The 54,829-nt window shown below is 42.2% G+C and overlaps 1 protein-coding gene and 1 long non-coding RNA gene across 4 annotated transcripts; one reads left to right on the top strand and one right to left on the bottom strand.

The window, feature by feature from the left end:
• Positions 1–19,663: 19,663 nt before the first annotated feature.
• Positions 19,664–28,203, bottom strand: LOC125637531 (uncharacterized). The gene is made up of 2 exons (XR_007356984.2): positions 28,108–28,203; positions 19,664–20,304 (listed from the first exon to the last, which is right to left on the bottom strand). It is a non-coding gene; the product is annotated as an uncharacterized LOC125637531 (long non-coding RNA).
• TMEM41B (transmembrane protein 41B) lies at positions 25,049–48,953 on the top strand. Of its 3 annotated transcripts, none has more exons than XM_048852036.2 (7): positions 25,049–25,091; positions 32,807–32,924; positions 33,843–33,971; positions 38,523–38,616; positions 41,353–41,457; positions 43,201–43,339; positions 45,404–48,953. In XM_048852036.2, exons 1-7 carry the CDS (start codon positions 25,064–25,066, stop codon positions 45,571–45,573), a joined length of 783 nt encoding a protein of 260 aa, XP_048707993.1. In that variant the 5' UTR covers positions 25,049–25,063; the 3' UTR covers positions 45,574–48,953. The 3 variants fall into 3 exon arrangements, with proteins under 3 accessions (XP_048707993.1, XP_048707992.1, XP_048707994.1); XM_048852035.2 differs by lacking the exon at positions 25,049–25,091 and adding an exon at positions 28,264–28,396; XM_048852037.2 differs by lacking the exons at positions 25,049–25,091; positions 33,843–33,971; positions 38,523–38,616 and adding exons at positions 28,264–28,396; positions 34,188–34,251.
• Positions 48,954–54,829: the final 5,876 nt, after the last annotated feature.

Genomic DNA, 54,829 nt, shown 5'->3' with positions numbered 1-54,829 from the left:
CCCCAACTAAAACCTCTCCAGCGCATCATCAGGGATCTACAACCTATCCTGAAGGATGATCCATCACTCTCACAAATCTTGGGAGACAGGCCAGTCCTTGCCTACAGACAGCCCCCAACCTGAAGCAAATACTCACCAGCAACCACACACCACACAGCAGAACCACTAACCCAGGAACCTATCCTTGCAACAAAGCCTGTTGCCAACTGTGTCCACATATCTATTCAGGGGACACCATCATGGGGCCTAATCACATCAGCCACACTATCCGAGGCTCATTCACCTGCACATCTACCAATGTGGTATATGCCATCATGTGCCAGCAATGCCCCTCTGCCATGTACATTGGTAAAACTGGACAGTCTCTACGTAAAAGAATAAATGGACACAAATCAGATGTCAAGAATTATAACATTCATAAACCAGTCGGAGAACACTTCAATCTCTCTGGTCACTCGATTACAGACCTAAAGGTCGCAATGTTACAACAAAAAGACTTCAAAAACAGACTCCAACAAGAGACTGATGAATTGGAATTAATTTGCAAACTGGAAACAATTAACTTAGGCTTGAATAGAGACTGGGAGTGGATGGGTCATTACACAAAATAAAACTATTTCCCCATGTTTATTTCCCATCCCCCACTGTTCCTCAGACATTCTTGTTAACTGCTGGTAATGGCCCACCTTGATTATCATTACAAAAGGTTTTCTCCCACCCCCCCCACCCCGCTCTCCTGCTGATAATAGCTCATCTTAAGTGATCACTCTCCTTACAGTGTGTATGATAACACCCATTTTTTCATGTTCTGTGTGTATATAAATCTCCTCACTGTATTTTCCACGGAATGCATCCGATGAAGTGAGCTGTAGCTCACGAAAGCTTATGCTCAAATAAATTGGTTAGTCTTTAAGGTGCCACAAGTCCTCCTTTTCTTAATGCAAATATGGAGGAAGGAAGGAATGTAAGGAAAGAAAAAGAAAGACAATCAAAGGTGGAGGGGTGGGAAATAGCATAACAAGAAAAGGTAAAAGGAAGAAAGTAGAGGTAAAGGAATGAGATTAATTAAAAGAAAGGGAAAATGCATCTATTTCAGTTAAAAGATTTTAATTACACTGAATGGATATGGTGACATCACAGGTCATGCAATCAAAGCTTGCATAGTGAGTTAATGTGACTGAAATTTAAAAATGATTTATAGTTTTGTATGCACAGTTTGGGTGTCTGTATATATAATTAAAAAAAGAATTTCTTGCTCTTTATTGCCATGTTTTATCCTACCCTCTTTCTCCTTCCCAATCCACCTTTCTTTCTTTCTGTTGTAAAATTTAGGAGACAAATGTGTACTGTATATACTATAGTTACACACTTTTAACTGGCATCTTCCATTTAAAAAGCCTAAATCAAGAGTTCAAAACATTAGGGATGTAACTTTCTTAGACAGCAAGTTCAAGATGGAAGCTGCCTAGTCTTTAAATATATATGTTTATTTTAAAAATAACTGCATGATGGAACTTTCTGATTTAACTCTTTAGTGTGGGCTGAGAGTCATGTTCTTTTTTCCCAGTTAAATATTTGTATATGTTTTACAAGGATAATAGGGAAGAGAGTAGAGGATTCTACAACCAGAAATATAATGTTATGCTGGAGAGTTGGGTGAAATCTCATTGAAGCCAGCAGACAAAACTGTTGTCTTCTATTCAGAGGAAGGTAAAAAGAGCAGTTAAGCTCCTTTATGGAATAAATAGCTGAAACAATAGGAACCACCATCCAAAACACAGGTCATATGCCAGGATGTTAGTAATTTGAGCTATGTGGATGGAAGGGTTTAAATGGGGCCTGAACACAAATGCAGGGGGATAGGTAGTGTTTGAGTGTGAGAGAAGCAGCAGAAGCAAACAGAGAAAGAAGCAAGGAAGACCCAGAGGCATCCAAAGAAGCACTTGTAGCATTATCCTGAGAAAAATTAAGAGAAAGAGCTCTTGGGTAGAGTTCTGACTGGAAATATACATGGAACTGTCACCAAAGAAACTGTCACCTGTTTTATTCCTACTGCATTCAAGGAAACATGACTTTGTGTACATTATTTGTGAATAAACAAGATTGCATAAAATAAATACCTGTCAATTTATCTCCCTAATGGAAACACCTCACAAGATCTCAAATATTGGCTGTCTGGGTTCAGAGGAGTAATAAAATATAATATAGTATATCTATCACACACTTTATAAATACAACAAAAGGAAGTCTCAAAACATTGGTATGCCAAAACATTTGAAATCACTTCTTCCATTATACATTTTTATATACTTCCAAAGACAAGAACAAATGTCATGACTTTTTGTTTGTTTTTCTTTCCGTGTATTTGAGACATTGTCTTTTCTGGAGTAACCGTTTTAATTTATTTGGCTGATTTTACTGGTTTCTTTATTATTTAAGTTTGTGATATTTTTATTTATTACTATTCAATAGTAATGTCCACACTGAACAATAAAGTCATATATTAGTTTACTAGAATATATAAATTTATTATGTTTTTAAACTTAACAGTTTGAGTTAGTTTATGAAATATCAAAATGAACCAGCTTCTGGAGTCATGTAAATGGCTCAGAAACAAGGGCACATTAATGCTAGTAATCATTGTTATTGTCCAGCAATGGCATCAGTAAGGAAGGACTATGGGGAGGAGGGGGATACTCTCTCCCCTCTCCCCCCAAAGTTTTGCACTTGTTCAAAGTTCCAAAGGCTGTGGAGCCCAGGGAGCAGTGGTCCCATACTAAATCAGTAGGGCTGCTACTAGAGCACTCCATGGCATCACCATGGGCGCAGGGTTGCAATGCCACTGAAATGTGCCCTCGTCACCCCTCCATACATACTGAGGGTGTGCCCAGTGTTTGGAGCAGGAGTCAATAGCCAGGAATAGGAGCCCAGGCCCAGAGCTGGAGTCATAGACCAGAGGCCAGAGCTAAGGATCAGAGCCAAAGTGAGGAATCAGAGCCAGGTCATCTGGAGTGAGGCAAGGCAGGAGCAGGTACTATCAAGCCCTGAGCACTTTGAGCAAACACCAAAGTGCTGCTGCTGGTCTGGTCATCACTCTCCACTAGTCAGGCAGTGTAGTCAATCAGGCAGCCGACGACAGGCCAGCTGCACTTGTTAGGTTGCCCAGAGACTGGTTCTGCTGCAGACAACCCCCATTCCTGAAAGGGTAGACAGGCCAAATTTCAGTGAGTGGTGTTGTGACGTGGTGTATGAGGTCACAACGCCACTCAAATTTGGCCCCGCTGCCCAGGCAGAGGGGGTGGTAAAGCCAAATGGTGTTGCAACCTGGTGCACAGAAAGTCTGTTCCTGAATGGCCCAGTACAAATGAGTCCACGGAGAGCTTGACTCCTGGCAGCACTGTCTCATGCATTGCAGGGGCCATCTCTGGCCAAGGGGGGGCCAGGGTCCTTGTGGAAGGGGAGAGGACAGTGGGGACCAGAATTGGGTCCCTTCTGGGAGTTAGGAGAGCAGGGACCAGAATTTGCTTCCCCGCAGAAATATCTAAATTGGTGCCACTGTTGTCCAGCTTGTATTTTTACTGTCTATGCTTTACACATGTGAGCCAACAGACATCTTCCTTGACATTTATTCCTGCTAAGAGCAAAATTAATTCATATAGGATAATAGGCAAATTTGTATAATTCCCAGAGCCACAACAATGAGATGAGGGCTATGTGCACAAACATGAGGACCACCCCACTGATATCTCTGTATCCTCAATTGCAGAAGGCCTTCCTAGTGGTTTCTCAATGTGTTTTGTGAAGGAGTCAAAGCTAAGGTGAAAAAAAACATCTACCCTTCATTCCCCTGACACACCTATGCACAAATGGTACTATGTAGTCATGGTACAAGGTTTCCTGACATGCACAGGTACACATGGTAGCCAGAATTTTTTCAGAGCATAGGTGGCATGTTAGCTTCCTCTTGCAGCTCTGTTAATGCACCTTTGTTCTGGCCTCCAGTGCTCCTGGTATTCAATTTTTGGGCCTTTTTTGAGCAGGGGATTCCTTACATTATAATGAAATGTATTGTGTTGCATGCCTGTGTTACATGACAAAATAATAACTACTGAGGTTGAACCAAGCTGAAAAGTTACTAAAGTTTTTAAATGGAAAATATAGTGTCAATAGAGCAAGAATTTCCATACAAATAAAGTATTGCTAATTCAATTACAATAATGATTTATATAGAATAGTGGCATATTACATTTTTTCATACATTTTTAGTAGTTTAACATTACCATTTTTGTACCTTTTCTTATCGTAGCCTAATCATAAACAATTCTAAATTACAAATTATTATTAAATCTTTCACAAGACTATTTTTAGCCATTTCTTTTCTGAAATCAATAATTTTAGTCTATATAATTGTGGGAATTATACAAAGGAGCCATTCCTGCAATCTTTACATAGGCAAAAGGATGGAGTCCTAAGTATTGTGTTCAGCCAAAATATAGGTGTATTTCTACACCACAGAAATCTGCCTTCCACACCCAGCTAAGCTAGTCAACAAGGAACTTGTCTGTGCCATGGAACCAAGATGTTCAAGATCAGTAATCAGCTCTAGTACAGAGAGCTGCTTAAGGTGTAAACAGTGTAGTTCTTATCTCATTTCTTCCATTCAGCCCTTCCCCATGGAAAACACTAATCCTGATTAACAGCTGACTCCATGATGCCCATTTATTATGACACTAAATGCTGTAAGTGACACTAAAGTTTCTTCAAAAAGAAAAGGAGTACTTGTGGCACCTTAGAGACTAACCAATTTATTTGAGCATAAGCTTTCGTGAGCTACAGCTCACTTCATCGGATGCCATTGGTTAGTCTCTAAGGTGCCACAAGTACTCCTATTCTTTTTGCAAATACAGACTAACACGGCTGTTACTCTGAAACCTAAAGTTTCTTTAATTAACCTAATAATTTTCCATAAGGACTCAACTATAGTCATTTATCATCACTTTATTTTTGTATGAAACAGCTTTTCTAAAATATTTCCATTAAATATGTTGTTGGTCCCTTTGATATTGCCCTTATATTTTACTTATCTTATATTGTAGAATACTTAGTTTAATGGTGGCCTGAATGTATTTTGAAAAATTGTGGGGTTATATGTTGAATCTTCCAAATACCACGGGAAAATTTATCCTTTTCAGTACTTGGGTCTTTTCTCTGAAGAATTTACAGCTTAAGGGCCGGATCATAAGAGGTGCTGAGCTCTCAAGTTGCAGGTGCTCAATACCTCACAGGATTGATCAATTATTAAATAAATAAATCAGAAAAGAAATGTAAAACTTTCTGTCCCTTTGTGTTGCAAAACTGGAGAAATACTTCACTATGTATTAGTGCACTGTTGCCTTCTCCACCCACAAGGTGAAGTAATGCACATTGCCTCCAGTCTTGTGATTGCAATAATAAAGGTATCCTTCCCACCCAACCTTAAAGTCAACTTGAAATGACATAACATGAAAGTCTGGTTGGACAAAGTGTTCTCAAATTGTTTCATAGTGTGAACCACATCATAATAGAAAGATAATCTTATGAACCCCCCTCCTCTCCCAGTCTCATATGCAATCATGCAACATATTTGGCAACTGCAGCAAATGTTTTACATGGAGATGTCATATTAGGAAAATATGTATGTATTTATTTATTTATTTACCTTCTTTGATTGTGATAAATGTTTTGTCCTTTTGAGGGAAAAAAAACCCCTGTTTCTTCTTGCTCTTTGTTTCATCTCTCCTCCCATCTATTCTGTTTCTCTCTTCTGTTCATCAGCATGTGCGTCTCGGTCTTTGGCTTCCTCTGCATGTATTTTTTCCCCTTCTCTTCTGTATATATTTGCCAGGGACTTGGTTTCCTTCTCCCCCAACACACTGCCTAAATGCCTAATCCTCTTTCTCTGGCATGTGCTGCCTAGCTCTGTTCTGCTGTACCTTTCCACTCTTTCTAGGTCGCCATTTCTGATAGCGCTTCTTGTTCCTAATTTTTCCTCTCTTTCTCCTCTTATGTAGAAACAGCTTCTGGTGGAGCTAGAAATTCTGTCTTCTCTTCAAGTTCCATTCCAGCTCTTGAAGCCTCTCGATGCCTGCAGAACCAGTTGGAAACAAGGGGCGGAACCAGGAATACGTGACCTGCTGACTGCAGGCCACCAGCAAGTGCTCCATTGACCACAGTTGGGTAACTGCTGGTTTAGACTATTTAAATGCTAAAAATTATTACTCATGACAAGAACGGAACATCTAATTGTAGAAAACCCACTTTAAAAAGCTACACTTGGGCAGGAGGTTATGACTGTAGGTTAGAAAAATCTACACAGAAAATCCATCAGCTGTCTACCCTGACCAATGGTTGACTTGCTTTGGGATAATCTCAGCCACTGATTGGGTCAGCGGGCCAACAAGTGAACAACTGATTGCTCTGGGAAAGGGCCATGCAAAGTTTAAACTCAGTCTACTGCTCCTGCTTGCCTCTATGACCACATAAACTGTATCCTGGGATGTGGCACTCCCGCTAATTTTTGTAGTTCTTTTGCTACCCCAGCTCCACGTGGACTAAGATAACATAAGTAGATGGCCTACTGTTACAAGGAGGGGAAGTTTGGTTCAGAGGTCCTATGGATGTACCATGTGCCCCCTTCCCACCACTCCCCAGGCTTGGTGCTTCACAGGACCAAGGTGAAGGCCTATAATCCTCTCCAGCATGCAGTACAGCTCTCCCTGTGCAGGTCAGCCGTGTCACCCAACATGCAGCAGATCTTAGCAGGGAGAAGTTGTGGGAGAATTGGTTTAGTGTAAACTTTAAAAGGGTTGGTGCATAGAGCATTGTTCAGCCAAATACATGGGAGATAGGACAATGCATTCCCCAGTAATGGAATGTCTTTGGATATTGCATTGTATTGGGATATTATGGGCGTGACTTTAAATTCAAGTTGTGTTTGCTCAACACTTCTGAAAATCTGGCCCTTTGTTCTTTGAATTTTTCCAGTATTGGTAGTGTTTATTGCCATCTGGGTCACACCTCTTAAGGGAAAGAAGGTACAACTCTAGTGAGTCTGTGCTCCAGATAGTTAGTGAATAGACATACTGGGGTTGCCAACCCTCCAGGATAGTCCTGTAGTCTCCAGGAATTAAAGATTAACCTTTAATTAAAGATTATGTCATCTGATGAAACCTCCAGGAATATGTCCAACCAAAGTTGGTAACCGTAAGGCCTGGTCTACACTACGAGGTTAGGTCGAATTTAGCCGCATTAGGTCGATTTTATAAGGAATGTGTCTACACAACCAATCCCGTTCCGTCAACCTAAAGGGCTCTTAAAATTGACTGCTGTACTCCTCCCTGACAAGGGGAGTAGCGCTAAAATTGACTGTCCTAGGTCGAATTTGGGGTACTTTAGACGCAGCGCTGTGAAATTCAGTGGTATTGGCCTCCAGGAGCTAACCCAGAGTGCTCCAGTGTGACTGCTCTGGACAGCACTTTCAACTCTGATGCACTAGCCAGGTACACAGGAAAAGCACCAGGAACTTTTGAATTTCATTTCCTGTTTGATCAGCATGGCAAGCTCAGCAGAAGAGGTGAACATACAGACCCAGAATTGCAAACGAGCTCCAGCATGGAGTGAACGGGAGACACTGGGTCTAATTGCTGTATGGGGAAAAGAATCTGTACAGGCAAAACTCCAATCCAGCAGAAGAAATGCTGTTATATATGCCAAAATTGCACAGGGCATGGCGGACAGAGGCTACACCAGGGACACACGTGAAAATTAAGGAGCTCAGGCAAGCCTACTAAAAGACAACAGAGGCAAACAGTCACTCCAGGTCAGAGCCCCAGACCTGCTGCTTCTTTGATCAGCTGCATTTCATTCTAAGGGGGGACCCTACCACTACCCCACCACTGTCCATGGACACCTGCAAGGTGGTAGCCTCACGCAACAGGGAGGAAGATTTTGTGGATGAGGAAGAGGAGGAGAAGGAGAATGCACAGCAGGCAAGTGGAGAATCCATTTTCCCCAGCAGCTATCAATTGCTGGCAGTTCAGCTGTCCCTCCCCACACTACCATATGCTGCTCCTGCCCTCTGCCTTGGAGCTGCTCCCGGGAGCCTCCTGCTTGCTGTGCAGGCGGGGGGAAGCGAAGGGGGGGGCTAATGTCAGGGTGTCCCTCTCCCCCCTGCTCCTGCCCTCCCACTTACCCCTTCTCCATATAAGCAGGGTGGGGACACGACAGGGCTCAGGACGGAGGGAGCTTGCTGGCCGCAGCTGCTGTCTCAACTTGCTGATCTACTTAAAAAGGCAGTGTACTTAGAGTGGTGTCAGCATACTTAAAGGGGCAATGCACATCTCTCTCTCTCTCTAACACAGGGTGTGTGTTTCTGTCTCTGTCTGCCATGCTGTCTTCCCTCCCTCCATTCCTGCTGCCTTGAAGAGTGTGAGGCTACATTAACAACGTGTTAACCCTTGAGGGCTCAGCTGAATGCTAGTTCATCATTTAGCAGTAAGGCATTCACTGAGAAATATCCCACCCTCTTCCACCCTGTAACTTCACCTTTCGCTTAAAGTCACATTTTTCAGGAACATAACTACAACATTAAGCGAGGAATTACTGTGTTGGCATTTCAACATCCCCAACGGTAATTTTCTGGTCTGGAAAGAAAGTCCCTTCTTGCAGCTTTTCGAACAGCCCAGAGTTCCGAAAGATGCGAGCGTCATGCACCTTTCCCGACCATCCCACACTGATGTTGGTAAAATGGCCCTTGTGATCCACCAGTGCTTGCAACACCATTGAGAAGTACCCCTTGCAGTTTATGTACTGTTTGGCAAGGTGGTACGGTGCCAAGATAGGGATATGCGTTCTGTCTATTGCCCCACCACAGTTAGGGAACCCCATTGCAGCAAAGCCGTCCACTATGACCTGCACATTTCCCAGAGTCGCTACCCTTGTTAGCAGAAGGTTATTGATTGCCTTGGCTACTTAGATCACAGCAGCCCTACTCCGAATTGCCCACTCCTAATTGACTCTCGACTGACCGGTAGCAGTCATGCGTTGCAAGCTTCCACAGGGTTATTGCCACTCGCTTCTCAATTGTCAGGGCAGCTCTCATCTTGGTATTCCTGCTCTTCAGGGCGGAGGAAAGCAACTCACAATGTTCCAGGAAAGTGGCCTTACGCATGCAAAAGTTTTGCAGCCAATGGGAATCATCCCATACCTGCAACACTATGCGGTCCCACCAGTCTGTGTTTGTTTGCCGGGCACAGAATCGGTGTTCCACTGTATCAACATGCCCCAATGCTGCCATGATATCCCAATTGCCACATCCCGTGCTTTCAGGAACGTCTGTGTCCATGTCCTGCTCACAATCTTCCTTGTGCTGGCATTGGGAGCTTATCCCAGAATTCCAATGGGCAGCAGGAACTGTGGGATAGCTACCCACAGTGCACCACTCCGTGAGTCGATGCTAGCCACGGCATTGAGGACGCACTCTGCCGACCTAATGTGCTTAGTGGGGACACGCATGATCAACTGTGTAACATCTGTTGCTAAAGATCTACTTCTATAAAATTGACCTAATTTCGAAGTGTAGACATGTCCTAAAACCTACATATCCTCTTGGTAGCAAACGTTAGTTGATTCTTTGTTTTATGTGAACTGCTATAAGAATTAAAAAGCATGTATGTGTGTGCTAATTGTACTGCTGATTCTCTCTCCCTTTGCAGACCAAATGGTTTCACTAATTAGCACCAAAGAATCATTTGAGTTAGAATTTTATTCAGGGTAAAAAGTGAAAGATGGCAATGCTACTGTGTATTTAATCAATTATCTTTTGATAACTTTAGATAACTACAGCTCCTGCTGTTGACATATCCTGTCCATAAATACCAAGACGGTACCAGTATTGTGGTTTATTTTCTGTAAAGACAGGTTTCAGAGTAACAGCCGTGTTAGTCTGTATTCGCAAAAAGAAAAGGAGTACTTGTGGCACCTTTGAGACTAACCAATTTATTTGAGCATGAACTTTCGTGAGCTACAGCTCACTTCATCGGATGCATACTGTGGAAACTGCAGAAGACATTATATACACAGAGACCATGAAACAATACCTCCTCCCACCCCACTCTCCTGCTGGTAATAGCTTATCTAAAGTGATCATCAAGTTGGGCCATTTCCAGCACAAATGCAGGTTTTCTCACCCTCCGCCACTCCCCCCCCCCCCCCCGCAGACTCACTCTTCTGCTGGTAATAGCCCATCCAAAGTGACCACTCTCTTTAAAATGTGTATGATAATCAAGGTGGGCCATTTCCAGCACAAATCCAGGTTTTCTCACCTCCCCAACCCCTCCAAAAACCACACACACAAACTCACTCTCCTGCTGGTAATAGCTTATCCAAAGTGACTACTCTCCTCACAATGTGTATGAAAATCAAGGTGGGCCATTTCCAGCACAAATCCAGGTTTTCTCACCCCCCCCCCCCCACAAACTCACTCTCCTGCTGGTAATAGCTTATCCAAAGCGACCACTCTCCCTACAATGTGCATGATAATCAAGGTGGGCCATTTCCAGCACAAATCCAGGTTTTCTCACCCCCCCCCCCCCCACAAACTCACTCTCCTGCTGGCAATAGCTCATCCAAACTGACCACTCTCCTTACAACGTGCATGATAATCAAGGTGGGCCATTTCCAGCATAAATCCAAGTTTAACTAGAACGTCGGGGGGGGGGGGGGGGGGTAGAAAAAAACAAGGAGAAATAGGCTACCTTGCATAATGACTTAGCCACTCCCAGTCTCTATTTAAGCCTAAATTAATAGTATCCAATTTGCAAATGAATTCCAATTCAGCAGTTTCTTGCTGGACTCTGGATTTGAAGTTTCTTTGTTGTAAGATAGCGACCTTCATGTCTGTGATTGCGTGACCAGAGAGATTGAAGTGTTCTCCGACTGGTTTATGAATGTTATAATTCTTGACATCTGATTTGTGTCCATTTATTCTTTTACGTAGAGACTGTCCAGTTTGACCAATGTACATGGCAGAGGGGCATTGCTGGCACATGATGGCATATATCACATTGGTGGATGTGCAAACATCATCCACATCATGTGGATGGCATCATGTGCCAGCAATGCCCCTCTGCCATGTACATTGGTCAAACTGGACAGTCTCTACGTAAAAGAATAAATGGACACAAATCAGATGTCAAGAATTATAACATTCATAAACCAGTCGGAGAACACTTCAATCTCTCTGGTCACGCAATCACAGACATGAAGGTCGCTATCTTACAACAAAGAAACTTCAAATCCAGAGTCCAGCAAGAAACTGCTGAATTGGAATTCATTTGCAAATTGGATACTATTAATTTAGGCTTAAATAGAGACTGGGAGTGGCTAAGTCATTATGCAAGGTAGCCTATTTCTCCTTGTTTTTTTCTACACCCCTCCCCCCCCGACGTTCTGGTTAAACTTGGATTTATGCTGGAAATGGCCCATCTTGATTATCATGCACATTGTAAGGAGAGTGGTCAGTTTGGATGAGCTATTGCCAGCAGGAGAGTGAGTTTGTGTGTGGGGGGGAGGGTGAGAAAACCTGGATTTGTGTTGGAAATGGCCCACCTTGATTATCATGCACATTTTAGGGAGAGTGGTCACTTTGGATGAGCTATTACCAGCAGGAGAGTGAGTTTGTGTGTGTATGGGGGTGGGGGGGTGAGAAAACCTGGATTTGTGCTGGAAATGGCCCACCTTGATTATCATGCACATTGTAGGGAGAGTGGTCACTTTGGATAAGCTATTACCAGCAGGAGAGTGAGTTTTTGTGTGTGTGTTTTTTTTAAAAAAAGGGAGTGGGGGGGGTGAGAGAACCTGTATTTGTGCTGGAAATGGCCCACCTTGATTTTCATACACATTGTGAGGAGAGTAGTCACTTTGGATAAGCTATTACCAGCAGGAGAGTGGGGTGGGAGGAGGTATTGTTTCATGGTCTCTGTGTATATAATGTCTTCTGCAGTTTCCACAGTATGCATCCGATGAAGTGAGCTGTAGCTCACGAAAGCTCATGCTCAAATAAATTGGTTACTCTCTAAGGTGCCACAAGTACTCCTTTTCTTTTTTTTGTAAAGACTACATTACAAAGGTACTGTTGAGTAAATGAGGAAACTAAATTGGTTTCTGTTTAGGTCTCATAACCAACGGACTCTCATTTTTTGTGCGTCTTTTATTACACTTCCTCTCTCTTCAGTATTTAGACTAGCACTGTGCAAGTCATTTTCAGTAAATAGATTTATCTCGTCAACTTCTTTCTTTATTTCTTTGGGACACTGCCAGGAGCCCATCTTGAAGGTGCTATTAAAATAATATGAAGCTGCTTGTGTGGAAATGTTGAGAAGAACATAGCCTGTTTTAGCCTAATCCACTGGAGAGAAGAAGAATGCAGAGGGTAAATGCTTGTAGAAAACGAAAGAGTTTCCTGATTGGTTTGTTATAGCTTGGAAGCCTAGCGGTCTGTAAACCAGATCCTTCCTCAGCCCTGCTCAGTACAGCTGACAGGACAGGGGCAAAAGTGACTTCAAACCACTTGCTTGCATTCTGATGCTTTAAGTTCTACCAGCTGCCACAGCCCAAAAGGGTCTTCTCAGAGGAACACCTCTGATACTCTCCATACACTAGGGGCTGCAGGGTGTGGAGTACTAACCCAGCTCTATGCCACTCGGGGTTTCTCCATACTGGAGGAATCCACAACTTTCTAGACATGGCAGCTTAAAAAACCCTTTATGCTACCAGAGTGATGCAAAGGGACTGTACTGAGACCAAGGACCTGGCCATGTATCCTCTGGAAAAAGTGAGATTTTAGATGATAGGTGTATTTGTTTCAATCAGGGTAGCTCAGCTGAATTAGTTGAACTTGACTGGAAATACCTTCGCAGACCCTGTATAGGCAGAGGTTGCTCAAACAATCTGAAAGGTATTAAACTGCATTAAAGGGGGTTTCAATCCAAGTAAGCTAACTTCAATGAGCTAACTCAGTTAAAAAACACACCTTTTTGCCTGTGAAGACAGGACTTTAGAGACCTCACTGATGTGGGTGGGAAGAAACACCCGAAGAATGAGATGGGAGATCACCTAATTCCTCCAAAGAGAGGATATGACTACATTTGAATTTTTAGGTATGTTACTTTAAATAACTGTAAATTCAGCTATACACTAGATACAAACTTTGTGTGTGTGCTAGTCATGTTTAACCCTGGTGTTTGTGTCCTGGAACAAATATTTATGTAGTATTTAACCTGGAATTTACAATCATGATAGTTAATGTGAAGATTACTAAAATCTTCAAATACAGACAAGTCCCAGATGGTTGGAGTCTCACAGCAGTGATTGCTTTCAAATCAAGCAAGGACTTATCTTCTTGTGCCAATGCCACTCAGTGTTTTCCTTGCATTTGTTCTATGAGGTGGGATTTGGCCTCTGTTTGGGCTATTTCATCCAAATTTTATGAAGGGAAATTTCAGTTGTGGGGTGCCCTTGGGGCCTTTGGCTCTGGGGTGGCTAGTGTCAGTGGATGAGAATGAGGTGACAAAAGGACTTTACTGCATTTGGAAGATTTGTACTTTCATCTAATCAATGGCTACAGAATGGCTGTATGCTTTAAGCCTAGATAGTCTAGAAGTCCTCCATTGTCTTTGGATCTGCCAGAAGATTTTCTTCCTGCATTCATTCCCATAACTTAGGTATTTGAGTCTGAATGGTGAGCTATGATGAGGTTATTTGCCCTTTGGCAGGGTAGATGGGTGTTTGCCTGGTGTTCTTTTAATTATTGGTAATTGTTTATTTGTGTCCAGAGGCCATTTGATGTTTCCTGGCCTGCAATGGCAAGTCCCCTCCTCTCCTGATGTTTTAAAGGAGAGAGTTGTATTCTAGGGGAAATAATTTTCTGGTTTGTAAAGTTTTTTGTGTCTGTAGTAAGGCATTTGGGGGAGGGGGAAGGGGTTCGCACTGCTAGTAAAGTATGAGAGTGGGGGCTTCAAAGAGGTTTGGTTAGAAAGGTAGAAGTTTGTTCCTGGACACTTTTATCTTTTTCTGCTTGGCAACAGGACATAATGGCCCTAATCCTTTTTGCATTAAAACATAAGAAAGGGGAAATCTAAGGGCATGGCTACACTTGCAGATGTAGAGCGCTTTGAGTTAAATCAGCCTTCGGAGAGCACAGTAGGGAAAGCACTGCAGTCTGTCCACACTCACAGCTTCAAGCGCACTGGTGTGTTCACATTTGTGGCACTTGCAGCGGCATTGGGAGCGGTGCATTATGGGCAGCTATCCCAGCATGCAAGTGACTGCAACGTGCTTTTCAAATGGGGTGGGTGGGGTGGAGTGTGACAGGGAGTGTGTTGTGTGTATATGGGGGGGAGAGTGGGTTTTGGGGGGGCTGAGAGCATGTCAGCATGCTGTCTTGTAAGTTCAGACAGCAGCAGACCCCCTTTGCCCCCCGCCTCTCTCTCTTACACACAGCATTCCACACTAATGGCTTGCTTTGTCTCAGAGCAGATAAGGAGCCGGCTGTCAGAAATGGAGCTTTCAAAGGGCATATCCGCATTCCTGCAGCGATTCAAAAACAATGACAAGAATGGCCACTTGACTTAAGGGGATTATGGGACGTTTCCGGAGGCTGATCAGAGCGCAGTAATGGAACACCTCATTCACACTGGCGCCGCGGCGCTCCAGCAGGGGCGCAGCAAATGTTATTCCACTTGCCGAGGTGGAGTACCAGCAGCGCTGTAGCTGCGGAGTCAGAGTGCTCTACGTGCCTTGCCAGTGTGGACGGGGAGTGAGCTAGTGCACCCGGGGCTCCTTTATTGCGCTGTAACTCGCAAGAGTAGCCAAGCCCTAAGTAGAAAAGCTCCATGGCCAGTAGTAGCCTATACACCACCAGGGGTTTCTCCTCATGCAGAAGGAAATTCTTAGCTGGCCAGTTAAGCAGCCTTTAAGGCCCCTTTTGCACCAGGGTGCTAAAAAAGAGCTGTTTTATAGCTGAGAATCTGGCCCCATATGTTTAGACATACTGTATTGTATGGCGCATCAGAGCTACTATACATTATCAGTTTGTACTCTGCTTCTGTTTGATTAAACAGTAATGAAAAGAAAGTTAAATAATGATATGGGTACCAAGAAAAAAACTGCCTGACCTAATTTGTTATAATGCATATAGTGAGAAGAGAATATATTCCATAAACAAACTGCAAGGGGAAGAAATTCTGACTGTTTGATTTTTTAGTTCAGACTCAGCTGAATTTGATCTGTGAGATCCTTAACCTCACTTGCTGTTTGATCCCTATTTCTCCATTTTCTCCTTGAGCACCGATTCTCTTGAATAAAAGCTCTCTTTCATCTTTGGGTATGGCTCGAAGACATCTTTAATCCTTTATTCACTGCAAGCAGAGCTTTTCAACCACTAGAGAGGTGTTTATTGTGTTTATCTCGTTGATGGCACTTTTCTATTCATTTTTATCAGTGAATTCCACCCTGATTTCTCTTGTGTGGCTGCTGACTCACCAGTCTATATCCTGAAACTCTTTACCATGATCTAATGTAAATAGAAGGGATGAGCTCATCAAAACACACAAATCTCATTCCTTGCAGTTGCAAGTAGGGCATATCCCAAATACCATTTATTTGGGGTATTTTATAGTTTGAATAAAATCAGTCATAAAAATGCCAGAGGTTTAATTTCTGGCAGACATTTCTTATTGTTTACACAGGATTCTACATGTTTTAATTGCATTACAGACAAATGGGCAATTTAAGACACATGAGGATATGTGAGCCTCCTTAAAGAGTATTTTGCTGTACTAAAGATCTAGCTGCCTCTCGGAGAGATGGATTAACTACGTCCATGGTAAAAACTCTGCCACTGATGTAGGAAGTGTCTATGTTATGGCACTGTGCCATAGCTCTGCTGCTGTTGTAGCTGTTGTGTAGACATGCCTAGAATGTTGACCTGGGTTACTCGTATAACAGTAGTGGTTTAAATTTACTCCTTGGGTTATACTGAAAAACCTTTATGTGTAGGTAAGGCCTTAAACTACATCAAAGCAGGGCACTCTCAATCTGATATAAGTGTGTCTATGTAAGACGGTTTTCACCAATTTAACTAAATCAGTTTCTAAAGCAATTTATTTAAATCTGTTCTCAAAGGACCTGTGTATAGATCAGCCCTTAGGGAATTTACCCTCTAAAGAAATGTGCTGTTATCATAAAACTTCCCTATAGAAACGCTGAATAGATGAATAAAGGTGACCTGAAAAGGAGTTTTTGTCCTTCTAAGCTCATTTATTACGTACCAAAAAGGCCTGTCTATTTTTTACCTTAGAAGTATCAAGAACATAAAAGCTGGTCTTCACTGTTTTTCCTAGAAGTGGTATCAGGTATTTATTGTGAGTTTTCACACTTCAATTGAAGGGATGAAGTGTGTCCATTGAAACGTTAACAGAAACATCCTTTCAACCAAGACCTTGTCTGGATTAGGGCTATGTCTTGGCTGCAAAAAAGGTGCATTTTCACATTGTGATAACTATCTTGATAAAAATCCTAATGGAGATAGGGTGCAGGTAGTTTTTACCTCAGTATAGCTAGTCAAGATCAACACTATACACCCATCTGGTAATTTACCATCTAGGCCAGGGGTGGCCAACCTGTGGCTCCGGAGCCACATACGGCTCTTCAGAAGTGAATATGCAGCTCCTTGTATAGGCACAGACTCCGTGGTTGGAGCTACAGGTGCCAACTTTCCAATGTGCCCCGGGGGCTGCTCACTGCTCAACCCCTGACTCTGCCATAGGCCCTACTGCTCTGGCAGCTGAAGTGGAAAATGTCAGGAGGTCTCTGGAAGTCATGGATTCTGTGACTTCCCTGACATAATTTTAGCCTTATTCATTATGCATTGGTGTTAAATAGATGTTAACAAAAGTGAACAAAAACCACAGAGTTTTAAGCAGTCTGACTAAAAAATCCCCTCAGCTCTCCAGTGTTCAGCTTTCAGCCTTTTGTGGTATCAACATTTCACTAATTCTTCAGTCACCGAAGAGTGATCCTGGTTAGACAAGACCTGAGGCCTGGCCTACAGTAGGTAACTAGGACAATTTAACTACATCTGTCAGTGGTCAGAAAAATCCACACAGCAGGATAATTAAACTGACCTATGTCCCTGTGTAGACAGTGCTAGGTCAACAGAATAATTTTTCTGTTCTGCACCTAGCTACCACCTCTTGGGGTGGTTGATTATCTACATGGACGGGAGAATCCCTCCTGTTAGCACAGGTAATGTCTACACTGAAGTGCTACAGTGGTGCTGCTGTTGTGGTGCAGCTGTGCCGCTGTAGCGTTTTAAATGTAGACAAGCCCTGAATGTCTTAAAAAAATAAAACAAAATCCTTTCATGGCTTCTTTATACATCAAAAAGAACCAAAAAAAGGGAGCAAGCCCATATTTTCCCCCTATGGAGATCACAAAGAAGCCAGGACTAATTGATGGGAGTGGGAATAAAGGGCTCTGAAAATACAACTTGCCTCTACCTCTGAGGAAATAGTACCTACAAACAGCTGAGTATTGCTTCACATTTTGAAATTAACTTACATATGGTCAGCTAGAACCTGGAGGGATCAGGCCCTCTCTCTCCTTTTCCTGACAGTCGGAAACAGAGCTTAGTCTGCAACAGTGTCAATGATTCGGCCTCCAACATATTCTCTACTTGCCTAAGAGAAGAAAAAAAACATACATAAATTTGGTCAGGCGAAAGGTCCACTGAGGGAAGGCACAGCTCTTTTAATCTGATAAAAATAAAATGTTCCAACCAACTACCCTCAAAGAGAGCTGACCTATGTCTGACCATTTAGGGCATGGCTACACTTGCAGATGTAGAGCGCTGTGAGTTAAACTCGCCTTTGTAGAGCGCAGTGGGGAAAGCACTGCGGTCTGTCCACACCGAGAGCTGACAGTGCACTGGCGTGGCAGCATTTGCGGCACTTGCAGCGGCATTGGGAGCAGTGCATTATGGGCAGCAATCCCACAGAGCACCTCTTCCCATTCTGGCGCTGCGGCTTGTGGGAAGGGGGCAGGGAGGGGCATTCTGGGTCCTGTCCCAATGCCCCGTGATGCATTGGTTCGCATCCCAGCATTCCTTGTGCTTCCGTCCACATTTGGCACCATCTTTCAACATTTTTTGTACTGCGCGCTCTGTCTTCCCTTTCGGGCTGCAGGAATGGAGCCCGAACTGCTGAGGAATATGCCGACGAGTCTCGCCAGCACGTCACGTTTGGCAGTCGAGTTACTCCTTAAGATCCAAAGTGATAGTGAGGACTCCGACGATGATATTGACGTGAGTAACGCATAGAACACAAGTTTGCTTGTGGCATTCACGGACATGCTCACCACCATGGAATGCCACTTTTGGGCTCAGGAAACAAGCACCGAGTGGCGGGATCACGTCGTCATGTAAGTCTGGGATGACGAGCAGTGCCTGCAGAACTTTCGGATGAGAAAAGCGACTTTCATGGGTCTGTGTGAGGCACTCGCCCGTACCCTGCGGCGCAAGGACACGAGATTGAGAGCTGTCCTGATGGTGGAGACACAGGTGGCTATTGCAATCTGGAAACTTGCAACTCCAGACAGCTACTGATCAGTCGCTAACCAGTTTGGAGTGGGAAAGTCGACCGTTGGAATCGTGTTGATGCAAGTTTGCAGGGCCATTGATCGCATCCTGCTCAGAAGAACTGTGCCTCTGGGTAATGTGCAGGACATTGTGGATGGCTTTGCACAAATGGGTTTCCCTAACTGCGGAGGGGCGATAGATGGGATGCATATTCCAATTCTGGCACCAGCCCACCTAGCCTCTGAGTACGTTAATTGGAAGGGCTATTTCTCTATGGTTCTCCAGGCGCTTGTGGATCACCGTGGGTGTTTCACAGACGTTAACACAGGCTGGCCTGGAAAGGTGCATGACACACGCATCTTTTGGAACACTGGCCTGTTCAGGAAGCTGCAGGCTGGGACTTTTTTCCCAGACCAGAAGATCACCGTAGGGGAAGTTGAAATGCCCATTGTGAGATCCTTGGAGACCCCACTTACCCTTTAATGCCATGGCTCATGAAACCCTACACAGGGAGCCTTGACAGCAGCAAGGAGCGGTTCAACATCAGGCTGAGCCGGTGCAGAATGACTGTGGAGTGTGCTTTTGGCTGTTTAAAGGGCCACTGGCACTCTCTGTATGGGAAGCTGGACCTGGCTGATGATAGCATCCCCGTGGTTATATCCACATGCTGTACTCTCCATAACATTTGTGAAGGGAAAGGTGAACGTTTCACTCAGGCATGGAACTCGGAGGTTCAACACCTGGAGGCTGAATCTGAACAGCCAAAGAGCAGGGCTATTAGAGGGGCCCAGCGCGGGGCTGCAAGGATTAGAGATGCCTTGAGGCAGCAATTCGAGGCTGAAGCCACCAGTAATGTCTGGTGCCCTGCACGGGAGTGAACAGTGCAGTGGTTCCAATGTTAGTAGGAATCCATGTTTGCTACGCTGACTTGCAGTGCCTGTTTCTTTCCTGGGCTAAGGTATCTCTTTCTTCATGCAATAATAAAGAATATTTTCAAAGCCAAAAAATTCATTTATTGAAAAGAAAATTCATTTATTGAAAAGAAACACAACTGCTTGGGAAACAGAAAGGGCCAGGGGGTGGGGTGGGGAACGGTACAATCACAGATTTGTGTATGTCCTGTCTGGAGTGCTGTGCAATGAGTGCTGCACTTTAGGATGGCTATACTGCATGGTGATGGGGGTTGAGTGCAATGGGTAAGGGTCATAGTTTTCAGGGCTGGGTGGTGAAGCTACAGGTTTTGCAGGCAGTTGGTGGCGGTAAGAACCTGGATGTTGGGGAAAGTGGGTTGGAGGTGACATGGGGGCACAAGGGAAAGAGTTTTGGGACAAGAGCTGCGGGGTGGGGGGTGAGTGCGGTAGTGCTCTGCATGGCTATGAGTGCCTGGATAGAGTCTGCTTGGTGCTCCATGATGCTTATCAGCCGCTCCATGCTTTGGTGCCGGCGATCCGCATTCTGCTGGCGGACCCTCCTTTCACTGTCCCGCCACTCCTGCACTTTTCAATTTTCATTACTTGAATGCTGCATTACTTCATGCAACGTGTCTTCCTTGCTTTTACGTGGCCTCTTTCTGATTCTTTGGAGCCTTTCGGCCGGTGATATCACGGATAGCTGAGATCTCAAGGTTGCATCTGTAAAGGCAAAATGCAACAATTAACAGAGGCAGCATTGTTCACACCAGACAGAGCAATGATTCCCCTGTACTTAAGGGCAAGCACGGTCTACACAATAGCATAATTTGCCCAACCCAAAGCAAGCACACATAACCCACGGGAGCCCCAAAATGGTGAGTAAGCACAGGCTCAAGAGTGACTGTTTCAAGGCTGTACTGTCCTCTGGGTTTCTGTGCCCTGGGGAGAGCCAACAGCGGCAGGGGGCCCCTATACCGAACACTGTCCCCACATTTTCCACAGGATGAGTTCGTCCTGGACTGCTGAGGGTGCTGCTGAGGGTGACCTGGGAAGCAAGGGAGGGTCTTCTACTGCAATGTGGCTTCTGCCCTGGCCCATATGCAGCTTGCCTGTGTGCAGCAATGGTCCCCCTGCCCCTCATGGCACAGTGGCACGGACACGTTAGCCTGACTGGGACAAGGACCACAATGGCTCTCCCAAGAAACCTGCACAAGCGCATTGCCCAAGTTCTGGCTGAGACCTTTGAAGAGATCACTGAGGCCGATTACCGTGATGTTAGAGAGCACATCAACGTCCTATTCCGCATCTAGGCATCTCTCTCCCTAACCCTCCTCGCCCCAAGAGCCCGTACCGAATAAACTTCCTTCCCAAAATAAAAGCCGCTAACCGGGAACCTCCTCTGGTGTTTGTCCTTCCCCAAGCACTGGCTGCCACGAATGGCTACCTTCCTCCTGGCTTGAGAACAGCTCCTGGCTGCATGCATCTAGGGGTTCTGGGGTGTCTTCCTCCTCCTCAGCACCCTTGCTCCCACTTTGCTCCTCCTCCTCCTCCTCCTGCCTTGTTGGACTGGCCTCTGAGGTGTCCATGGTTGTGCTCGGAGTGGAGGTGGGGTCGCCCTCAAGTATCGCGTCCAGCTCTTTGTAGAAACAGCAGGTGGCGGGGGTTGCGAGGCTAACCAATGGAGTGCTGGTTAGCCTCGCAGGCTTTCTGGTAGGCATTCTGCACTTTAATCCTGCACTGCAGGGCATCCCGCTCATGGCCCCTTTCCATCATGTCCCTTGATATCTGCCCAAAGGTATCGTAATTCCTACGGCTGGAGCGCAGCTGGGACTGGACAGCTTCCTCCCCCCAAACACTGATGAGGTCCAGCACCTCGCCATTGCTCCATACTGGGTCTCGCCTCGTGCGTGGAGGCATAGTCACCTGGAAAGATTCGCTGAGAGCACTCCATGCCTGGCTTAGCAAACAGGAAGGGGATTTTCAAAATTCCCAGAGAATTTGAAGGGTGGGTCTGACGGTTGGTCACCTGTGGGCAGGGCAGTAGCGTTCAAAGTGATGACCAGAGAGGCTAGAACAGGCATGTGGGACACCTCTGGAGGCCGATCAGAGTGCAATATAGGGCCAGGGAGTCCACACTGGTAGCGCAGCGCTCCAGCGGGCGTCCAGCAAACATTATTCCACTCGCCAAGGTGGAGTACCAGCAGTGCTGTAGCCACAGAGTCAGAGCGCTCTACGTGCCTTACCAGTGTGGACAGGGAGTGAGGTACAGCGCTCTGGGCGGCTTTATTGCGCTGTAACTCGCAAGTGTAGCCAACGCCTCAGTCATCTCCCTAGTAGTTGTCAAAATAGTTTGTTTCTTTTCAGTGGTTCAGAAAAGCTTCCCCCACCCTTGAATAGATATATATAATTTGAGAAAACTCTCATATGTTCAGTTTAAAGGTACATTTTCCAAGCATAACTCACTAAGAACTTCTGGGGACGTGTACATATTCTGTATGTATGGCACCAGCCAATGCTGAAACAGCCAATGGGCAAACTTGAAGCTTGTGGCAGGGTTTTATTTTCATTCTGAAGGAATTAGAAGCAGCAGCAGCATGGTCAGAAAAGAAGTTGCATCTTGTGATTATATTAACAAACATGTACTCGTGACGTGCTCCTTGCTCCAGCCAGTCTCTGCATAATTGCAATGCAGCATGTGTTACATACTATGTGGTACACTGAGAGAGGCTTAGCAGACAGGAGAGGCTTTGTGTATGTAGTAAAGAACACAATTTCATGTTACAATACACTTTGAAGATATGCATGTGTGTTAAACTATGGGATAACAGTAAACAGTAACTGTTTTCAGTTCCTATCTATTATTTCCAGTGGACTGTGGAGCAAAGCCATTCCCAACATTGCCTACCTTAAGCATCTTTGTCTAGAAAGTTGTCTTGGCCACTTAGTGATTTATAGTTAGCCATATTTTTCTCTCTCCTAACTTCATCAGAGACTACCAACTTTGATAGTATTGTTTCAATCGTTGTCCTCTTTACAGTAAGTTTAATCAAATTCAATTAATGTCTTCATTTACTTTATTTATGTACAGTTTGAGCCTTCAGGCAGATGTTCTGGTTTTGAATATTTCACAGAGTATCTGCCTACGGTGTTAGGAATGTGCATTCTCTTTGGCTAAACATTTAAGTTATGACCTCAGGTATATCTGAATCCCCACTGACAATTTCTGTGTGTAGTGAAATAGCTAACAGATTTACCACAGAAGCACCAAAAAGAGCATAAAATAGACAAGGTGGAGAGAGCTATTAATAACTAATTATGACAATTAGCACTTATACAGTATTTTTCAATTTCAGAGTGATCTTCACAACACAATACCTAGGCAGATTAGTAAGTGCTGTTATCCCCAGTACAGAGAGTCTTGCAGGAAGACAATATTATGTTCAATGGTTACTTTTTTCATATTCCTTGGAATTCCAAGGGGGGAGGAATATTCTATTGATTGGATTATTAACATTACCATTTATTTTTAGTTGTTTCAGTGACCACTGCTACTCTGAGGCAATACCACGTAGTTGATGGGCACAGCATCTGGGATCACAAATGGTCAACTTTATATGTGCATCACATCCTGAGGTGACATATAGCCAGTCAATATGGAGATAGTTGAAATCCTCCATTATTATTGAAATCCTCCATTATTCTTTTTTTAAAGCCTCTCTAATCTCCCTGCACATTTCACAATCATCATCACCATCCTGGTCAGGTGGTTGGCAGTATATTCCTACTGCTATATTCTTAATTATTCAAGCACGGAATTTCTATCCATGGAGATTCTATGGTACAGTTTGATTCATTGACGATTTTTACTATATCTGACTCTATGCTTTCTTTCACATATAGTGCCACACTCACACCAGCATGACCTACACTGTCATTTGTATATATTTTGTATCCTGGTATTACCGGGTCCCCTCGATTGTCATTATTCCACCAAATTTCTGTGATGCCTATTATATCAATATCTTAATTTAATACCAGGCACTGAAGTTCACCCGTCTTAGTATTTAGACTTCTAGCATTTATATACAAGCATTTATAAAAACTGTCACTTGTTAGTTGTCTGCCTTCATGTGATGTAATTGAATGGGATTCTTTTTCATTGCCACAAGGAGTACTTGTGGCACCTTATACAGCTCACGAAAGCTTATGCTCAAATAAATTTGTTAGTCTCTAAGGTGCCACAAGTACTCCTTTTCTTTTTGCGACTACAGACTAACACGGCTGCTACTCTGAAATTTTTCATTGACTGTTTCTCTTCAGTTCCTACCTGTACTTTATCAACTTCTATCCTCTCCTCTTTATTAGGATATAGAGATTCCCTGTTAATAGATCTTCCCCTATGCGATGTCTCTGTTTAACCACATGCTCCTCCTTACCTGTCAACCTTCCCTCAGCCCTTAATTTAAAAACTCTTCTATTACCTTTTTAATTTTACATGACAGTAGTCTGGTTCCATTTTGGTTTAGATGGAGCCCATCCTTCCTGTATCGGCTCCTCCTTTCCCAAATGGTTCTCCAGTTCCTAATAGATTTAAACCCCTCCTCCCTTCATCATTGTCTCATCCATCCATAGAGACCCTGCAATTCTGACTAACTTGGCCTTGCACGTGGAACTGGAAGCATTTCAGAGAATATACCATGGAGGTTCTGGACTTTAATATCTTACCTTGCAGGCTAAATTTGGACTCCAGGATCTCTCCCCTACCTCTCTCTATGTCATTGGTACCGATATGTATCATGACCATCAGCTGCTCCCTGGCAATTGCACATAATTCTTCCTAGATGTCTCGAGAGATTCACAATCTTTGCCACCAACAGGCAGTTCACCATGAGGTTCTGCCGGTTATCACAGACCCAGCTATATTTCTAACGGTTTCTAATGATTCCCCCCATTACTATTACCTATATCTTCCCAATAACTGGGATTCCGTCCCCTGAAGAGAGATCCTCAGTGTGAGAGGATACCATGACATCATCTGGAGGGAAGGTCCAACTAGGGTGACCAGACATCTCGATATTACTGGGACCGTCCCAATATTTGGGGGCTTTGTCTTATACAGGCAACTATTACCCCTGCCCCCGTCCCAATTTTTCACACTTGCTACCTGGTACCCTAATCCCAACTATGGGATTGTTTTCCTCCTCTCCAATTTGATGTTCTCCTTCCCTGAGATTTTCATCATCCTCAACAGCACAGAGGCTGTCAGACGAGCTGTCCCACCCCCAGTCTGACAGCCTCTGTGCTGTTGAGGATGATGAAAATCTCAGGGAAGGAGAACATCAAATTGGAGAGGAGGAAAACAATGTCCCAGAAAGTCTCATCTATGTATCTCTCTGTCTGCCTTAGCTCCTCCAGTTCAGCCACTGCGGTCTCAAGAGCCCGTACTTGGTTTCTGAGGGCTATGAACTCCTTGCACTGAATGCACACATATGCTACCTTCCCACAAGGTAGGTAATCATTCACGCTGCATTTAGTGTTGTAACTCAATGGTCACGCTTTCATAAGGGGATTGGGTGGGGCAGGGGAAATTAATGAGCCCCTAGTAAAGATGGCTGACATTTTCTATTGTTTCCAATGGAACTGAAGCCGCATTCTGCCCTCAGGGAACATGGCCACTCTAGAGCTATATCCCTAAAGTCTTCACATGTATCATTCTTCAAACTTGCCAAACTTTAAGTAAGTAAAATAGGTGACAAATGACCAAAAAGTGGAACTCTTAGCTATTGTGTGTCACACCATAATTGATAGAACATAATTTTTTTAACTATAAAATGTGTTGTTAATGATGTTTTCTTATGTTAATTGCATAAACAAGATTTTTAAGAAGACAGAAAAAAAGGGAGAAACAGAAATTCCAAGGGCCTCCTCCTCCATTGGTTTGAATTCTGGATTGTGTGTACTGCAGGAAAGGCATCTACCATTTAATCTAAAGGAATAACTGTTATTTGTCAGCCCTGCATGAGGATGTGACATTCCCTTTACCAGTGATTTATACAACTATTTGCTCAAAAGCAGTGGAATGTTGGAGCTTCACATTCCTGGGTTCTGCTCCTGGCTCTGAGATTGGAATGTGGATTATGATCAGAGGTACAAACAAATAGCTAAGGCCATAGATTTGGGATGTTCAAACCTGAAAGGCGGTGTGACAGAGATTTGGGTTTACCATAGTAGAAACCTGGGTTCTAGTCCCAAATCTGTCAGAAGCCATTTTGTGCAACCTCTCAATCAACTTGTAAAATGAAGGAATGATACTTGCTGCCTCCCAAGTTAGGCTATGAAGCCTTACTCATTAATGATTATGAAATACATAGAAAAATAGACAGCAGAGCATAGAGAAATTTTAAGTAATGGTTTCCTGACTCCCCACTCAGGGCATCTTTCCCTAGGCTAAAAGGTATTTAAATGGTGATCTATATCTGCAAGAGTTATGGGAGCAAGAAGTCCTACTCTTCCAGTGAGCCTAGTGAAGTGGCTAGTGGCACACTTGGAACGTGCACTGTTCCCTACCCAAAATGAGCAGGTTGAGATTGTGAGATTTAAGCTTTTGGTTTAAAGTCCTAGGACAGCTTTCTGGCACAAAGATCCCTTGGTGGACTAAACAGGATGTTGCGATAGATCCTTTTCAGAGGAGGACCTCCAAGAAAGGAATGGACATAAATCCCAGGTACTAGGCCTGAGAAGTGCTATCCTCTTTTGGATTCCCCGTAGGGCAGAGGTGGGCAAACTGTGGCCCATGGGCCACCTCCAGCCCACGGGACCCTCCTGCCCAGCCCTTGAGCTCCCGGCCAGGGAGGCTAGCCCCCGGCACCTCCGCTGCTGTCCTCCCTTCCCCGCAGCCTCAACTCACCATGCTGCCAGCGCTCTGGGTTGCGGAGCTACAAACTCCTACCGGGTAGCGTGGTTGCAAGAGCCGCTGGCCTGCCCTGGTGCTCTAGACTGTGCGGCAGTGTGGCTGGCTCTGGCCAGGCGGCGTGGCTGCCAGTCCTGGTGCTCTGAGCGGCATAGTAAGGGTGCGGGTGGGGGGTTGGATAAGGGGAAGTCGGTCCTGGGGGGCAGTCAGGGGACACGGAGCAGGTGGGGTGTTGGATGGGTTGGGAGTTCTGAGGGGGGCAGTCAGGGGGCAGGGGCCAGGTTGTTTGGGGAGGCACAGCCTTGCCTACCTGGCCCTCCATACAATTTCGGAACCCCAATGTGGCCCTCAGGCCAAAAAGTTTGCCCACCCCTGTCCTAGGGACTATGCTAGGACCTACTTTGTTGTAACTGTTTAATCAACAAATTTAAGATATCTGCATTTTTTTTTCTGCCTAATTAATTATCCTGTTGTTCGAGCCACACATATAAGTGGTTTTTGGAACCCACCAGCTGCTAGGGGCTTAAAGTGCTGTCCCTCCAGCCATGGTGCACTTAGCACTCCACCAACTATCCCAGAGATTCTGAGGCCGGAAGGGACCATTGAGATCATCTACAGTACTCTGACCTGCTGTATAACTCAGGCCAGAGCATATATTCAAAGTAATTCCTGACTGACCTAGAGCACAACTTTTAGAAATCTTGATTTAAAAACTGCCAGTGAGGGAGAATCCACCACCAGCTTTGGTAAATTGTTCCAGTGGTTAACTACCGGCACTGTTAAAGGAGGCCCCGTGTTACCATATTTACTGACTCCAGCTCTGCATTACGGTATTTACTGTGTTTTAAACACAATGCGCTCTGATTGAGTGTGTTACCAAGTATACCGGTTAAACATTCAGCCTCAGATGAGCATTGCCATATTTAACAGCATGATCCTATTTATTGCGCTAGACACACAGCCCTGCCTTCCTGTTATAGTCAATAGGCTAAACAGGCCACCATATTTACTCAAAAAGAAAAGGAGGACTTGTGGGACCTTAGAGACTAACAAATTTATCGGAGCATAAGCTTTCGTGGGCTACAGCCCACTTCATCGGATGCTCTCATAAATGTGTTAGTCCCTAAGGTGCCACAAGGGCTCCTCCTTCCTTGTGCGGATACAGACTCACAGGGCTGCCACGCTGAAACCTGTCATATTTACTCAGGAAAACACGCTATTCTAGTTGGACGTTACCGTATTTATTGAAGTCCAACCTTGAGGTTTAAACCATGTTTAATGGGTTAATCAGGAAGACCTGGCTCACGTTACCCTCCGTTTTAGATTATTTATTGGGTTAAGCATTTAACACGCACTGATCTAGGCTTTACTGATTTCATGTTGGGAAGCGGGAAACAGTGAAATCTTGGATGTGCGCTGCCGTATTTAATGGACTAAACGCACCCGTGACTGGGCGTGAGCATAAACCGAAACATGCAACTCACCCTCACTTTTACAGCATATATTCCCGCCTAGGGATTACCGTATTTACATGGTTGAACACACAACCTTGATTTAGCTTTACCACAGTTCAGGGTTTGTCGTAATTAACAGGTTAAAAACGCAAAACCTACCGGCCGTTACCGTATTTACCAGTTAAACGCGGAGCCCTCTGCCTGCAGGTCCGAGGCGGTGCGGGCGGACATGCGCCGTGTGGGGCCTGGGTGGGGTGACAGGAGCGACGGGTCCCGCCTCCTCTCGCGGCTCTTGGTGCCGGGCGGGCCTGGGCTCACCTGGCTGGGCCTGTGTCTCGTTGCCGGGTGTCCGGCTCCTGGCAGCGCGGGGCCATGGCGCAGCGGAGAGCGGCGGAGCGGGGCCCCGGCGAGCTGGCGAGCGCCCGGCCCCAGCGGCAGCGCATTGAAGGTGCCGCCCTGATGCCTGCCGGGGGGCGGTGTGAGCAGCGGGGCCGCTGCTGGGGGCAGGATGGGGTCAGTGGCCGGGGAGGGGGCGGTTTGGGGCAATGGGGGGCAGGGAGAAGGGCTCTGGGGGGTCAGTGTCCGGGGAGGGGGCAATGGGGGGCAGGGAGAAGGGCTCTGGGGGGTCAGTGTCCGGGGAGGGGGCAATGGGGGTCAGGGAGAAGGGCTCTGGGGGGTCAGTGTCTGGGGAGGGGGCAATGGGGGGCAGGGAGAAGGGCTTTGGGGGGTCAGTGTCCGGGGAGGGGGCAATGGTGGGGGCAGGGAGAAGGGCTCTGGGGGGTCAGTGTCTGGGGAGGGGGCAGTGGTGGGGGTCAGGGAGAAGGGCTCTGGGGGGTCAGTGTCCGGGGAGGGGGCAATGGTGGGGGCAGGGAGAAGGGCTCTGGGGGGTCAGTGTCTGGGGAGGGGGCAATGGCGGGGGCAGGGAGAAGGGCTCTGGGGGGTCAGTGTCTGGGGAGGGGGCACTGGGGGGTGGTTTGGGGCAATGGGGGGCAAGGAGAAGGGCTCTGGGGGGTCAGTATCTGGGGAGGGGGCAATGGGTGTAGGGAGAAGGGCTCTGTAGGGGCAGAGTGGGGGGAAGGTCAAGGGAGGGGCACTGTCTGGTCGATGTGTGGATTGGGAGCACTGATATGGGGTTGGTTTGGGGCAAAGGGAAGGGCACTGCAAAAGAAGGTAGGTTGGAGGCAATAGGGAGAGGGGAGTCTGTGGGGTCAGTGTTCAGGGATGGGGTACTGAGGGGAGTTGATGTGGAGTAGTGTGGGGGGCAGGGGACACTGTAGGGTCAGTCGCTTTGGGGCAGTGGAAGGGACTCTGTGGGGTCAGTGTTGGGGAAAGGGGCACTGAAGTGGGGTGGGGTTGGTTTGGTGAGGTTGGAGCAATGTGAGGAGATGGGGACAGGGAGAGGGGCACTGTGTAGGGTCACTGTTCAGGGACATGCAGGCACTGAGGTGGCATTGATTTGGGGAGGTGGCGGGCAGTGTTGTTGCCATTAAGCAAACAGCTCTGAGGACATGCTAAGCCCTGCAGGGCTGTGATGCTGTGGCTCATTCTGTGCTGTTGGGCATCTCTGCCCTTCTTCCAGAAGGGTAAGCAAGGGAGCAAGCCTCTCCCTGCCAGTTACCCAATGGTGGCTCCCTCTTTGCACCCCAGTGTTTCCCTTCCAGTTGTGTCACTTCCCCATTGGTCAGGATCTGAGTGTCTTAAAGTAGACATCTCACTTTGGTCATCTGAGCCCTCCCTGTTATGTGCTAGTGAAGGGCACTGTACTGAACCATTCTTGGGTGAATGGCTCATACAGAAGGGTCTGCAGCACCTATGAATTGTGAGTTGTCACTTGTAAGTTTGTCAGGGCTGGGCATTTTCAGGGAAACAATGTTAATAAAGTACAGTACTAAACTACACACAGTTGTACATAAGGCTGTTCATAGGCATTTGGTGACCGAACCTGATAATAGGGTATTCAAAATGAAAATACATCCTTAGTTTTCACTTCTGTAACCTGTCATGTGCAACCCTGTGCTCACACATAGCCTTACTTGCACAGAGTGGCTTGCGAGATTGGGGTTTTAATTTGTGTGTACTTACTGGATATGTAAAATAGTAGAATAATTTAATATCTGGTTGTAAATTGATAGAGTTGGAAAGGGCAACAACGTACTTAGAAAATCCCTATCAGTTAGGTGCATTTGGGTAAGGCAGCTGTATATATCTGGTCTGACTAGGTATGGCAAGTATTGTGATTATCTACTCTGGGTTGTGTTAAAAACATTGAACTATATTAGCATGGTTTGGAAATTGGCATGGTTTCACAGTGCAATTTAAAATCTTTAGTCACTTATAATAAATTCTTTACCGTATATCTTGCAAACTGTTAGAACAAATTTGGGTGGAATGGATGAGAAATGGAGAACATACTAATGTCCCACACATGCTTAATTTTACTACTATTAGTTCCATCCAGTAGATTTCCCTTCCTCATATTGGATTATCATCCTGGAGAAGGTGGTAGTAAAAAAAACGCAATTAAGTTTGTAGCTGCATGGCTCTAGCACTTCAGACAAAACAGAGGCAGTAAAATCAAGGGACTATGGTAAACATTTTTACTGACTTCAAGGCAAAATTGGCAAAGTAAGTAAACTTGAAACTAGTCAGAGCACTTGTTTTGTTTTTATTATGTTTCATCATCCTTTTTCTGGCTTACAACATTGAAATGGTAATGCAATAGATTGCTGTGCATGTTGCATAGTGGCATCATAATCATGCCACCAGGAGCTGCAAATGAAAACAGCATCTTGGGATTTTTGTGTTGTGGAGCTCCAGCAGAGAAATTAAGGCCAGGTATACATGTAAAATTTTTGCTTTTTTATTTTTAATGGAATAGCTATGCTGGCAAAAGCCTTAGTGTAGATGCAGTTATACTGCTAAAAAAGTGCCTTTGCTGGTATAGCTCATTTTGCTTGCTAACCCAGTATCTGCTATACCATCCAAAGCATTTCTGGTTGGTATTACTGCATATGTGGTTGGAGGGTTTTGCTGGTATAGCTGTGTTACACTCAAGGACTGAGCTACAGCAGACTAAAGCAACGTTACTTGTGAAAAAGAGCATCCATAGAGGGAGGGGGGGTTAATGTGCATTAAGGTTGCACCAGTTAATCTTCACTTTCCTGAATGTCTTTATGTAGACAAACCCTCATACTGCAATAAGAGTTGCTCCCGGTGGAATTCTGCACCAAATTTTTTTCTTTAAAATATTGTGCACAGAATTTTTTTAATTCTGCAAAATTCTGCATATTTTATTTGTCAAAATAACACAATATAATCACACCAGTTTCAATTATTTTTGGTAATTTATTTCAAAATACCTGTCAGCAAGTATGTCTGTAACAATACAGACAACAAAAAAGATTCAAGAAATGTTTTTTGACAAATAGATTCCTTGCTAGGCATATTAATACAGAACTTTGAGTAATAATTCATCTAAACTACAATACAAAACCGTATTTCCCACAGCCTTTTTTTTGAAGCAGAGCAAAGGCTTGGAGGAGTCGGGGTAACAGCGGAGCTGAGGGAGAGGGAAGTAATTGCTGGGAAGGAGCCTGGGTGTGAACTTGGAGGGCTGTTGGGTATGGGTGGGAAAAGTATGGAACAGGTTGTTTTTTTGTGGGGTAGGGAAGGATTGTTAGGGAGCTTCCCCCATGCACACCTGGCTGACCCCTAGCCTCTCCCATTCAGTCAGGCACATCTGCCCCTGTCCCCACGTGTCCCTGTGCCCTCACCCAGCCACTCCCCTGTCCCTATGTGTCTCTGCACCTCCTTCCCCACCGTGGCCCTGTGCCTCCACTCCCATTCAGCCCCTGCGACAGTCTCTCCTGCCCTTATGAGTCCCTGTCTGACTTTCCCGCCCCCCACTCCTGTCTACTGACTTGGCCTGACAAGCCCTGCTGCTAAGGCAGTTCTCTCCCTCCCTGAGGGGAGCTGCAACTTTGTTCTATTGCCACAGCACCCTCTGGTGGACAAAAGGTGGAACTGCAGCAACATTTTGGCAGACGCTTTTTTGTGTGTGAAAAATTAGAAATCTCTGGGACTCATTAAATATACATGCACACAGTAGCACAGAACTCCCCCAGGAGTAAAGAATCTCCATTGGGTAGGGGAGGGGTTTACTTGTATCGTTATATCAGTTTAATGTCACATCTTAGGTTATATTGAAAAAAAACTTTCCTGTGTATACTAAGACTATCTTTAAAAGTACCTTTTCCTTAGGCCTTGTCTTCATTAAAAAAGGAGTGGTTTTTAACATGTTAGCTACAATATGTTAATAAGTATGTGTTAAAATCCTAGTCTAGAAAAGGGAAGATAATTTTGTAAATGTATCTCCTAGGATTTACTTTGATTAGTTAATGTGTTAAAAATACCTTTTCTTGTAGTGTTGACATGGGTGGCCTGAGTTAGTGCAGCACTAGATCTTCCCTGAGCAGAGTTAGACAGCATGGCCATCAGCATTTTGTTTACTGTAGCTAAACCAGAGGTGGGGAATTTTGGCAAAAAGTTTAGTGTACTGTACTTGCGTGTTCTCATGTTACTTTGCTGTGGTTAATAAGGGTGTAAAGCAGGTTTTCTCCTTTAATGTATTAATTGAGGGCCAGCTCCAGTAGTCCTTATTTGGGTTTATGTCAGTGGGAGCTTTGCTCAAGTAAGGAATGCAAGATTTTGCCTGCAGCTTCTAGGGAATATAAGAGAGATGGCTTTTTGGTGGGAAGATTTTATCCACAAAATACTTACTTTTAAAAACTTTTGGAAGCATAACTTTGAATTCTGTCATATTTGTTTTTATGTTAACTATAATTTTGTTAAATTTTAGGAAGGGCCCATACAGAAGGTGGATCAGCACGAATGTCACTCCTCATATTAGTGTCCATCTTTCTGTCTGCTGCTTCGATTATGTTTCTAGTATATAAAAATTTTCCACAGCTTAGTGAGTAAGTATATTAAGGATTAATTTGCTGGCTTTTCTTTGGAGTATCCTCTACAACTAAAGGTTTTAGGAGGTCCCCAAACTGACATACCTCAACGTTTTCATAAGCTGATAAAAATTTGAAAAAACTGGGGGGGGGGGGGGGGGGGGGGGGAGTGGAGAGGAAATTCATAAGACAACCCAGAAAGTCAAAATATAAAACTTTGAAGTTGGAAATATCCAGAAGCAAGTGCTGGAGACTGCCAGTCAGCTAGTCTAAAAGCAAAAGTTGTACCACTTTAACTATACTGCTATAATTAAATTAGTACAACCTTCCCCTCTTTGGATACAGTTATACTGGTATAAATGTGATTTATACTGGTATTATTTGTTCTCATATGGGTGGGGGAAATAAGCTATACCTGTGTAAGGCACGTATATACTGGTATAATTGTGTCCAAAGTGAGGAGGTTGTATTGCTTTTAACTATAGTGGCAAAAAAATAAAATTCTCATGCCTAACTGAAATAAGGTATAACAATACAAAAATTATACTGCAGACTTCAACTTAAAGGCAAAAAAGAAAGTACGCACCCATAAGGCAAAATACCTGAAAAATGTTTCCTCTTCTGAAGGAGGTAACACGCCATCCCTCTCAAAAAATCTCAATCAATGTTAATTTTTCTTCATCTGTATAAACTGAACAAGGAGAAATAATGTTGAAAACACCTAAAATTATCTGAGGGTTTCAGCTGCAGAATCCTATAGATTTGTGTTCTCTGTCTAGGAAAGCTATCACCAGCAGTTATAATGAGAGCAAAGCAATTAGTCTAGCTCTTTGATTTATTATCTTATATTGGGGCAAATGAGTTTTAAAATTGTATTTACTGATTACTTAGCCTAATTCTTGGAAATCTTTCCCCCCCCCCCTCCCCCCCCTTCAGAGAAGAGAGAGAATGTATAAAGATTCCCAGAGAGATGGATGATGCTAAGGCCTTAGGAAAAGTCCTCTCCAAATACAAAGACACCTTCTACGTCCAAGTATTAGTGGCTTATTTTGCTACATATGTTTTGTATCCTTTTCCTGCTGATATGAAAGTTGTTTAGTTGCAATTAATGATGTTTTTCTCTGAAAAATTTGAAGGAGGGATGTAAACAAGCTTACTGGCTCTTAATCATTCGAGGATGAAGATTAAAAATGTCACTATTGGGTTGTCTTTAGGCTAGGTATTGAAATGCACAAGAATACTGAACTCTAAAGTACTTAGTCATTTTCTTGTGTATTCCAGTGCCTGCCTGCCTGTAAGAATGGACCAGACTGGCAGAAGGAAAGTGCGGTGTACATCTTCACTAGTAAATGCAGCTAGAACGTTGTTTTAAATCTACCAATCTTGACGGTGTCCTTTTTGGAAATGGTTCTTAATATTTAACTTATAAACTATCTGGCTTTATAGAACATATCGGTTCAATTGTTTCAAATCATTTGTATGGATCTTGTGGATATCTTAAAGAAAATCAAAATTAAGTACAGCCCCACATTCCTAAGATACTCAAACACTGCATCTATTACAGCTACTATAAAAAGAATGAGAATTTAAACTTGTATCTGGGGCATTTCTTAGAAGTATTTCAAGGCACTCCTTAATTCCTGTAATGCCTATTTTACACAAAGAATTGCTGGATCTCTTTATGTGAAGTTAACAAGTACAAGATATTTGGAGTGAAAGTACAGTCTAATTGTTAGTCCAAGCAGCAGTTTTCTTTTTGTTGGTAGTGATGCAGGATTCAGAATATATTAATTAGTAATGGTAATAAAAAAATGCTTAGATAAAAGTGAACCTTCAATGGCTGTTCCACTTACAATTTTTAAAAAAGGATGGTGAAGGAGGTCTTCTCTAACTCAATTTGAGAGGTTTTAGTAACTCAAAACAGGGTTATTGAATGTCATTAATTCAGTAATGATTTATTTTACAGCTGATTCTATTCCAAAAAGCAGTTGTTCACAAATAACATTTTAAATGGATTCTGTACAAAAGGGAAATTAGTTGAAATGACAAAGATAGATGTAAGGTAACAAGTGTTTAAAAAAACCAATCAGTTGTCTAAACACCATGACGTCTGCTGCTCTAATAGTTAAATGTCGTTGTTCTTAGATTAGTGACAGACTTTGGTCAACTAATGTGCATGCTGTGATGTTTATCTCAACCCTTGAAATATGCTTAGAAAGCAATTGTACACTTTGTTCATTTACTCTGAGTTTGATACTATATGTTTGTCTTGTTGTTCTGATCAGTCACACACAGTTAATATCAGGATGGCACTTTAAAATATGATTGATACTATATTTTTTTACAAGTTCCCTTAACAGGGATTTAAGCACTTTGCCCCCAATCATCATACTAGGGAACCATGTGTGTGCTGGAGCAGATCTCCCTCCCATGTCTTATGGAAGAGAAGATCTTGCTCCATAGGGGGGTCATTAGCCAGACCTCCCTTGCTTGAGCCAGACATGGGCCTTTATGAAAAGGCAATACCAAAAGAGCTCCAGCAACCTCCCTTGTCACTAGATGGGGCAGTAGCACTTGCACCTGACACCTTCAATGCATTCTAGTACCTGCAGACCTGGCTCTCTGAGGACCTGTGCATTGAAATCTCAGTGACCCAGGAAAAGGTCATTAAGATCTTTGACATCCTGAACTCCTCAGCCCCAGCTAGGATTGCCCTCCCTATCAGTGAGGGCACACTTGAACTCGAGAAGGGCATAATCTTCACCTTCGGCAGACCCCAACCACTCTTGCTCCCTCATCTTCAAGGAGCAAAAAAGAGGAGCCACAAAAGAGCTTTGAAAATCTATATGCCCACTGTAACTGTGATATCAGTAGTACAGGAAAAATCCAGGTCTGCAAAGGGCACCCCAGAAAAGACCATTTAAAAAATGGACCTTTTTTGGTGTTAGACTGATTCCTCAGCATCGCTACTAAGCTCTGTGTTCTAAAGTAAAATAGGTTTTGTTCAAAATATAATTTTGTGACATGAGAGCAATGCTCGCACAGAATAATAAGAAGGAACTCTGAGAGCTCATGAAGGAGGGTCAAATGGTCTCAAAGATTTGCTTACAAGTAGCCACGGTTGTATCGGACACTGCCATCATCATGAGATGGCCTTTGGTTTCCAGTGTTCGGCATTTCCAAGAAGTGTAATGCATCGTAGAGGACCTGTCCTTCATAGGGATGGAGCTCTTCAGCAGTCAAACAGCTGAAGTGCTCTCCTCCTTTAAGGATTTTAGATCCCTGTTGTGATCCCTCGCGGAATGCACCCCAGTCTCCTATTGTAATCGTACATATATCGTCCCCAAAAGAGAGAGCTCCCTTCTACTCCGTACTTAATAATTGGAGTACCTCTGTGAAAGGCCCTGAGATTCAAGGAGACACACTGGAGCCAAGTTAGAGCCTACCCTGACCTTCAGAAGCCACCTTGTTCTTCTCACCAGGTGTGGGTTGTGATTACAGTTGACCAGTGGGTGCTAGGCATCATCAGCCCTGGCTACTCTAACCATTTCCTTGCCTTTCCCCCTATGTAGTCCTCCTTCCCTGTCTTTTCAGAAACCTTTCTTATGAGAACCTACTCCAAACAGGAGTAGCCTCGTTGCTTTGTCTAGAAGTCATAAAAGAGGTACTGCAGGAATACGGGGAGATGTTCTGGTATTTCTTTATTCTGAAGAAAGGGGGAATCTGGTATTTCCTTATTCTTTGTCCTATCCTAGAGCTGAGGAGATTGAATGAAAATGACACAGATTCAGTATGGTAACACTTGCCTCCATCATTCCATCTCTTCAGACTCAATAGAGGCTTGTAACTCTCGACTTGTAGTACTCCTACTTCCACATTGCCATCCACCCGGCCCACAGGAAGTACCTGAAATTCATAGTGGGGCCCAGCCATTACTAGTACAAGCAGTGAGCCTTCACAAAATGCTTAGTTGTGGCTGCAAACCGAAGAAGTATCAATGTCTACCTGACCCCAACAATAGATGTCAACAAGCCTGAAATGTGCCTTCTACCTGTTTTGCCTAAGTGCGCTTCCGTGTGAACTAAGAAGAATCGTCCTTCCCCTATCACTAATATTAGTGTTCATAGGTTCATCATCAGTTCCAGTCAGTGAGGGCTTTCCTTCCAGAGGACAGAGTCCTATCATTGTAGTAATTTTTAAACAGAATAAAATCAAACCTGACTATGATGGTACAGACTTGCCTTGGAATTTTATACCACATTGGCAAGTGCTTGTGACAGCGCTTTCCAGACTTCCACTTGTGGCCCCTTCAACTTTGGCTCCAGTTAGCCTGCTGCTCGATAAGACCTCAGATGAACAAGGTTGTAGTCCCACCTCATATCAACACAGAGCTGAATTGGTGGCAAGACCCCCCAAGAACTTTTTTTCCTCTACTTCCAGGCAGCAACTCCCAGTTCCTATGGAACTGAGTTTGAATTGACACTTCAAGCAAATTAATACTGGACAAGGGAGTCCACCACTCTGACTCACTGTTGCTTTCAGATTCATGCCTACATGGCATCAGTTACTCTAAGTTTGCATTTGGATGGCTTCCTTAACAACTGAGAGGACTAAAAATACACCTTTTTAGAAAGGGGGGGGGAAGCTGAGTGAGCTTCTGCACAAGTTGAACATGTCTTGATGACCACATAAATAAATACTTTAATTTAATCTGGACTATACGTTTGACATCCCTTATCTAGTTTATGTAGTGAGAAGTATGTAGTCCTTAACATGGACCTCTAGGATGAAGAGGTTTTTAAAAGGGAAGAAATTTAGGGTAGGAAGGCGATCTCATGGCTGTCTGATATTACCCTTGGTTTGTGTGCAAACTTGTCACTCTTTAAAATTAAGCCCATACAATGGATTATTGTATTAGATTTTAACTTTTGAAGACTTGGTTTCAAATTCTGGTGTATGTCCCAAACAAATATGGGTTTGTCTTATCCTAGTACCAACACCCATAAAACCTTCACAATGTTTAGGATGTTTTGGTAACTTCTGGGGGGAAAAAAAAAACACTCTGCAGCTGAAACAGAAGTTAAAGGTTTGGGCAGGAATGACTAGGTGAAAAGTCTATGGCCAGTGTTATGTGAAAGGTCAGACTAGATTATCCTAGTGGTCCCTTCTGCTCTTAAAATCTAAGAAAAGTGGTGTGAGGCTGAAATGGTATGTGTATGCTGCGGGTGAAGAATGAGATTTTGTTACTGGTTATATAGTACTTATTTGTACTGTACCTTATCAAAGCGGTTTCAGTTGTCCCATCTCTCGAATGAACATTAAACCTAAATCCGAAAGAAGAAAACAGTTTGCACTGACTTAACTAAAAGTGTCTTTGCAAAAAAGATTGTTAAATTGGTGCAAGTTTATGTGGGCAAGGCCTTAAAAACTCATACATTAATGCAGTGCTCCCCAAATATCTCTTGTAAACTGCTTATGCCAACAGTAGTATTTTGAAGATATACATATTTCTAGTGTTCAGCTTGTAAGTTGGTAAATACCATGATCACTTTTAAAATGAAGAATGTAAAAGTGCTAAGTAATGCGATGTTCTATCCTTAACTGAGAAGCACTCAGCTTGCAAACATTTGCTATACCTGGCTCTATATTTCTCAGTATCCTCTCAGGGTTTCTTTATCCGTTCCCATTAGCCTTATTTCTTGTCTGTCTGGTAAGTATGTATTCCTCCCTCCCCTTCCCCCAATTGGCATTTGGGATGACTGCGGTTGTGGTCAAGCAGGGTTTAGGAGCATGCTGCCTCTGTATCACTCTTAATCCCTGTAGCTTAACCCCCTGAGGTGTTGGTGAGGCGGTTTTAGCACCGAGGCTATGTCTACATTGGCAATTAAATGACACAACTTTTTTGTCTTTGAGGTGTTAAATTGCCCCCCCCCAACAACAACAACAACAAAAAAGACAAAAGTTTTGCTGCAACAAGTGCCAGTGTGAACATTGTTGGCAGGAGCACTCTCCTGCTGACAACGCAAACACCGCTTGTTGGGGTGGAAGCTTTTTGTCTGCAGGAGAGCTGACAAACAGCGCCTACGCTGCCCGACTTAGCCGCACGGCTGTAGTGGCATGCCAGTAGCGACACAGCTGTGTCACTAAAAGCGGTGTAGTGTAGACAAGCCCTGATTAAGTCCAATGAGGCAATTGGAGTATTATCGCAGACTTCAGTCAGCATTGTTGAGCTGATAGAGCCTCGCTTCTAAAGTGCTCAGCCAGACTTCATTGGTGTTAGCTGTTTGGGCCAGGGTACTGAGCAGTTACGAAAATCTGGCCCCAGTTGTTGACTCATGCTGAAAACTGCCTATAAAATACATCATAAAATTCAGACCGCTAATTATTTAGGTCTGTGTATTTATTACATTACATTACAAAATCAGAGGGATACTGTGTACACAACAAAACCACTATGCTTACAAAAAATACTCCCCCCCTCCCCCAATTTTTTTTTTCCAGTTCCTATTGGTAACACAACAGTGTTAGCTGAAACGGTTTTTTAAACCACTGAGTTTTGTGGCTTAAACAGAGGTTCTTGAATGGTCTTGACAGGCTTCAAAGGGTGTCGTGTCTTGTCCTGACCTCTTCTGCCAAAAAGATGATGGTCCTCAAGGGCTTAGGATAGAGTTAGTCAAGTAGATCTAGACTTGAGGTGTCTAGAGCTAGATCTAGTTGAGGTGATGGGTTTTCACAATTGAGGAATCTGAATCTATTTAGAATACATTTAAAAGGCTTTTTTATTGTTACTATTCAAAGCCTTCTTAAACTGATTGGTGGTAACTGTTCTCATTTAGCATTTTTGGAATAGAAAGTAATCTTGTTACATCTATAATGAATGTCAAGATGGATGTAAACCAATGCATCTTTTTGCCTAAATCAGTGGTTCTCAAACTTTTTTTCGTGGACCACTTGAAAATTGCTGAGGATCTTGGCGGACCACTTAATGATCTTTCCAAATGTTGTTTGTACCGTTAGCTAACTGTGTTCAAGCGCTTTGGATAAAAGCACTATATTAAAAAAAAAACGTAATAATAATTAACTATCCCTCTTGCTTGCATATTATCTGCACACATAGCTCTGCGTTAAGATGCTAAACAAATCTATGAGTCAACTAGAAATAGTCATGCTTGTTGCAAATATTAATACAATATTTTCTGATACTGGAAAGGAGAGTAAAAGGCATTCACCCAGGTTTATGAAATTTCTCTGAGATGTCAACTCTTAATTTGATTAATACTTCACACATAGAACAGTAAAAATCAGTAATAAAGTAACACAAACAGCAAAACAATAAACAAACAAGTGACACTGAAAATATGAAGGGAAGTAAAACATCAAGTGGTTGGTCATGGGTATTTTAAATGAGTGTTTAAGACCCACGCTGTGCAAATGCACCAGAGCCTTGTAGAAACAGGCAGAGATCTCCTGGTTTCACATTGTGTGTCACCAACTCAGAAACTCACAGTGGACTCATGGAGTTTTTACAAGCCCTGGAGCACATTAACACATGGCTTGGAGTTTGCAGACAGATCCCTGCTTCAAAGAGCTTGCAAATAAGGTCTTTATCCTACAAAACACCTAGCAGCACCCCCACTAAACCTAGTGCTGCTTGCTACTTAAGAGTCAATGGAAGTACTCTGAAGAGCCAGAACTATACCAGTAACAAAGATCTGGCCTTAATGGTTTCCATACCTCTCCCCAAATGTAATGGAAATCACTTGTCTGGACAAGTGATTTCCATTAAGTTTTTTTAGCAGTAGTTTGGGGAGAGCTGTCTCTCTCCTTCTGCGGCATCCCCCAGCTGGGCTGGGAAGGAGGAGGTTGTCTCTCCCCCACCATGGAGCTAAGGAGGGCTGTCTCTCCCCAGCTGCCATAGCACTGGAGCTGGGGAAAGTCACCTCTTTCTCTGGCCACCACAGCTCTGCACGTCCCAAATTCCCTCCCCCTCACCCCACTGCCCCACCCCCCCAACTACCCCATATTCCCCCCCAAGGCCACCACCTCACCTTACATGTGCGTCTTCTCCAGGGTCCAGGCAGCTAATTAGTGGAGCTGTGAGCTTGTGCCACTCCACTAATTAGGTGGGTGGCCCTTCATTCTCTCATGTGCAGCTGCCCAGGTGCGCACCTTAGAGGGAACTATCTGCGGACCACCTGAATGGAGCTCGTCCATGGATCACAGTGGCCTAAGCAAAGCAGTTATAGAAAATATTATAACGATAGGTGTTGTATGTGTATATGTAGGAGTGGCTAACACAGACAATTAAAGGAGAACCCTGTAAAGCAGCCGAAATGGATAGCTGTATGGAGCCAGGCCCTTTACTGCTAATGAAATCAGCAGGGATTAGAGATTGTTGTACAAATTGCAAAGAATTTCTTCTCACTTTTTTTTTCCCCACTGGCAGTGTTCTGGACTTGGAGCCTCTTTCTGTTATATGCTTTCATATTTAGTTGGACGGCCAGTTGTGTACAGATATTTAACAGAGAAAGCAGTGAAATGGTCAGAACAGGTAAAGTTGCTTTTGGTAAACATTCATGCTGATTATATAAAATGTGAATTGAAGAAGATGGAATCATAAAGGTTTTGATGTTCACAATAAACCTAATAAGAAATGGCTGATTCTGCTATCATTATTCACACCTAGTACCTCACTCCAAGTGTATTCTCCTTAAAGCAAATGGTGCAACTCCTTGAGTGTACAGTACTACTGTACTTGGTATGAATAAGCATGGCAGAATCTGGCCCAAAGCACATTTATGGAATGAGGTTGAAAGCAAATTTAGCATTAAGGAGGTTCAGCAAATACAATTAAATATGTAGTCTTTCTAACATGATATTTAAACTCTTTCATATAAGGAATCAGCTTAATATTTAAAAATTAAACTGTTCTCTTAAATTTGAGTTCATAATTAATCTAACTGCAGTAACCCTCTTATTTCAGATTTTTAAAAACATGACTTTTTTAATGTTACAACAGTAAACACCCTCTTGGATGAATTTCACTGGAAGAGATTTTCTTGATGAACAAAACCATACTCTTTACTTTCTGTGCCCAATGTTCTATTCTTAAACAAACTTTAAAGCCAACTTTTCTGGCAATTGTGGATCAGGAATAACTATTTTACAAACCTTTGTTTTGGATGTATAGTTCATTTAACTTTTTTTTTTTTTTTTAAACCTGTTTCTCCGTAGCCAGGCAAACTGTACCTGATCTGTTTTGGCAGGAATCACATTAAGCTGTTATCACTATTTGTGTATATAGGGTCTCTAGTCCCACTTACATGACTATTCAACTATGGGAGTGGGATTTGATTACAATGTAGTTGTCCCATTACTCTTCCAACACAACTGGTTTTGCAGTGTAGATGAAACCGAGACAGTTTTAAGAATTGTGCTAAAGCCTGGGATATATTCCAATTAAGTGAAAACATTAAGCACTTGCTATCTAGAATCTATCTGCGCTAGTAAAGCTACATACATGAACAGCTCAAAACCATGTTATAAGCATGTTGAGAAGCAGTTTCTAAATCAGATAACATATCTTGGTTCTAGGCCCACAGGTAAGATCAAACAGTGTTATAGTTTAAGGCTTCACTCCTCTTGTTTTTCACCAGGATAAAAAGTGTATTTTTAACATGGTGTTGACAAGACAATTCGTAGTTATTAGTTTTAATGTTAGCTAGTCAGAGTAAGCCGTAGGCTTCCCTTGCTAACTCATGTTCAAATGCACCTCATTCCTTATGTAGACACATCTACTATGTCTAACCTTGGTGTATAAACATAGTAAAACCTCAAGTCTGGATAAGGTTTTCAAATATGTGGTGTAAAAGGGCATCTGGATCTAAGTTTATACATTTTGCTGTTCTATCTGATGTAGCTGCACAAACAAAGACCAATAGTTGCTCTTTGGTGAACTACTTTTCCTTGTTTAAAGAGTGAGTTGATTTAGTTCACTGAGTAGATATAATATAATGTCTAACTCCCATCCCAAAAGTCAGAATTTCTAAGCTAACTTCAGCACTATATTTAACAAATGTTTTTCCTGACCCTCCTCACAAGCTCCAATCCAGAACTTGTTTAAATATATTGTCTATTTTTTTGCGTTTGTTTCCACTAAAGAAATCTATATAAACTTGTTAGCTAATAACTAGACTGCAGATGCACTGTATCTCAATAAGAGCAGCCTTATTGAATAATACATGTGTTTTTCCAAGACAGGGATTTTACTGAATTTTTTCTAATTCTGTGGCAGGTTGAACGACACAGAGAACACCTCATTAACTACATAATATTTTTGAGAATAACGCCTTTTCTTCCTAATTGGTTTATCAATATTACATCTCCTGTAATAAATGTACCACTGAAAGTATTTTTCATTGGTACTTTTCTAGGTAAGAATTTTGGTTAATAAATTGTTTTAAGGAAATTTTAATTATTTTAATAAAATTTAATTGTTTTAATAAATTTGGTTAAATAAAGTGTTTTAAGGACCCCATTGTTCCCCCCTCCCGCCCCTTCAGAGAATCATTTAGTGTATATCCGCATCTACTGGTCAACTGAATGATTACATGACTACACTATTTCTTTTATTTGTTTCTCTATGGAGCTGATCATCATAATATGTGAGGGCCTCACTTCTTACTCCAGTAGTGTTCCCATTTTACAGTTGGGGAAAATGAGACCGAAGTTCAATTACTTGTCCAAAATTACATGCCAAATCTGTGTGCTTCAGCAGTGTCCTTTGTTCCATTTTGTGCTTTTTTTTTCCTTTGAAGTAGAATGACTGGTTTTTTTTATTGAAAAGGGAAACTCAGATTTACTTCATGTTCTTCATGCAAAATTGTTTTGCCTCAGAATCTCTGTTTTCACATGAAGGGCTTGTTTTTCTCCCATTTGTTTACCATTGTCATTTTTCTTGAACGGATTAACTTCCTAATGATATTCAAAAAATGTTTTGAATAGGCTTCAGTTTTCATTTTGTTACAAATATTTTTCACATGGGCTATGAGTTATTCATATACTATTAACTGTATTGAAAGCCGTATAGTCTAAAGGATGAGACACTGGATTAGCACTCAGGAGACCGTGGTTCAATTCCTAGCCCTGCCATTGGAGTGCTGGGTGATCTTGGGAAAGTAAGTGCACCATTTCCCCATCTGTAAAATGCAGATGATAATACTGACATGCTTTGAGATCGATAAAAGAGCTAGGTGGTGGTATTATTTATTATGTCTTGACGGAACCTGAAAGAAAGTGGTAACTAAATTAATCTTACAGGATGGGAATTGTCTCTATCTTGGTGAACAAGTGAATTATTTTCCCCTTAAAAAAACCAACCCTATGATGTCAAAATACATCTATTCATTGGTATGCCCATTAGATTAGGTGCTTCGAGAGGTTTCGGAAACTCCATCTTTTCCTTGTCACAAGAAAATTATATTTTTCCAACCTTCTAGTTTTATTGAGCTGCATAGTTAAAAATACAAACAAAGATTATCTACTTAGCACTTATTTTATTTTATTATTAGCCACTAACTATGTAGGGAAAAACAGCATGTAATTTAATAAGACTGTACTATGGTGTTGAGACTTAAATATAAGAATCTGTTTGTAATAAAGCTTACTAAGTAATATGTTTTTTTGAAGGGCATTGTCTTTTAAAATTTAGAATGAATAGAAATAGTATGAATGGGAACTGTAAGGTGTTCTTAGTTTGGGCTTTTAGGATATAGTCTGTTGTGGTAATTTAGGAAGGTCCCACTCTTGTAAAGAAAAGGACTACTCATGGTAATAAAGTTAACCACATGCATAAATTATTAGCTATCCAAACTGAAATCTCAGTTTGGGTAAACTTGCTCAGTTTTTTCCCTGTGCTTCAATGGAACTACATCTTATATTTCCCTCTTTATAAATGGTGACCCTTCAAAAGTTGCTCTCTGACTCCTTGTGTACCAGCATACGTTCTTGTCTTTTTTTATTATGAATGGGTAGTTAAGTGTCTTTGTTTGGAAATAGTATGTAGTATTTGATTTCCTAATGGATTACTAAGAAAAATCCATGCAGAAATGTGTCATTAGAAACAAAATTAGACATGTTAAACTGTTGTTTTTGGTCTAATCCCCATGTGCTACTTAGTCTTTGTGTATGCAAACTAAAAAGTCAGTACAATATACATCGCAGAAAAAGAATGTACACTGCCTCTTTAGATTATATTATAAAGGTCTAGGTGCTATAGAAAAATGGTGTGTGTATGTATGTTTTTCTATATGATACTGTACTTGTTATGAACTGTATTTTTATTAAGTTCTGGACTTTGTTGCCTTAAACTGTTTCCAACAAAGTTCTAAGGTGAAGAGCATTTGCTTGCCTTAAAAAAAAAAAACTGAAAAGTAACGTGTGCTTTTATTGTTTTAGTTCTCTTTCACTGATTCTTTGTTTTATCTCTGTACACATAGGTGTTGCACCACCATCTTTTGTAGCAATTAAGGCAGGAACAACACTGTACCAGCTTACAACAGCAGGGGAAGCAGTTTCCTGGAACTCTGTATTTGTTCTCATGATTCTAGCTATTCTCTCTATTCTGCCAGCTGTCTTCCAGAAGAAGCTTAAACAAAAGTTTGAATAAAGAGCACATTGGATCTAAATTTCCCATAATTCATCTCAGGATCAGTACTTCTGACGGTCATATGTTTGTTTTTTATCAGATCCTCAGCAATGTAAAAAAAGGGGAGACTTGTAAGGGATAAGAACTTCCTTATTTCTTTAAAGGAGCACATTTTACTGTCTGAAATTCAAGGAACTGTGTTCAGAAATACTCTGCATATAGTTTTGTAGCCCAAATCATCAGTGTTTTATTCTTTGAAAGCAAGAGGAGGGAACTCAAAACACAGAAGATGAGTTAACCTTTTGCTCTGCTTCATATATGTGGCAGAAAGGCAAAATTGGATAGCTTAAAATGCAACCTTCAAATATGGGTTTCTAAAAGGTCAAATAACTTTTGATTGGTCAATGTAGTTTGTAGCATTCTACATGACTCTGAAGACTTGCATGTAACTTAATGGTTTGCTCTGAATAATTTTCTCTTCATTCTGATTTTCCCCTTTCATCTACTTTTGTCCTTACTGGTCCCAGAATAATGTAAAGTACAATGGCACTCACTTGCAAAACATAAGGCTTCTCTCTTGGAGTAGTAAGTTAAATTCCAGTGATGTAAAACTGCAGGAGGCTAAACTGCTTTCTTCTTTCTCTTCATTAATGTTGTCTCAGTTTAAATACTTGAACTGCTTTAACTGGATTAACAAATTCAGTCAAATCATTCCCATATTGTAGATTTTATTTTTGGAGAGCAGGTCAGAATTTTATCTTGGCTTGTTGATTAACTCTGAAGTTTTTAATGCTTGTTTAGACTGATTTTTATTTGTCTAGTTTTGCCAGTATTTCAGATGCATAGACTTATCCTGCCAATTTAAGATAATTACCAGATTTTGTTATACAATATTTTTCAGTCCTTAAATGATTAAAGCAAATAGAGTAATTATAAGCGACTTACAATTCTTAGGATATATTACTTGAGAATTTGGGATGGAGGGGAGGAAATCTTGGTCTTGGCAATAGTAACCTGTTACCATTACAACTCATCTGGCTAAAAAGTTTTATCAGGTATGCAAATTATTACAAAATTCTTCTGTTTATCTGAAATATTGCCATGTAAAGCTCAGTTCATCATGTAATAAAAATCTTACACTTTATACATAACCTAGAAGGCTGCATTCTGTGTTCTGACTGGTGGGTAATTGGTAGTGTTTTATCATCCACTAAGGTATACAATACCTTCTCTTCAATAGTTATCACTACTGTTGTCAGTTTGTTGCATTCTCAGTGGGCCCTTTAAAATATAAGCTCCCAATTCAACATGATACTTAAGCATGTGCCTAAGTATGTGAGTAAGTCCCACAGAAGTCAGCATCTGCATGCTTTAAAGTTAGGCACTGCCTAAGTATCTGTCTGAATCAGGTCCTGACTCATTAGTACCTGCTTTGCAGTGCTCAGATTTCTGAGGAATTACTCAGCTGAAATTTTGTACAGTGTTTTCTCATCCTGAAAACTTGTCATGTCATGGAACATTTTAGATATAAGAGAACAGTACTATAAATGAAAAGGAGTACTTGTGGCACCTTAGAGACTAACCAATTTATTTGAGCATGAGCTTTCGTGAGCTACAGCTCACTTCATTAGATGTTTACCGTGGAAACTGCAGCAGACTTTATATACACACAGAGAATATGAAACAATACCTCCTCCCACCCCACTGTCCTGCTGGTAATAGCTTATCTAAAATGATCAACAGGTGGGCCATTTCCAGCACAAATCCAGGTTTTCTCACCCTCCACCCCCCCACACAAATTCACTCTCCTGCTGGTGCTAGCCCATCCAAAGTGACACTCCTGCTGGTGCTAGCCCATCCAAAGTGACACTTTGTCACTTTGGATGGGCTAGCACCAGCAGGAGAGTGAATTTGTGTGGAGGGTGAGAAAACCTGGATTTGTGCTGGAAATGGCCCACCTGTTGATCATTTTAGATAAGCTATTACCAGCAGGACAGTGGGGTGGGAGGAGGTATTGTTTCATATTCTCTGTGTGTGTATATAAAGTCTGCTGCAGTTTCCACGGTAAACATCTGATGAAGTGAGCTGTAGCTCACGAAAGCTCATGCTCAAATAAATTGATTAGTCTCTAAGGTGCCACAAGTACTCCTTTTCTTTTTGCAAATACAGACTAACACGGCTGTTCTTCTGAAACCAGTACTATAAATGGGATAATATGAAAGGTACTGGTACCTTCAACAGCTTTGTTCTTTTGTAACACAATGTGGATTGAGTCATTCATTTTATCACAGTATTATGTGTAAATACATAGGAAATATATTAATTGCCTACACTATTTTTGTCATCTGTTTTTCTGTTATGTAAACTAACTTTTCAGTGCCTATTGAATTTTTCATTCAGATGTGGACTGCACAATAAACTGGTGGTTTTGTGTTGCTAACTAAAACATCAATGTTTTATCACTTGTTTACAAGTTTCTTTGTAAAATACAGCTTTGGGTATTTATGGGTTTAGAATTTTTAGTCTAAAAATGTACTTTAGTTTTAAAGGTTGATAATGTTCTATGACCTTGGATCCACCAGTCTGAACAGTGAGACTTCTTCCTACTGTAGTGTTAACCTCAGTCAGAAAAAAAGTCACTCTTTAGAGATGGTTCAGCACCACTGCTAGTCCAGTGGCATCTCTAAACATTTCTTTGTGTCCTGCCTGACATAGGTCAGTATAGATGTTACTTTTAGGTTTCATGTACACTATCAAACTGCAGTTTGAGGGACTCTTGTCATAGAAGCGTCTGAAATATGTTTCAAGTCCTTATGAATCATGCTAGAGCCTTGGATTTTACAGGGTAGTCACAATTCACTGTGTAGATAGGACTAAGCTATGTTATGAAGTTAAAACTGCTCCAACCATGTTCTAATTGGCTTCCCAGCACAGTAGCTTTTTATATCAAAGAAAGGACCTTACCTTACAGTTCTCTTCTTTTGCAAAAACATAATTGGCTTCTAGTCAACTGTTCCATATATATCTTCAGTGGATGCCAAGAGAAATTCCTTGAACAGTCCCTCATCCCTGGGAACTACTTCAGGGTATCTGAATACTACAGGCATTAGAATGAAAAGAATGTGGGGTAAGGCCTAGTTATGGAACACTTGCAATGCCTTTTCACTGGAAGGAAATTCAGCAAGTGATTAAGAGGTAGGCACAGCTTTCTAACAGGAAAACAGTGTCTGTCATGAAGCAAGTGGGGAGGTAGAAGAAGATAAAAAATGTAGCTCCTTTGAAATATCAAGGCATTTTGAACTGTTAGGTAACCTGTTCTCTTTGGAGTTGTAAACAATATTTTCCAGACACCATTACTAAATGTCTTTTTTGCATTTGATAATAAAACAAAACTATACAAACTTGTAATGACTTCTTTCTTTTGTGTGCACTATCTTCACCTTTTTTCTGAACATACAGTAAGTTTTTAGCTGAATCTATTTATAAATAGTTGAAGTGTTCTGAAATAGTTTTTACAGGCACTTAGAATTATTAAGCCAACTTCAATGCACTGGCTATTCTCCTTGCAGAATAGATTTAGTTTGTTTGTTTGTGGTGTCAGAGCAAAGTAAGAAAACATGGCATTTTGCCATGTCTGAGGATTTTAATATTTTGCACAAACAATCCTAATGACTAATTATGGAGTACTGTCGTGATGCTGCTCAGACTAAGACAATTGCCATATCTAGGGATTTAGGATGATACAAATCAGACACTGATGACCAGATGATGAGATCATCTGTGCTGATCACTTATTTTATATTTTCAATGGATTATTGATGAAAGACCCAGAAGTATTTTAAGTTTTGAAAGTTAAACATCACTCATAGTCTTCAAAGTTAATGATGGATCCATATGTCCAATCTACAGAATGCTGTCCTGTAGCAGTGGGATTGTTCTTACATATTAAAAGGACCTAATAGGCTTTTTATCATAACATTACAATAGAAAATAAGGAAAGTGTTTTTCCTTTAAAATACCACTGACTGGACTATCCTATTAAGCAGAGTAAAACACTTTTTTAATTTATTTTTTTGAGCTTTTCAAACTCAGTTTGCAATCCTGTTTTGGTTGGTCTGTGCTGGTAAATGGTATATGAAATAGATGGATATTCACTATTGTAAGATAAACTAAAATAGAATTCACCTTAGGACAATTTCGGAAATCCCTCATCCTATGGTTTGCAATGGCACCTATGTGTTCTCAGCCTGTCTGCCTTAATGATACCCAGCCTTTTACTAGGGGATAAGGCTGTATCAAGCTGGCAGGCCTACTGGCAGCTGGGGGTTATACCAACCCCATTCAGTGAATGGAAATACTGAACAAGAGGTTTTCTTGATGCACCTTGGAAAATTATTTTTAACATTAGTAAATAGCTTTTAAACTATGTGGAATATTATGCATTTTGTAAATGGTGCTATGCAAGAGTTAAGTTCTATTTTTAATGTCTTTGCAGCACTGTGATTATGCTGTGGAAATACTAACAAGTACAATTCTAGCACAGCTTCATGAGGGGTGATATCTAAGATATATGGGTACAGTGAGGCTCACTAATATGGCCAAAAACCCATTATGTACAGTTTATTAGGATTAAAAAAGGAAGCAGCTGGATATTTCTAACTCTTCTGGATCCACCAAAACAGAATTGACCTGAAAAGTTGTAATCTGTAGGAGAAAGTTGTTCGGAGTTTGTCTAGTTTTTAAACTCCTCTATGTTGTAGCACCTATCTTTCCCCCCCAAAAAATTCATTGCTATAATTTCTTAGCAGCTACCACCACTGTACTAATGTTAATGTGTTCCCTATGCAGGCTCTGGTATTGCTTTCTACATACACATTTTGTACTTTGGCAAAGTAGTGAAAGTCCACCTTTACCTTTACCTAGCGAAGTAAAATCTCCACTCTAGGAAGATCAAAATCCGAAAGATTTGCTTTTGAGCTGTATATATACAAGATTAACCTGATTTCATTCCAACAGCTCTCAGGTGTAGTTGGGCCTCAGCACATGTGGCACTTCTGCAAGTGACAGAACGAGCTGAAGTTCACAACTATGGATATGCCTTTACTGCAGTCACTCCTGTCCCCCTTTTCTTCACACATACATCAACCTCTCAAGTTCAGTAGTGCATAGAAACTTGAGGTATATTTACACTGCAAATAAAGGCAATTTGCAGTGCAGGCAGGCATACCTACAGTAGCTTTAAGCTAGTGACCATGGCTAATAATAGCACTGAAGCCACATGACTCCTGATCATCAACCAGAGTATGTACCTGGAGGGCTAGTACAGGCCAGCTAGCCCTTGCTGCCATATTCTCACTATCACTTGCACCAGCTAGATGAAAGCTAATGTGGGTATGTCTATCAGTGCTGCAATTAGACAATGTTTAGTATAGATGTGCCCTAGGGGTAGCTGGAGGTGTGGATTAGAGCCTGGGCTCCACTTTCACTCAGACTCGTAACTTACCCACTTTGCAGTGATGATGCAAGATAAATTGCATTATATTTCACCTATACCTCAGACACTCACCTGGAAGCCAGTTTTGCTGTGATTGATCATAGAATCATAGGGTTAGAAGGGACTGTAAAGGTCATCTAGTCTAGCCCCATGCCAATATGCAGGATTTGTTACAGCTAAACCATCCAAGACAGATGGCTCTTCAGCCTCCTTTTGAAAACCTCCAGTGAAGAAGCTTCCACAAAACCACAAAAGCTTCCACAAGACTAGGCAGTCTGTTCCATTGTCCTACAGTTCTTACAGTTAGGAAGTTTTTCTTGAGATTCAACCTAAATCTGGTTTCAGAGGAACAGCCGTGTTAGTCTGTATTCGCAAAAAGAAAAGGAGTACTTGTGGCACCTTAGAGACTAACCAATTTATTTGAGCATGAGCTTTCGTGAGCCACAGCTCACTTCATCAGATGTAAATCTGCTATGTTGTAGTTTGAATCCACTGCCTCTTGTCCTGCCCTCTGTGGCCAGAGAGCGCAACTTTTCTCCATCTTTTTTATGGCAGCCCTTCAAGTAATTGAAGACTGCTATCATGTCCCCCCTTACTCTCCTCCCTTACAAACTAAACATACCCAGTTCCTTACTTCATGTTGTATTTCAAGATTTGTGGGAAGGTGTTATATGTGAAATTTCTTTATCTCCTTATATGTACTAGATTTCTGGTTTGTGGGTTTAGAATTTAGTATTTTTAATATAACTATAATTTAGTTACTAAATAGAGTTTCTTTAATATTGTTCATTACTTTCAATTCTACAGTTAAACAATTAGAAAAAGAGAAAGGAGAAAACCTAAATTTCACTAAAATGTCCAGAGAGCCCTGTAGGGAAGAATGCGCTCTGGATAAGAGTGAGGGAACAGTTTATTAGTAGCTCAGACCAACAACTTCTTTACAGAGCTATCCAGTGTTCAGATGCTGGCAATTCTGAATGCACAAAGCCCAACATAAGCAGCTGGGTTCTGTTTCTGTTGGGGTATGTCTACACTGCAATATAAACCCAGAGCCTAAGCCCCCTTCCGTTTACACACAAATCATGCTAACCCAGGGTGTGATCCCAGGATCTCATGGGGTGAAGGGCCTGAGTAAAACCAGGATACAGGGTACAAGTTCCATTGCTTTGCAGCATAGATGCAGTCACCCTGGATGTGTCCTCTGAGAGTTTGTCAAAAGTATCCCACAATCCCATGGGCTGACTTCCTTTATCCTCTGGACAGTCAAGTTTTCCCATTCTGCACCATGAACAAAGGGCTAAAGCAGCTACATTTTGGGGCAGTGCTAGGAAGTCTGAGATATGGGTGGTTGGACATGGTTTTGGACAATGCAATGTAGATGCTGGAGCCCCAGGTTGAGACCCAGGGTTCAACAATTCCTAACCTAGGGTTACAAATGGGTTAACAAAATCAAAGCTTGCTAACTCCAGTTCTACTCACCCGGCAGACTCAGATTATTTCCAAGTACTTTTTTAGACACTCTAATAATTAGTCTACTATAGCCTTAATGTATGTAATAAGCCACTGGGCCCATCAGACATAAAGATCATTCACTGAGCCAAGATAAAGATTTATCAAAGACATTGTTCAGTCTTGAAAACCTTTTCTGGGAGCTTGGAGAGGAGGGGGGAATAAATTTTCTTCTGAGCTTGAATTATCAGACATTTTTCTTTCTCAAATCTTGATGACTGAATCCTTAGCACTTGTGTGTGTTTGATTAATTTAAATTCTAAAATAACTGTCTTTACTATTTTGAGAAAAAATAAATTAGTTTAGCTAATAGTTGCAAGTATGTGGGATGTCTTGAATGCTGAACATTTCACAAACGTTTTGAGCACATTAATGTGTTTCAGGTGTACAGTTCACAATAATTTTTAAAATAACCCTTTCAATTTTCCTTAACTCTCAATATGAATAAAAATGTTTTAATGGGAGGGAAAAATAAGGGGAAATGGATAGTTCCTGGGATACAAATGCAGGGCTGAAAACCCAAAAGAGTTGTGGTAGAGTATGAGCTATTAAATGGAACTGACTTTAACTTTTTCACACTGAGTGAAGTATAAAACAGACAGCCTAAATGGTGAAATTAATAAAGCAGATAGATTATTAAAACTGAATTTTAAAACTAAGGTATAAATAGAATTAAAACATTTTTGAATTACTTATCTCAATAACATCTCTTAAACCAGGGTACCTAAAATCTAATGCAAATATAATACTCTTATCTGCATCCTTGATGATGTGTACCAGATTTGTGTTGGGCTATGGTGAATAACTCTAACATTTTAGGTTTTTCTTTTTAAACAGAGCCTCCCCCACAAAAAAGAAATCACGTTTTTAAAACCACATTGAAAGTGCTGACATGGCATCCTTGACCCAGAACATTGCACCTCTTTTAAATCTCCTGTCTTCACTTATCTTATTTAATTGTGGTCCTATACAGTGGTAAACAAATGTATACTATTTAGCAGTACAGGAAGTTTTTCTTTCCTTCTTTTGTCTTAGTACTTACTTCATTCTAATGTATGGTAACAATTTACATAAAATAAAAATAACTATTTTAATAAGGATTGTGAGGGAACTCTGGTGTGGAAAGTGGCTAGGTGAAGGTGGCTACAGCAGTATTTTTAATTGGGAGCATGTAATTACCATGCTCCCTCTCCCCACAAAACCCCTCCACAACTATCTGTAAATGGGGCAAGCCAAAAAGAATGATTTTACTTAGTTGTATTTTTTAATAGGCTGCACACCAGAAATAATAATAGGCCTAAACCTGCAGTTCATTGCACACACCAAATTCCAGTTGACCACAGTGGGAGTTATGTATACAAAAGGGCTATGGTATCTGGGTGCACACAAGAGCAGCATCAATAAACTAGTGAGTTTATGGAGGGGAGGGGAATCAGTCAGGGATCAGATTTACATTTCAAGCTTCAAAGGGGATAGTATGCTGCAGATAAGTTAAAAAGTGGGGTAATACCTAGGGTAGTGCTAATGTTTTAACGTAAATTTTTGCATGATATTTTATTTTCATGATAGCATTTAAAGAAAATATAAAACCAGTGAATCCACTTTGCTTCATGGCACCTGCATATACAAGGTGGCTTGGATGATGCATTGATATGCCACCCTGGTGCACTTCAGGAAGTACTCAAGCCATTCTGATGAAATGGAGATGCCTGTAAACATGGAATACTAGACACTGCAGTACTGATGTCATGAAACACCATAATGATTCATTTGGAGACATTAACGTGCATGTTTCAATGCTGTTACTGCCCATTGACAACTTGAGACTGGTTTTGCGTATTATGCTTAACATGCATTGACAGCCTATGCTGAAGCAGCGCTGGAGCGGAGGAATGTGAATACTTCACTATACATAGAGCCATTCAAGGGATAATATAGTCTGATGAAATCAGTGGACTGTTATCATTAGAACCTGACCTAAAGAAGCTTGTCTCTCTCACCAACAGAAGTTGGTCCAAAGATATTACGTCACCCATCTTGTCTCCAACATGGTTAAAATAACACTGCAAACATCAATAGAACTGGAAGAATAACTAGCAAAGATTATACACCAATATTTTTAATTTCATTAAGTTTACAGATGTTCAATTTCTCTTCCAGATCCCTAACCAAAGTAAACATGAAAAAAAAATTTGAAAAGCTGTCTTAAAAATGCAAGAAATAAAACCTGACTATTTGAATGGTTGTAATCAAAAAGGCTCCATCAAATGCAAT

This window comes from Caretta caretta, chromosome 6 (assembly GCF_965140235.1).
Source record: "Caretta caretta isolate rCarCar2 chromosome 6, rCarCar1.hap1, whole genome shotgun sequence".
NCBI classification, from domain to species: domain Eukaryota; kingdom Metazoa; phylum Chordata; order Testudines; family Cheloniidae; genus Caretta; species Caretta caretta.
The sequence above is the reverse complement of the archived record's forward strand: the minus strand, read 5'-3'. Positions and strand labels throughout refer to the sequence as shown.

Bases quoted from the DNA above. Each gene is read 5' to 3' on its own strand.
- TMEM41B (XM_048852035.2), top strand. From the start codon at position 28,321: ATGGCGCAGCGGAGAGCGGCGGAGCGGGGCCCCGGCGAGCTGGCGAGC. The intron at 41,458-43,200 runs GTAAAGTTGCTT...ATTCTGTGGCAG, and splicing joins CAGTGAAATGGTCAGAACAG to GTTGAACGACACAGAGAACA. The intron at 43,340-45,403 runs GTAAGAATTTTG...CTGTACACATAG, and splicing joins TTTCATTGGTACTTTTCTAG to GTGTTGCACCACCATCTTTT.